This window comes from Nelumbo lutea, chromosome 2 (genome assembly GCF_056320005.1).
Source record: "Nelumbo lutea isolate HS-2025 chromosome 2, American lotus-T2T, whole genome shotgun sequence".
Lineage (NCBI taxonomy): Eukaryota > Viridiplantae > Streptophyta > Magnoliopsida > Proteales > Nelumbonaceae > Nelumbo > Nelumbo lutea.
The window spans coordinates 66,164,769-66,236,857 of NC_142685.1; the positions used below are offsets into that span (position 1 = coordinate 66,164,769).

Sequence of the window (72,089 nt, forward strand, 5' to 3'; positions counted from 1 at the left end):
TCAAATTTAAATGACCCGGTGTCACGTCCTTGCGGTGTGAATTTTTGAAATTTAAACGCGCGCTGTCATGACCGTCAACATTTATGAGCAGTAGGCATGTTTTCCGCCTTCTCAGAACCGAAGAACCCTGGCAAAAGTAAATCGTGCAGTCAAGATTCGAAGAACGGGACAAATCCACCTACCACCTCGCAAAACTCCCCGCACCAGGGCAAGACCCTTGGCGCGAGGAGTGGGGGGGCAATTGATGAAGCAAGATTTGGCCCGACCTCACAGTTATGCGACACGTGGCAAAAGCAACAGCTCGACACAAAAGCAAGCCTAAGGCACGAAGCACCAAGGGGAGAAACCAGCGGTCCGAACTCCCTACTAGGGGCCCGAACTCACCCTTGGCCCCAAACCAGAAAGTAATCCGAATTGGCCTACCTTGCAATAGTTCAGGACATACTTCGCCGAACTGGCCCGCCTTGCAACAGTTCGGGATATACTTCGCCAAACTGGCCCTCCTTACAACAGTTCAGGATTCACCTCGCCGAACTGGCCTGCCTTGTAACAGTTCGGGATACACCTTGCCGAACTGGCCTACCTTGTAATAGTTCGGGATACACCTCGCCGAACTGGCTTGCCTTGTAACAGCTCGGGATACCCCTCGCCGAACTGACCGGCCCTGTACATACCTCCGAACTCAAGACTTTACCTCGCTCACCACTCCACCACATCACCTTCAGGGCACCAAAACCAAACAAACCGTACTATGCCTGACACTGAGGAAGTTCGTACCTGAGGGCGCCGCACCTAACTAACTTGGGATCTGACGCTTGACGGCCGCACTCTAAACGGCCACCTACCACCGCCTCTTGGCACCGCCATCTCCCGTTAGAGAGACGGTTAGGCAGTGGCGGTTCTGTCCCAGCAAAAGGACGACGGCCGAATTGACAGACGCAAGGGTAATCATACCCGACCTAACAAGGGCCTCGGAGCGAGTGCGCGAAGTGGTTATAAAAGGCCCCCTGCCCCAACAAACAAGGTATGTGAACTTTGCGCTATCTGGTCTACACTTTGCCTTTGAGAGATTACTGACATGAGCTTCGGAGTTATCACACCGGGTTCCCCCTAGAGTTCTCTCATCTTTCCCATTTTAGGCTCCCCGATGCTCCAGCTCATAGGCGAATTCCTTGACAGCTAAGTTCGACCGGATTGCGCTCCATCAGATGGTTAATGGAAGACTCGGCCCTTTCTCTGGCGGTGCTCAAAAGATCTGATACCCCTTTCTCATGGGTGGGTGAAGATGAGGATGATGAGAACTCTAAGAAAGCCACAAGGATTGAAATAAAGAGTGGTATCTGATCTGATTGGATTTCTTCCACCTCAGGCCAAGGAATGCCAGAGCAATTAGAGTGGTTCTTGGGCCAATAATCAACAAAATGGCAAAGGGGATGTGGTGGTTGTTGTTCTCTGTCATTGAGTTTAGCAATTCATGTAAGAGCTTCGTTGTGAAGGGTTGAGAAGAAAACCAGAGGAGATAAGTCCAAACTCCATACGAGAGGAATCCTCAAATGGGATTTGTTGTTTTGGAACGGAAAAAACCTTAGCTTTCAGGTTCATCGAGGGAGATAACACAAGCATTCCTTGGGAATCTTGGACTTGGTCACCAAATTTCTCTTTATTTAGTAGAATCCTACTATAGAGAACCAAGGAACAAAGAAGAAAACGAGGTGGAAAAAGATGATCGTGGATAGGTTAGTTACTATGGAGAGTGAAGCAGATGGTTAGTTACTAAGGAGAGTGAAGTAGATGGGAAACAAATCTCAAATCTAAGAGGCTTATTTCTCACCTGTTGATGTGAGTAGTTGTAGAAGGATTAGCAACACCTATTGGATGCACCACTATTTCTTGAGCTATATGGGTCCCAGAACGGCATGGCTAGTCTGGCATTCCATAGGCTTTCTTGAATGACGGCGGCCCCTGTTCATGTGCCGCTCAGTACCGATGGGAAGAGATGGCAGTACTCAAAATGCGGTGCTGAAAAACCGAATCAAACCGAACCGAAAAAACAGAACCGCAAAATGTGGTTAGTCGAATCGGTTGGTTCGGTTTCGTTTTGGAATTTTTGAGAAACTGAAGGATTGGTTCGGATTTTGATTAATCTATAAAAAACCGATAGTTAATCAAATCAATCATATATATATTTATATATATATATATGTTTTATATATATTTTTAATATACGTTACATATTTTCTATGTATTTTATATAAATACATATTCATTATATATAAAAATATATTTATAATGATCTAATTACAAATATATAATATATTTTTAAAATATTTATAATATATTATATATCATTTATTATTTATAATATAATATTATACATATGCTTATATAATACATATTATAAATATAAAAAACTGAAAAATCGAAGAACCGAAACTGACAGACCGTTTAACCGGTGGTACTGATTTGGTTTCAATTTGATGAAATAAAAAAACCAGTACCACTGATTCGGTTTACAAAAAGGGGCCATGTAACCGAACTGTGGGCACCCCTTCAAAAAGATGCAATTGCCGACCAGAAATACTGAGGGGCACATGAACAGGGCCCGCCATCATTCAAGAAAGGCTATGGAAGGCCAGGCTAGCCGTGTCCTCTCGGGCTCAACATTAGTGTTGTTGGAGAAACCTAGATGGAAAGAACCCCATCCAAGAGAAATCAACGGAGAAAATAGGATGATCTCTCATTAAATTGTGCCAATCAGATGGTTAATTTATCAATACATCAAGTTTTATCAAATCATTCTACCCAAATCATCGAAGGACAATTCCATTCAATGCCGAGGAAAGAAAAACGGTAAGGCATGGGCGTGGAAGATCAATATATCACTATTACCCTTATGATTTAACTAATTGACTAGATGTATTCTTATTGTTTAAAAATTGATTAACACTGTCCCTAATGTTTTTGACAATTGACTAACTCTGCCTTAGCATCTTTTAAATTTCCTTTATTTATGACATCACGTGACTGATATATTTATTTAAAATTCTTAAAATACCCTTTCCACATTCATTCTTAAAAATACCCTTTGATTTCTGTTATAGAATACCATCCCTACAACCCTTCTTCATTACTTCTTTATCTATTTCAAATGAAAACCCAGGAGCAAAGATGTCGATCTCAGTTCCGGCGAAGAGATCTTAATTCTAACATTCTCAGTTCCAAGGAAAACCCTGGAACTAAGATCTATACTAAGACTGAGATCTTAGTTCGCGAAAACCCAAGAATCACGCGATACCCTCTCTCTTCATCGCTACTGTTGATCCCTGTATAACTGGTGGTTCTTATTGTTCTTGGATTTTCATAATACTTGCTCTAACAGAAAGCGGTGGTGCTCTGCTCTGAGAGAGAGAGAGAGGGGAATGTGTACTCCCTCTGGCTTCGGCTGCAACCAAATCAAATTCTGACAGGTTCCAGAGAAGAGAACAGAACCAGAAAAGAACAAATTCCCTCTACAGAAATGTCGATCTCAGCTCCAGCGAATAGAACGAGAGTGTAGATATCAGTTCCGGCGGGTTCCAAAGAAGAAAACAAGAAGGAGAGGGAGAAATCTACAGAGATGTCGATCCCAGTTCCGACGAAGAGAACTGAGAAACTGAGGACAAACAAAAAGAGGAAGAAGAAATGTAAAATGGGTTTCTGTAAGAAGTTTCTTTTCTGTTATTGAGAGTTACAGGAAAGAGGGTCTAACTATGGCCCTCTCTCTTTGCTCTCTGCTCAATTCTCCTATGCCTCCCTCTATTGATATATTCATATTGTGCCCAAATGCTGGAAGGTGGGTTTAGAGCTGTTTCTCTCTCCGAAACCATGGGTGACGGTTTGACCTTTTCACGGTTGTAAGTTGGTTTGACCTTTTTTGTATAAAAAATCTACTGGTTTCTCTGAGGTCTGGATTTGTTTCCAATTCCCATTGCCTGGTTGGGGGATTGACTAATGGTTGAATCACATCTCCTTGTATGGAAACGTAACTGTAATCACAACTTTCAAACTCAGAAAAGAGAAGAGAAACTAGAGGGAGAGGAAGAGATCTGGGAGATTTACAGATTCCACAGTTCCGGTGGTTCCAGACGAGAGAACGAGAGGGAGAGGGAGAGATTTGAAAAATCTACTGGAGTTGTAGGGAGAAGATAACAAAAGGGAGAGGGAGAGACTTACAGTTCTGGCAGTTTTGGAGGTTAAGAAGAGAACGGGCAGGAGAGGGAGAGATACACTTTTTGAAAATTTAAAGAAAAGTGGAGGGTAAAATAGCCTTTTTCAAGTTAACGTTGACACATGCTGCTGACAAATAAGGATTAGTCAATTGTCAAATACAATAAGGATAGTGTAAGTCAATTTTCAAATAGTAACGGTACACTTAATCAATTAACTAAACCAGGAGGATAGTTTAAAAAATTTACCCTTAATTATTTCAGGGAAAAATGAAAAGAAAACAAAAAACCCAGTTTTAAATATCAAGTTCTTAGTATGATTTATTGATTCAACTTGGGATAGATATCAACTTGCGTGGAAACCACTGTTGGCAACTTCGCATTTTACTTTGGAAAGATGAGAAAGCTTATGTGTATTGGGCTATTTCAATAAAAATGTATGTAAATTAAATAACAAAAGGGTGTAATGGATATTTAGAAAAATTGATGCTTCGTCTAAAGTTTTCCATTAGGTTAGTGACAGAATGGAGGTTTTTGTTGAGTTCTTTGAAAGTTTATGGAAGGTTTTTGTTAAAGTGAAACTAAAGTGGAAGTTTTTATGATTGTCAAAAACTCCAGGGGAGGTTTCTGTATTTTACCCCCTCGTAAAAATCATAAACCAGTAGCTTCCCTGTATTAGAGACGTAATACGGAAAGCATGCATAGAATGTTGATTAACAAAATTAATTAAACATGTTTCTCAATTCTAATTTTCATTTTGGTTTAACAAATTAACTGGTGATTCAATTCAAACTCACAGACAGAAACATTTTGAGTGGAGAACTTCAAATTCAATAGTAAATTAATTAGGACAATATAAATGGAAACCCATTATAAATTGATAAAATTAAGTAGAGCAAACTAGCTAATTCTCTGGCTAATTGGTGAGATAGCTTCAATTAAATATTATTTTCTCCATTTGAAGAACACCCTCTTCAACATTGATGATAACGCACTATATATAATGGAACACACCAAATAAATGTCGCCTGAAAGGGCCCTCATCATGGTGGGGTTGACGATACTAAATCCCCCATCAACCACAAGGTTGAGGCCACTAACATAATTGGCCTCATCGCTAGCCAAGTAGAGTGCAGCATGAGCGATATCTTCGGCCTTTAAGCACTTCTCCTTTCAAGCTCCCCATGGTGCTCAGCATGGCCTCTACAATTTCTTCATTTTCTTCAGTCATCTTCTTGGAGATCCTAGTGACCACAGCATAAGGCGAGACACAATTAACCCGTATTCCATACTGGCCGAGCTCGGCTGCCAAGCACTTTTTAAGCCCAACAATGGCGTGTTTTGATGCTGCATAGGGATGTGAAGCTATTCCTGCAATTAACGCACAGACGCTTGCCGTAAACAGTATGCACCCGCTACGCCTAGGAACCATGACTCTTGCTGTGTGCTTGGCCCCTAGAAATCCACCAACCAAGTTCACCTCCATCACTCACTCTAGGTCTGATATCTCATCGCTTAGTATACTCCCAAATGGTTTGTCTATGATTCCGGCATTGTTGAACATTGTGTCAAGTTTTCCATGTTTCTGTATGGTGGCATCGACGAGGTGGCGAATATCATCTTCATTGGTTACGTCGCAGTGCATATAACTCACATTTTCATCCAGTCGATCACAAATGGCATGGCCAAGGCTATCTTGGATATCAGCAATTACAACTTTGGCTCCATTCTCCCAGAACACCTGCACTGTGCTTGCGCCAATCCCGCTTGCTCCTCCTGTTATAATTGCTACCTTCCCCTCCAACCTGATCATTTGTTTTGCAAGCAAATATAAGATATATTTTGTAAATTATATATATACAATTTGTTTTCTTTTTTGGAGTAGAGGGAAATTAGGACACTAGGTACATGGAGTTTTTTTAATAACGAGCTAGAATCTGTTGTAGATAAACAGCCGTAGACTTTGCTATAGACCAAACAATTAAGGTTTGTTAGCTATTAGCTAGGCTAGACAATTAGATCCTTGTGTCTATTAATTCAAAATAGAGTAAGAGATCACTTTCTTAGTGTTGTTCTATTTCATTTTCCATTTCTTATTTTTCTTAAAACAAGTACGTTGCCTCATTTTTATAATTAAAACTCTCTTCCCTCCTATTTTCCCCTCCTCCATCCCTCCTTGCCTAATATTCCCTTCTCCCCCTCTGTTGCCGTTGGACTTGTTCTTTGCATGGTTGATTTAATATATCAATTAGATAATTATCCTGTATTTTGAGGGTAGTGAGATTTAGGTCCTCAATTATCTTTCATTTGCACCGTAAAGTAGTTTTGTACTTTTAGATTCTAACACTATATTCCTCCCATTTAACTTTTATCAGACCATTTTATCCTCACTTTTATTGCAACTTTAAAACCTAACTTCTAACTTTTCGTATTCTTTTTTCACTTGTAAAGTTCAGGGACCTAAGTGTTACTACACTCAAACTTGGTTAGTTCAAGATTGAGATGAACCCAAGCTCTATCACTATCAGTATAATCCTGTTGAGGTTCCAAGTGGCTGGTTGGTAAGGTCTCGAGTTTGTTGTAGTGGAGACTTGAATTAAAAGCTCATCTACATCACGGTTGGGGGGATGGGCTATGTCCTGCGTAGCCCCATGCAGTCAATGAAGACCTTTTAAATATTTTGAGAAAAACCGTCACAGAAGGTGATAGAAAGAACAAGCTCTCTTTGTAATCTGTGCAAATATTTGGCATCTTCCTACCTAAGTCAGCACTTTAGAGAAGTTTGAGCCACCTAGGACTGGAGAGCAAAGGCGGCAGTCTTTCATACCTGTAGGCTGGCGGTCTTGATCTAAGACGACACCTAGTTAGGCAGCGGGTCAAGGATGAAACGCTTTACGAGGTCTACAGCATATATGTGGGTAAATGGTATAGCCGTAAACGACTCAATTAAAGTAACTTACAGTTGAAATGCCAAATGGAAGTATAAAGAGTAATTAGTCACTATGTGATGAAATCTTACCTTCTGGAGTTTCTATTGATGAGAGTAGTCATGTTAGAGCCTTCAGCGTGTTCAAATCCGATCTTCTCCATCGAGTTTGCCTTTTTTATTTCTTCTGCCATGCATTAAAGAATCAAAGTGAGAACGACTCCATTACAATAAGAGCTGAGAGCGAGATTATATAATTTCCAAGAAAAAAAGAAGCTGAGAGATTATATTTGAAAGGAAATCATGTAGAAATTTACAGACTTTGAACAAGACTAGGATCGTGAAACTTTAGCGAAGCTTGAACTTATAGAAAGCATATTGGACCCTCCAATAATATTACAATTGCAGAATGCCATGGGAGTCCAACGTGCACTTTTTTTTTTCTTTTTTGGTAATCAGTCCAACGTACACTTGAAGACCCGCATTTGCTACCTGGACCCTACAATATTATTGCACAACGCTATCACAACTACCTCATTTTAAAATGGGTAAATGAATCGAGATACACTCAGATTGAAGAGTACAATAATTTTTATTGATGTGTAATCTGGTATATATAAGTACAGATACAAGAGTTTGAGATAAATACAAATACTGGGAATATTGTATCTCTGTTGTTGACAGATAACAGAGGAGATAAGGATAAACAATATAAATGTAGGGGCTTATTGCAAGAATCACATAGATTGGTTGTGTGATGCTGGTGTGGTCCGACATCCCCCTTCAAGCGATGCATGGGGTGTTGCAATGCACAGCTTGCTTTGTAGTAGTTGGAATTGATGTCTATTCAATGGCTTGGTGAAGATGTCAGCCCCTTGATCATGAGTGGAGATGTATTGAACATGAAGTGTACTCTTGGCAATCTGCTCTTGAACAAAATGGAAGTCGATTTCGATATGTTTGGTTCGGGCATGAAAGACACGGGATTGACACTGAGGTAAGTGACACCAATGTTGTCGCACCACAGTAGTGTAGGAGAGTGTGAAAGAGAGAATCCAAGCTTGCGGAGGAGAGTGAGAATCTAAAGAGCTTTGGAAGTTGCGAGCGCAAGACTACGATACTCCGCTTTAGTGCTGGAGCGTGAGATAGTAGCGTGTTTGTGAGATGACCAGGAGAGGAGATCGTTGCTAAGATAGATGCAATAACCTCCTTGCAAGCAACGATCATCAGGACATCCGGCACAATTAGAACCAAAGAATATGTGCATGGAGGTGATTGAAGAGAGTGTAATATAGAGGCCAAACACAATGGTCGACTTAAGATAACGCAGGATGCGCTTGACAAAAAACCAGTGAGCAAGAGTAGGGGATTGCAAATACTGACAAGCTTTATTTACAACAAAAGCAAGGTCAGGCTGAGTGAGAAGAAGGTACTGTAGTGCACCAATTGTACTGCGATAAAGTTGTTGGGAATCGGTCCCCATCGAATTTGGAGAGAGTAGTACCAAGGGCCATGGGAATATGAATGGGTTTCCTTCCAGCAAGACCAATGCGCTCAAGGAGATCTTGGGCATAGCGACGTTGATTTAGAAACAAACCATTAGGCATTCGATTGGCTTCGATACCTAAAAAGAAAGATAGAGGGCCAAGATCATTGACCGCAAAGTGAGACTCCATAGCTGATATGAGATCAATAATAGCAGAATGTTGGGATCCAGTGAGAATGATATCATCAACATATACAAGGATATAGAGGCAGTGAGCATTGCTGCACAAGATTAATAGAGAGGAGTCGGTTTTGCTAGCTGTAAACCCATAATCTAGAGGAGCCGAATGTTGGGATCCAATGAGAATGATATCATCAACATATACAAGGATATAGAGGCAGTGAGCATCGCTGCACAAGATTAATAGAGAGGAGTCGGTTTTGCTAGCTATAAACCCATAATCTAGAGGAGCAGATTGTTGGGATCCAGTGAGAATGATATCATCAACATATTCAAGGATATGAAGGCAGTGAGCATCGCTGCACAAGATTAATAGAGAGGAGTCGATTTTGCTAGCTGTAAACCCGTAATCTAGAGGGAAGGAGTTGAGCTTGGAGAACCAGGCACGACGGGCCTATTTGAGCCCGTAGAGGGACTTTCTTAGGTGATAAATGTAAGAAGGCTGAGAATCATCAACAAATCTAGGTGATTGGGACATGTATACCTCTTCACATAGATCTTCATGTAAGAAAGCATTTTGTATACAATATGATGCAAAGGCTAATAGAGAGATACAATAAGAATGAGAAGAAGCCAAATAGTCAAGGGTTTGACAACGGGGCTGAATGTCTCAGTGAAGTCAAAACCCTCCCTGATGAAAGCCCTTAGTGACGATACGTGCTTTGTAGCGGTCAATGGTACCATCTGGTTTGTGCTTGTGACGAAAAACCAACTTACAGCCGATGATATTGCAGCATGGAGGGGGAGGGACTAGCTCCCAAGTTCCATTGCGAAGAAGTGCATTGTATTCCTCAACCATGGCTGCATGCCAATGTGGATCTTTGTTTGCTTGTGAGAAGCATGTAAGCTCAGAGGAGGAAGCTGGAATGGGATGGCATGTGGCAACAAGAGATAGAGGTTTGCAGGTTTGAAGATGTCTTTGGCCCAAGTACGCATGGGATGAATGGAGATAGGAGCCTTGACAGGTGGGGGAAAGTGATAACTGATGGTTCTTTCCAAGAAGACAGGTAGTGCAGCGTGGAGAGGAATTATCAGTGAGAAATATTAGAATTCCGAAGCACATTCTTGACAACCTAAAGAGAGGGATGACCAAGTCTGTGCTGCTAGATATCAAGGGACTTTATTTCAGCAACTAAAGCAACTGGAGAAGAACTATTTTGCAGGTGACAATCTGAAGCATCGAACACATATAAGCCGTCTTTACTTTTCCCGCGAAGGAGAATCTCCCCCATGTTGCAATCCTTAACAACACAATAAGAAGAGTGAAATTCAAATAGAGTACTATTGTCACGAGTAAATTGTGCTACCGAGAGAAGATTCTTATGAAAATGGGGAACATGTAATATGTTAAGTAAGACGAGAGGTCGAGAATTCCCATGAAAAGTATATGTACCAATATGTGAAAAATGCAAACCTTGGTTCGTTACCTATGGGAACTTGGTTAGGACCATGATACTCTAAACGAAGTTGGAGCTTGCCAAGATCAGCGGTGAGATGGTGGTGCCTAAGTAAGGATACCAACAATTGTTAGTAGGCTTGTGATTTTTGGGCTTGAAGGATTGGCTGAACTGATTTTTGCACCAGAATGCCAAGTAGTTCCGGCCACTATAGATATGACAGGGGTTCAATGCATACTTCAATGGTTTTTGAGGTGGACGATCCTTGTCAGAAGTAGAGTTATCCAACTTGGGAAAGGGAAACGAGCTCTTGTACTTGGGAGTTCTACTTGCAGTATTGGTCGAGGGAAATAAAGTGGAAGTTTGACAATGAGCTTTCATTCTGAGTTCTTGAGAACGATAACTCATCCAATCAGGTGGTTATTGAAGTGAAAAAGGCATCGTATTCAACACGTAGACCATTGAGTGTATAGTGAGAGAGTTCTGAGATTGTTAAGAGTTCTCCAGAAGCAGCAAGGTTGTCAGAGATAGTCTTGACTTTCTATAAGTAAATTGGCATGGAGCTGTCATTTTTCTTGATAACAAGCAGTTCATTCTGAAGTTGGCTAATATGAACCTTGGAGCGAGAGGCATAAAGGGATTCGAGGGTGGTCCAGAATTCATGAGAAGACTTGCAGCCGACAAGTTGAGCAATAACATTTTTGGTTAGGAATGACGAAAGTCATTCCATTAGAAGTTCGTCCTATTGAACCCACGAGGAGTATGCAAGATTTTCTTCAATACGATTTTCCAGCAATTGAGGTGGGCACTTGTTAGTGCCATTGACAAACCTAGTAAGTTTCGCACCACTCAAAATAGAAAGAATGTGGAATTTCCAAAGTGGATAGTTTTTATTATCCATTTTGACTAAGACAAGATTTGTGAGACTGTTTCCAAAATACACCAATGATGAAGTTGAAGACTGGGCTGTTGAGGTTGCTGTAGTTGAGGAATCAAAGGCCGTTGGAACACAAACAGAGTTATCACCATCAGCCAAATTATTGGCTCTGATACAATGAACCGATACACTCAAATTGAAGCGAATACAATAATTTTCATTGATGTGTAATCTGGTATATATGAGTACAGATACAAGAGTTTGAGATAAATACAAATTCTGGAAATGTATATCTGCTATTGACAGATAACAAAGGAGATAAGGATAAACAATATGAATACAGGGGCTTATCGCAAGAATCACGGAAGTTGATTGTGTGATTCCCGTGTGATCCGCCAGTAAATTGCAGTTGAAACCACCCCTAAATTTCAGGTTATTGTTAAAATCTCCCTTGAAATTTGGTAATTGCAATTAACTTCTCTAGATATTTTGATATAAAGTTTGTATTTGTTTTTCTGTAGAACCAGCCAGCTTGATTTATAACTGTATAACCATTTTGGACATTTTCATACCTCTTTTTAGAAAATTTAATTTTAATAAAGGAGGTCTATTTATACGTAACGGTAGCATAAAGACCAGCTTTGGTGTAATAATCAGAGGCAGCATTGGTTTCAGCGTAGCGGCTTGTTTCGGCTCGACTTTTGTTTCATCAGCAGCCCAAGCAGAGGCTTTTGCGATCAACTAGGCTTGCGGGTTTTGAGAAATGTGTGATTGAAACTGACTGATAGTCACTAGCTCTTGTTTTGAATGGAAAGAGTCGTGACATTGCAGCAGATCTATCTCTGTTGGTAAATGACATTTCTTCAGCGATTGCAAACCTGGATTGTTCTTTTCGTTTTGGTAACAGGAACTGTAATAGTGCTGCCTGGATAGTGAATCTTGAGAGGGAATTTTTCTTTTTGATTGCCCTGATTGGATAGTGAATCTTGAGAGGGCAATTCTATCTAGTGATAGCCCTGAGCTGTTGATTTTGTATTGTAACTGCCTTTTTTTTTATATCGTAATACATTCTTATTCTTTTCAAAAAAGGAAGTGATTACAATTATCAATTTTCAAACTTCAGAAGAGGTTTTACCGTTTTAACAACAATCCAAAATTTCAGAGGAGGTTTCAACAATTTATCCTTTTAATTACTTGAGAGAGATCATCTGGATTGATCACATGTTTCTGTCTTTGGTGAAAGATGCGTCACCACCAAAAAAATACCTGCTTAAGTGGACTTACCAGTATTCAAGAATAGGGAATAAAATAAGGTCAATTATAGTTCAAGTTGGGAACCACCTCCACCATTCCAATTTCCAAGTCATGTCAGTGGTAGCTTGGAAATATCTCCAAGAATTAAGAAATAAATCAACTACTTAGAAAAATAAGTGTCATTTACTAGAACAACCCCCATAGTTTTACAAATTTATTTAAACCTATCCAATAGTTTATATTTTACTAAAACACTATTTATAGTTTCTAACTTATAGGTGGAAAATGTTTAAGGGAATGGACCCATGGTTATTTATTCCAAAAGTACCCCTAAACTGAGTGGATAATGTTCAAGGATATGGATCCATGGTTGTTTATTTTAAAAATACCTTTAACACTTTTTTGCATCGAAAGTAAAATTTGACCAAATTGAAAAAAATAAAGTAGTTGTCCATGTTTTACTAGAGGCAAAAATGAAAATTTTGTTTTTAGTTGATTTTGGTTAAATTCATTTGAATGGATGTTGGTATTTACACACTGTCATTTTCAACTTTTTATCTAATGGAGATCGATTGCAATCTATAGGAATCTTTTAATAAAACACCAACTATAATGTGATTTTAATAAATTCATGAAACTATACGGGGGTTCTATAAATAATCAAAAAAAGCAAAACCTACTACATTATACCTCTTTTTCTAATCCTCACATCAAGATAGTTGCATATAAGATTGAGATATTAGGGGTTTGGCCTCTATGTGTGAGTGACTGTTGTCCGTAAATAACCTTACCGCCGCCGGTGGTTATTGTGCAATTTCATTGCAGGAATGCTCTCATTAATTTTGAAATGAGATGGATGGAAATGGGGTGGTGCAATATTATATATTAATTGGAGGGTCTAGTTAGGTGATGGACCCAAGGGCCCAGCAGATGCACGTTCAATTTATAGACCTCGTGTATGTTTTTACATTACACGTCCTTGTCAAGGTTGCTGAATGTGGCAGAGGCACTGAATGATCACTCTGGTACAGTGCGGACCACATGTCCTACTTCCAATCACACCGTCAAACAAATAACACTGCAGCGAGATACCCCGTAGAGAGCTAATCTATGGTGACTTACCCCATAGCGAACTATTCTATAGCGTGTTACTCCGTAGCGAGCTACCGGTGACATGCCGAAGTGATTCTGCTTGAGGCGAGTTGTCTTCGGGATGACCCACTTGCTTGGGCTTGGAGTGAACTATTTCGCGGACTGAGGTGAGCTTAGCTCGGAGTGCAACTCGGGACGCTAGTGCACTCAAGCTTGCTTTGTGGCCAGCTGATACTTGGTGAGTTATTACCTGCGTCGAGTCATGTCCATGTGTCGGTCTGCCTGTGCTGAGCTGTTATATATGCTGAGTCACGTACATGTGTCACCTTCTTAGGGGGTCGGGACAAGTCACCCTTCATCAATTGCTTCCCACACCTCGAGCAAGGAGTTTTGCCCTGGCGCGGGGAGTTCATGAAGTGACAAGTGAATTTGACCCGTTGTCCAAACTGTCTTGTTGGGCTGTGTAAGGCGTATGCGCGGACGTCACGCGATTATAGATTCAGCGGGTGCCAAAAAATGTGTTAAATTGTTTTCGATCTCGAAGAACGTGCAGCCAGTTTTGCTATAGGCTATCGGATTGCTTTAATCGGGGTTGTTGCTTTTCGGGCATAATGGCTATAAATAGGAGGGCCCCAGGCCCCATTTTTTTGTACCAACCGTCCTTGCTTTCTGGCTCTTAGGTGGTGCCTTTGCCGTGCTTGCTCGAGTTCCTTTCGTTCGTATCGTTCTTTTTAGCTCATCTTCTTTGGTGAGTTCCTCTTGCCTTACTCAATTATGTCTGGGTATTCGTACGATAGTGTCCATTCTCGGGCTGGCAGTCAGAGCGAAGCCCCCTCGAGCTCGGGAACTTCCCAAAGAGCAATCTCCGGAGGCTCAGGAAGCCTCTGGTAATTTGGTTTCCTCCTCCTGCAATTGGGAGCCGAACAGTTTCGGTCCTTCTTCTATGTCGATGGAGAGACTCCGGGCCCTAGTCTTTCAATAAGACCTCCCTAGGGAGCTTATCTACAGCCTTCCAACCGGTGATTATCCTTGAGAGCATGGTCATGACGAAATTGTGATCTCCGAGGAACAGCTCGTGGCTGGTCTTCGCCTTCCCCTGCACCCTTTGATAGTAGAGGTTCTCACTCATTTCAATGTTACCATCGAGCAGTTGCACCCGAATTTTGTTCGAAACTTGGTTGGAACTATTTCTTTGTTTTTCGAGTATTGTCTTTCCCTTTCTCTTGATATTTTTTCCTCTATCTTGTCGATCAAGAACGCTTCCCCCGGAGCCCCTGCAAATAGGCGCTTCTATTATTTTTCCCCCCGTCCTGGTTTCAAGCTCCTCCAAGGGTTGCCCAACAAGATCCCGATTTGGAAGTGGGGCTACTTTGTAGTTCGTAATCCCGAGGGGTGGCCCTTCCCGACCCACTAGAGGGTTGCCATTCAGGATTTGGGTGCTAGTTTGGATCCAATGACGCGGGAAATGCTACAATCCTGGGCCGAGATCGACATCCTCTACGTAGACTACTTGGTCGAGGACAAGCTTGTGCAAGCCGACATGAGCCCCAGTAGGTTACCTTTAGATTCTTTTTTTTTTTTTTACGTACTAAGCTAACACCTCTCTATTTTTGCAACTGTAATGTTGGATGTGGACGCGCGCTGCCTCCTATCGAACTCCCAAAGGAGCAAGCGCAGGGCGAAGAGGTTTCTACAGGACGAAGTGTCTTCTTCCAGGGCCGCCGAGTTCGAGGTCGTGGACCCGTATTTCGTTCCACCATAGGAGGTCCCGTCCACGTTCTCTAAGGAGGTAGCCATAGAAGGTGGTGAAGGAGAGGCCCCTGCGATGGTCGGCTCCTCTGCCATGCTGGTGTTCCCCATCAAGTGGCGTGATGAGAGCATCACCAACCCCGTCCTGGCCACGCGGAGGAGCTGGGACTCGATCTTCCACGAGGAGATAGTAGAGTGGTCGAAGATACACCCTAGGTAGCTTCTGGGGCTGGCCTTGACTCACTGTATGGTGGTAAGTACCTTCCCTTCTTCTCCCCCCCCTTTTTTTTTTACTTACCTTGGCTCTCTATTGGTAATTGAACTCCGCCCTCCATGCCATGGCCTATCAGAGGGCCGTTCATTCCAAGGATACCACCACCCAGAGGACGGAAGTGCGGAGGCTTAATTGCGAGCTGGACCAGGCTCAGGGTGAGGTCCTCCGGGCCAAGAAGGGGAGCGAGGCCCAGGGGCAGCTCGTTCAGGACCAGGAAGCGCAAATCTCCAGGCTGATGGAGGAGAACTCCCGTTATAGGGAGGAGACCTCAAGGACGGCTGAGGACAAGGAGCATCTTCGTCAAGAGGTTCGAAGTCTGGAGGCCACCCTCATTGTACAAGCTTGAACCTTTAAGCTCGAACGGGTCAAGGTCATGGGCCGTTTCAAAGAGTCCCCAGAGTTTCGTGACCTCCAGGTTGAGTAGCACAAACTCCTACCGCTCGGGGTTGAAGCTTTGTCGGTACCTGGTCCAGAAGAAGTTTTCTAACCTTAATCTTGATGGCATTACCATGAAGGGCCTGGCCCCTTAGACGACATATGCATCGGAGGAGGAAGAGCTCGATTCCTTGGAGGAGACCGATGAGGATGTGGAGGTGCTGGATCCTTGATGTTGGGGTGTTTCTTGATTCTTTTCTCTTTCTTTTCTGACCTCTGGATGCATGTTCCCGGGTGGTTGAGCCCGATTTTCTCCTCTTTTTCTTTCTCTTTCTGATGGCCTGGTTTTTTATGAAGAACCTCAGTATTTGACAAAATATTGTTTTTTGCTTAGAATGACTCCTTTCTGATCCAAGTAATACGTATATAGTTTACCCGAGCCGTCGAGCTACCGAGCTGACAACAAACAAGGGTAACTGAAGCAGGAGTCATTCCGAATTATGTGAGTTACCTCTAACTATCAGTTCTACCGGTCTTGGTAGTGAGTAAGAGTAACCTTTGTAAGATTTTCCTAAGTTTCTTGCCTCGAGTCATCTGCATTTTGGACTTTAGCGGGCGAGGCAGTGAGGTCTTATACTTTGCTTGAAGCCACTATTAGTTTGGTTTCGTAGTCCTTAGGCTCAGGGAGCAACTCGGAGTCCATTACTAAGCTTTGCCCATGCCGTGGAGGCGACTAGGGCTTAGTTCGCCCATGCCCTAGAGGCGACTAAGACTTAGTTTGTCCATGCCATAGAGGCGACTGGGACTTAGTTCTCCCATGCCATAGAGGCGACTGAGACTTTGATTGCCCATGCCATAGAGGCGACTTGGACTTAGCTCGCCCATTCCATCGGTCACAGGTAGTATTGCCTTAGGATGCTAATGTTCCAGGCTCGGGGTATCTGCTTTCCTTCCAATGTTTCGAGCTCATACTTACCTTCCCCGAGTATTCGCTTTACCCAGTAGGGACCTTCCTACTTTGGCCCCAGCTTACCCACTCTGGGCTCAGGTACCATTACTTTTTGGAGGACTAGGTCGCCTACACGGAAGTGCCACTTCCTAACCCGATTGTTATAGTACCGAGCCACCTTTTGCTGGTATGCTACAGTCTGGATATATACGAGGTTCCGTACCTCTTCTATCAGGTTGAGGTTGGTGTGGAGCTCATCATCGTTGGCCTCTTTGTCGTATACTTCTAATCGTAGCGTAGGCACCTCGATTTCAACTGGGGTTACTGCTTCTGTGCCACAGGTGAGATTGAAGGGGGTTTCGCTTGTGACGGTCTTGATGGTGGTTCGATAGGCCCATAATACACTGGGTAGTTTGTCCACCCATAACCCTTTGGCTCGGGCTAGGCAGGCCTTCAGTCCACAGAGTATAGCCCTATTTGTGACTTCTATTTGCCCATTCGCTTGAGGATGTGCTATTGAGGTAAAGTTTTGTTGTATCCCCATCTCGGCACACCAATCTTGAAACTTGATATCCTCGAACTGCTTGCCATTATCTGAGATGAGCACTCGAGGTAGACTGAAGTGACATACTACATTTTTCCAAAAAAAGTTTTGTGCCATTCGAGTTGTGATTGTCGTTAGGGGTTCCGCCTCTATCCACTTTGTGAAGTAATCCACTACTACCACCAGGAATCTCCTCTGTCCTGTCGCTGGTGGGAATGGTCCAAGAATGTCAATTCCCCACTGTGCAAAGGGCCATGGGTTGGTGAGGTACTTCAGGTCGGCAGCAGGTTGATGATGGATATTGGCGTGCCTCTGGCATTTATCACATTTCTTGACGAGCTCGAGTGCATCTGCTTTCATCATTGACCAGTAGTATCCTTGTCGCAATGCTTTCTGAGCGAGGGCCCTGCCCCCCAAGTGTCCGCCACATAGCCCTTCATGAGTGTCACGGAGAACGAGCTCGACCTCTGAGGGTCGTAAGTAGCGCAAGAAGAGGAGCATGTAAGATCTTCTATACAGCTGCCCGTCTATAATGACGTACTTGGCTGCCTGTTGCTCTACCCTTCTGGTTGCATTACGATCTGCAGGGAGGGTCCCGTGTAGCAGGTAGCTCGCGAGTGGGTCAATCCAACTCGACTCTGCTTGAATAATAGGAGCTACCTCCTCTGCCCCCCCGAGAATGCTGTGTCGAGGCAAGTTCTCTATAAATACGGTCCTCATGGAGTTGTTGCTTGTGCTGGCTAGTCGAGATAAGGCATTAGCCTCAACATTCTCAGATCCTGGAATTTGCTTGATGTAGTGCGATTGGAAGTTGCGTAGAACTTCCCTAGCCTTACAAAGGTAGGCGACCATGGTGGGATCGCGAGCTTCGTAATCGTCGGTTACCCGGTTAAGCACGAGCTGCGAGTCGCTGCAAATAACAAGGTGCTTCTCTTGTACTTTGTTTGCTAGCATGAGTCCGACTATTAGTGCTTTGTATTCCGCTTCGTTGTTGGATGCCGCAAACTTGAAGCAGAGCTAGAGTCATCTTATACGGTCTAGGCGGAGCGAAACTAGACCCAGGTTGACTTCATTCTAATTGGGGCTGGTTCTGCACTGGTGGAGGCTTCTTCTGCGTACTTGATCTCCATCAGTTCGGGCGTGGTGGTGCTAAAAGTGCATTCTACCATGAAGTTGGCTAAGGCTTGGGCCTTGATTGCCGTTCGAGGTTCGTACCGAATGTCGTACTCGCTAAGCTCTATAGCCCACTTCGTCAACCTCCTATACACTTAGGGCTTGAGTAGTACCTGTCTCAGAGGCTGATTGGTAAGGACGATGATTGTGTGAGGTTGGAAGTACGATCAAAGTTTCTGAGCTGCTGTGATCAGTGCATATGCTGGCTTCTCAATCTCTGGATACCTAGTTTCAGCACCCTACAAAACTTTGCTCACGTAGTAGATAGGTCATTGGACCCGGTCTACTTCTTTTATCAGTACCGAGCTGATTACCTCATCACTTGCGAAGATGTACAGATTTAAAACGTCACCCTCCTCGGGCCAGGTCAAAACCGGGATGCTAGTCAGGTAACTTTTTAGTTCGTCGAAGGCGGACTGACATTCCTTAGTCCACTCGAAGTCTTTACTTTTTTTAATGGCCTTGAAGAAAGGCAGGCAGCGATCTACCAACTTGGACATGAAACGGCTCAGGGCAGCCATTCGGCCATTCAACCTCTAAACTTCTTTTATCTTGCGAGGGGGCTTCATGTGCAAGATAGCCTTTATCTTTTCGGGGTTAGCTTCGATGCCACGTCGGCTAACTATGTAGCCTAGGAATTTTCCCGAAGTGACACCGAAGACACATTTGTTCGGGTTTAGTTTCATATTATACTTGAGCAAGATTTCGAATACGCATTGCAGGTCACTTATTAAATAGTTTGAAATTCGGGTCTTGATGACCATGTCGTCTACATAAAATTCAACTTTGTCACCAATTAGTGGCTCAAAAATTCAATTTACAAGTCTCTAGTAGGTCACCCCAGCATTTTTTAGCCCGAAGGGCATGACCTTATAGCAGTACAGGCCCAGTTTGGTAATGAAAGCTATTTTTTCATCGGCGGGGTCCATCTTGATTTGGTTGTAGCCCAAGTATGCATCCAAGAAACTTAGCAACTCATGCCCCGAGGTCGTGTCCATTAGACGATCAATCTTGGGGAGTGGAAAGCAGTCCTTCGGGTAGGCCCAATTCAGGTCGGTATAGTCGACGCACATGCACCATTTACTGTTGGCCTTCTTTATCAGAACGGGGTTAGCCACCCAGCTCCGGTAATGGACTTTCTTGATGAAGTTGGCCGCAAGAAGTTTCCCGACCTCCTCGTCGACTATCCTCCAGCGTTCTAGGGTGAGGTTGTGTTTCTTTTGTCAAATGGGCCTGACTAGAGGATCAGTATTTCGCTCGAGTAATTATTTTCGAGTCTATGTCAGGCATTTTTTCCCCAGACCATGCAAATATGTCTAAATTTTGGAGTAGGAAACTTACTAGCTGAGTTCGGAGGGGTTCTTCTACTGTTGCTCCGATCTAGAGGAATCTGGTCGGGTCTTCCTTTGAAGTCGGGATGGAGACCGTTTCCTCGATCGACGTGACTCATTCTTTAGAGTATTCCATGGGCCGCTCGAGCTTAACACCTTCTGTCAGCTTGGCTTTCCCCTTTAGTGCCGCTACGTAACATCTTTGAGACTCGAGCAGATCACCTCGGGCTACTCCTATGCCGAAGTCCATGGTGAACTTCATCATCAGGTAGTAAGTGGGCACCACGGCGCGAAGCGCGTGGGTGATTGGCCTTCCTATAAGGGCGTTGTATGGGAAGGGCATGGCCACCACCAGGAAGGTGTGCTTGAATCTTGTAATGCAGGGCCACGTCCCGATCTCCACAGGCAACGAGATTCGACCGAGGGGCCTAACTTCTTCTCCACTAAAACCCACTAGAGTGGTGCTAGCGGGCTGGAGGTCATCCTCCTGGAGCTGTAACTTATCAAAGGTGCTTCTGAATAGGATGTCGACTGAGCTTCCTGAATCCACCAAGACACGTCTGACCTCAAAGTCATTGATCTCCATCCTTATGGCCAGTGCGTCATCATGGGGGTACTGGACTCCTCGCACATCATAAGATATGGGGTTTGCAGGCCACGGGCGCTTCGACGGGTTCTGCTCTTCATGTTCTAGTTTGCGGATCGAGGTCCTTCCTGCTGTCAAGGTGCAGCCCGTGACGATGGATCCACGTGATTGTATTTATCACCCCGCGGACTGGTCTTTCTTTGGGTGGTTCTTGCTGCACAGCTCGCTTGTTACTGGGCTCGGGGGCGTCTCTCCTCTGTTCCCCTTGCCGATCTACCTGGGTTTTATTATTTTTTTGTACAAAATTCTTTAAGTACCCGCGACGGATGAGTTCCTCAATCTCGTCATGGAGACTTTTACAGTTTTCGGTACTATGACTGTGGTCTTTATGGAAATGGCAATATACATTCTTACTCCTGGTGGCGAGGTCCCCCTTCATCTGGGGTGGCCACCTTACAAATGGTGCATCTTTAATTGTCATTAAGATTTCCCCTTACCTCGCGTTGAGAAGGGTGTAACTCGTCCTCTCAACTAGAGGATCTCGGGGGTGCCAACCCGACTTGTCTCCCCTGGTCGGGGACTTGCTCTTCTTCCTCTTACTATTTCCATGGTGTGCCTTGTCATCGTTTCTCCTCCTCTTCTCTATTGGGGCTCTGGCCTTCTAGTTCATTTCCTCTTTAGTCTTGATGAACTGGTCAGCGAGCTTGAGGAAAGCGGTGATGTCCTTAGGCTTGTTCACTACCACATGCCACTTGAACTCCCGATGACTGACCCATCTCTTGGTGGCGGTGAGTCTCACTGTGGGGTCCAAGTTCGGGATTGAGAGGTAGGTGTCGCTAAAGCGCTTGATGTAGCTCTAGATGGACTCTCCCTCTTTCTGGGTGATGCTCAAAGGGCTTTCCTGCGACCTCGGACACTTCTTGCTAGTGATGAAGTGCGAGGTGAACGCTTCCACGAACTGCGCCCAGTTCGAGAGACATGGGCATAGTTCTCTGAATCTACAGGTGCTATGTCACTAGACAAAGGACACAGGAGCAGTGTGGCAGGTACGGTTCTGTTAGATAAGAAGCTTCTCGTTGGGCGCCAGATTACCCTACAGCGAGTTACTCTACAGTGAGCTACCCCGTAGCGAGCTATTTTGTAACGGGTTACCCCATAATGAGTTACCGGTGACGTGCTGAAGTGATTCTGCTTGAGGCGAGTTGTCTTCGGGATGACCCACTTGCTTGGGCCTGGAGTGAACTAGTTCGCGGACTGAGGTGAGCTTAGCTCGGAGTGCAGCTCAGGACGCCGGCACACTCGAGCTCGCTTTGTGGCAAGCTGATACTTGGTGAGTTGTTACCTGCGTCGAGTCATGTCCATGTGCCGGTCCGCCTGTGTTGAGCTGTTATATATGTTGAGTCACGTACATGTGTCACCTTCTTAGGGGGTCGGGTCAAGTCACCATTCATCAATTCCCAACACCGATGCCAAACACGTAGTTAGTCATTGGTTGCGCTTTTTCTTTTCTTTTTTTTTTTTGTTAATTTCTTAAACGGTTCATGGTTAGGTGAAAGAGATTGTCCAATTATCATACATATTGGTTTTAATAGTGGGTGGGTTGAAAATATTGATATTTAGCAATATGTATTTGTTAGAGAGTCAATTGATCGAGCAAAAAATGGATACAGCTACGGGATAAAACGATTAGATTTGGTTTGGGTTATATTAAAAGGAATTGTGTTGCTGCCTAGGATGGGGTCAAGGGCAACAAGGTAACTTCCCTTCTGGCTGAAGCCGATGAGTCTAACCTGAGAGTAAGAGGAGAGCACAGAATAGAGACCCTGGGTGTTCTCCCAAGGGCGGAGACTCTGACGATCAAGTTAGTCAAGTGCTTGAGAGGGGTCAAACCAGGCTTGAGACGAGGGCTTAAATGAAGTCGCTCGAGAGCAGGAAAGCTAGAGAGCAAGAGTGAGCAAGATGCTTTACCTTGAAGCTAGGCACCCCCTTTTATACTTGACCTTGCCATGGAGTGGTTGGAGGCAATTAGAGATAAACGGTGAGGATTCCATCCGACCGATGCCATGTGGCACCATCTGGGGCCTTGCCATATTCACCTATATCACTTGCCCCCCACTCTCGAGGTTGAGCGGTGTGCTGAATGGATGCCTTGACTTCAGTCGAAGAGAGTATTATAATGCTTGGGACATCAAATGGCACGTTTAGCAGAGGCCTCAGCTTGGTCAAAGAGAGCATCATTTGGAGGCATGGAGGCGTCGGCCTCGGCTGCTGAGAGCTCCACTTGGTCGTCCTGTGGCAACTACTTCCTTGTTCACTTCACCTCTTTGGAGAATCTTGGTAGGCTGAGAGTGCGGGTCCATGCCTGGTAGGGTGTGAGGCATCCACGCTCGTTGATCGTGCCCTGTACGAGTGTTGTCGTGGACCCGTATGTGGGATGAGCGTTGATGTTGATCAATCGTGGCCGTGCACGAGACAGGCAGTGGATCGCTCCTCACCCGGAGTTGGCAGGCAAACTGACTAGTTTCTTTGGAGTCATTTCGCATTCCTGAGGTCGATGCCATGTGGCACACATTGATTCGGGTTGTCGGGTCAACGACTCCACAGCCGTTGGACTAAAGCAAGTAGGAAAGCTAGAAAGCAAGAATGAGCAAGATGATTTACCTTGAAGCTGGGTACCCCCTTTTATACTTGACCTTGCCATTGAGTGGTTGGAGGTAATTAGAGATGAATGAACAAGATCCCATCCAGCCAATGCCATGTGGCGCCATCCGAGGCCTTGCCATATCTGCCTATATCAGACTGGATGTAGGCCCTCCTTGCGTATCCACCCAAGTCGAATCTAGTTAAATGTAGGAAGGCGGTAAGACCTGCAGCTAGACCTTTTTAGATTTTGAACTTTGATTTTGTTGAGTGTTAATGTTAATCAAGGGCCTTTCTGAATCAAATTCGAAAAAAAAAATTAAAAAAAAAAAAAACTATCGATAGTGCCCGATATAAACGTATTGATATTTTGAACCTTGATTTTAATTCTTTTTGGTCTTTATGACATTTCAAAAATTTATGAAATCTTTTATTTCTGAAAAATAATAAAAAATCAAATAGGAGGCCACTTTAACTCACCCATAACCAATTCAGTGTCTTTTTTTATTGGAATACTAACCTAGTTATATGGGTTATTTTTACACCAATTTGTGTATTTAGTAATTAATAAAATGGAGAGTGTAACGTGTTCAACTTGTTTTGTAGGGTTGTTCATATATATGCTTTGTTTTTTTCAAACCGACAGACTGATTTAACCTGAGATGGTCGACTTTAAAAAGTAACCAATCTATTTTGGTTTAATAAACATTAAAGCCCGATGGTTCGATTCGGTTGGTGGTTATGTACGTATATATAAACCCGCGATGTGTGAAAATTAAAAGGCAATTTATTAATTGGTTAACCGATTAAATCTACCAAATTACAAATCAAAATTTTAAGGGTAAATTTATAAGGACGAAAAAGGTATGGAATTTACATTTTTATCCCTATTTTAATTTAACTCAATCCCTCTCAAACAGGCTGCCATCGCCATCGTCACCGACGGCGATCGCTGCAAATACGGAATGGCGGAGGTTCGGCAAAAGTTGACTCCGGTCAACGACGAACGGCGCTGGAACCACCATGGACTTGTCCCAGATCTATAAATCGTCGCAAGTACAGATCTGGGAGGGAGACGGAGGAAGAAGAAAATAGGGAGATAGACTCAGCCGACGACGAACGGCGTTGGAACTACCACGGACTTCCGCCCGAGGTCGGTGAGTTTTTTCTCCTCTGTTCTTTGTTCAAAGTTGTTTCTTCCTCTGTATCTAATCTCTCTCTCTCTTTTTGAAACGTCCCAAATCTACAGACGGGTGTGATGAAGGAAGAAGTGCTCTCGATCCCAGTATTCTATAGAAGTGCTCCCGATGCCAGTATTCTATAAATCTTGTCTCCAGCTCGCAGAAGCTGTTGACCACTATACCCTGGCTTTCGGAACCTGCTATGCCTTCCTCTATGATAAATTCGTAATGGGGACCGCTAAGCTCAGCCATGTCAAAGGGATGAGTGAAATCGTTCTTAGTGAATTTGAGCCAAGGGAAATCAGGAGCGGTAAAGGGCTCGTCGTCTGATTTGACATTTGCAATGAATCAATTATGAATCACCACATGGAAGATGCTCGCGGCGAAGTCGTTCATCCCATAGAATATCGCCCTGGGTATTCCGAACTTGGACGCAGACTTTTGTGTCCACGAAAGGAAGCCGTCAGAGATGATGTAACTGACGCTTGGAAGACTTTGGAGCACTTGTTCAAAGTCTAGCACAGTCGAAGGAAAAGTTTTCTTTCTATCCTTCCTCCATCAAACGATTGCTGGGAATTTATATAGAGAGCAGAGTTCGGCTCACCACTAGGAATGTAATTACAGTCTCCTAAAAGAACAATGAAAAACAAAACCAAGAACAACTAAAACATACAAGAGATAAGGATAAGGTGTATAAAGGATAAGGCGATTCTAAGATAAGGCTCGCTTGCTCGCTTAATACCCCCCTCAAGTTGGAGCATGTAAATGGGAAATGCCCAACTTGACAAGAAGATGTTCAAATTGTTGCCCGCCCAGGGCCTTTGTAAACATATCGGCAAGTTGCTCTGAAGTCTGGACATAGGAAGGCCATATATTCCCATTCTGGATTTCACTGCGGACAAAGTGATAGTCTACTTCAATGTGTTTAATCCTCTCATGGAAGACCGGATTCACAGCGATATGCAAGGCTGCTTGACTATCACAGTATAACCGCATAGGGTTAAGATGATCAACTCCTAATGAATGCAACAACCCTTTTAACCATTTCAACTCACATGCAGTTGTTGCCATAGACCTGTATTCTGCCTCAGCTGATGATCTGGACACTGTAAGTTGCTTCTTTGTCTTCCACGTTATAGGTGTTCAGCCCAATAAAACAAAGTATCCTGTGAGAGAGCGTCGTGCCAGTTGACACCCGGCCTAGTCAGAGTCACAGTAGGCATACAATCGAATATCAATGTCAGCTGGAAGGAAAATTCCATGTCCCGGGTCACCTTTCAAATATCGCACCACATGCAAAGCCGCCTCCTAGTGTTCTTCACGGGGGTTCTGCATAAATTGAGCAAGCACATGCACACAATAGGACAATTTAGGATGGGTAATGGTCAAGTAAATTAAACGACCCACTAGCCTCCTATAACTCTCCGACTTTATCATCAGAGGACCATCTGCTAGAGCTAGTTTATGATTTTGTTCTAGGGGAAGTCTAGTTGGCTTAGCACCTAACAAACCAGTTTCTGATATGATATCCAACGCGTACTTCCACTGACAAAGAAAAATGCCTTTTTGGCTTCTTGTGACCTCCACTCCTAAAAAATATTTCAAAGTTCCCAAGTCCTTCATGTGGAAGCATTGGCTGAGATACTTCTTGAATCTCCAAATGGCATTGCCGTTATTTCTAGAGATGACAAGATCGTCCATGTAAACTAAAATATTTAACTGTTTGTGGTTCCATCGAAGCGTAAACAATGAGTAATCAGATTGTGACTAGGTAAAGCCATACTGTTTCAAGGGTGTTGTGAGTTTAGCGAACCAGCAACGAGGGGCCTGTTTCAAACCATAAAGCAACTTATGCAACTTGCACACCTTTCCAGGTAGTCTCGAAGCAAATCCAGGAGGCATCTTCATATACACTTCTTCTTGCAGATCTCCATGGAGAAATGCATTCTGCACATTCATCTAATGCAGTTCCCAGTTTCTAGCCGCAACAACTGCAAGGAATGTCTGAACTGTAACTATCTTTGCCACAGGCGCAAACGTTTCATTGAAGTCAATCCCTTCAACCTGTTTGTTTCCGAAGATCACCAAGTGCACCTTGTACTGCTCTATTGTGCCATATGAGTTGTACTTTATCTTGTAGACCCATTTACTTTCGAGAGCCTTCTTCCCTGGTGGCAAGTTCTCTAATGTCCAGGTTCTATTGTTTTCTAAAGCTTCAATTTCCTTTCTCATTGCTTCTCTCCAACGAGTCCTTGACAGCCTCTGAATAACTCTAGGGCTCATGACTAGTTGTGACAGCTGCTAAGAAAGAGCAGTGTCACAAAGAAAATTTATCACAATTCACATACTGTGTTATAGGATAGGGAGTACCCGAGGAGTGTGATCGGCGAGGTGAACTGGCAAAGGGGCTTAGACTGTGGTTGGAACACCATGTGGTGTGTACGATGTAGTCCTTGAGACGACTGGAAGGGTGCTTCACTCTATGGCCTCGTCCAAGTTGCTCATTCCCTACATTCGTTTCTTCCATAGAACCCCCCTTACATCATACTCCCCTTAATTATTTTCACACCTGTCGCTTTGTTCTCCCTCTCTTATGACCTCACGAGTACTATCTCTTTTACTTTCACTATCTTCCTCGTCATACACTTCAGTCTCCACCTGGTTATAATCAAGATTACCATCATTGTGTCTGTGTTCAACTTGTTTTTCTTCAATAGCATAGGGAAATTCAGTTTCTGAAAACACCACATCCCTGGAAACAAAATATTCATTGTTTTCTAAGTCATAAACTCTCCACCCCTTCTTGCTAAAGGGGTATCCCACAAAGACACAACGTCTGGCTCTACTAGCAAACTTATCCCTAGTACGATTTAGGCTTCGCACATAACACAAACACCCAAACGTTCCTATATGTTTGTAGCTTGGTTTCTGCCCATAGAACATCTCATACGGTGTTTTTCCCAAAAGCAGAGTGGAGGGGGTCTTATTGATCAGAGAACCAGTAGTCATAACACACTCTCCCCAAAACTCAATAGAAAGATTAGCCTGAAATCTAAGGGCTCTGGCAACATTCAGTATATGTCTATGCTTTCTCTCGACACGTCCATTCTGTTGCGGTGTTCCAACACATGAGGTCTAATGTATTATACCTTGCTCAGAAAAATATTCCTTCAAGTAAGTAAATTCAGTATCATTATCACTTGTAACTATCTTCACCAATTTTTCATATTGGCGTTTTAACCATAGTGAAGAAGTTCCGATCGTTTTGCCCACTTCACTTTTGTCATTAAGTAAGAAAATCCAAATAGCTCGCAAGAAATCATCAACAATAGTAAAAAAATATGAGGCACCAAAAGACGCCCGTACGGAGTACGGACCCCATAAATCATAATGAATCAAATCGAAAATCCTTTTAGCATTATTTTCACTAGAATCAAACGTACCTCTTGTCTGTTTGGCTTTTGAACAAACACCACAAATCCTATTTCCACCACCACATCTAATGTTTACATCAGGAAGAAGTTTAATTACTTTCTCGGAGGGATGACCCATTCTCTTGTGCCATAACTCGTATGAAACTTCGACTTCTGCTTTATGAACCTTGCTTGACTATGCACCTTTGAAGCAGTAGAGCCCTCCACATAGTTCACCCGCACCAATCACCATCCTCGAAGTGCAGACTTGTATAACACAAAACTTATTAGTGAATTGGATATTACAGTTTGACATGCTTTCCATCAGGCAATCCAACCTAACAACCAGTCACGGTCTCGGTATCATGCAAGTGATTCAAGTTCCCGGTCATATGGTGTGAGGCTCCTATATCAATTATCCAATTCATACTTGTCACCTTCTCACTTGTGTTGGGTTTGCAAGAATTCAAGAGATTAAGAAAAGTGGACCACTGTTCATTAGTCAATCCACTGAATGTTGTACGATCTCCTTCTATCGCGTAGATTGGTTCGGAAGTTTGCCCTACCGCTTGCACAGCATTTGCTCTCTGTACTACTCCACGTCCATGACCGCCATTGCCACTCCTATCGATAATTCTGACATGATCATTTCTTCTTCCCGTGACAAGTCTGTCCTTGTCTGGCATCTTACCAAAGAAAAGGGAACATATGGTGTCCCCCACCGCCGTCTCACCGGTCATTCTCACTTCGTGGAGGATGTCGTGCTCTCCTCCAACAGTCAGTTTGCTCTCTTCGGCTCTTGGGACAGCGAGCTCCGTCTCTGGGACCTTAATACCGGCATTACCACTCGCCGTTTCAATGGTCACACCAAGGATGTCCTCTCCGTTGCCTTCTCTATCGACAACCTTCAAATCGCCTCTGCTTCTCGGGACCGCACTATCAAGCTTTGGAATACACTTGGAGAATGCAGGTACACAATTCAGGATGCTGACAGCCACACCAACTGGGTGAGTTGCGTCAGGTTCAGCCCCAATACATTCCAACCCACTATTGTCTCTGGATCTTGGGATCAGGTCGTGAAGGTTTGGAACCTTACCAATTGCAAATTGCGTTGCATGTTGACGGGTCACGGAGGTTACGTGAACACTGTTGCAATTTCGCCCGATGGCTCTCTTTGTGCCAGTGGTGGCAAAGACGGTCGAACTCTACTTTGGGACTTGGCAGAAGGAAAGAGGCTCTACTCGCTTGATGCAGGGGCTATTATTCATGCTCTGATACCATGAGAAACTACAGTTGAAGGAAAAGTTTTCTTTCTATCCTTCCTCCAACAAACGATTGCTGGGAATTTATATACAGAGCAGAGTTTGGCTCACCACTAGGAATGTAATTATAGTCTCATAAAAGAACAATGAAAAACAAAACCAAGAACAACTAAAACATACAAGAGATAAGGATAAGGTGTACAGAGGATAAGGCGATTCTAAGATAAGGCTCGCTTGCTCGCTTTATAGTTACATAAATCTGGTGGCTTTAGCAAACGGTACGAAGAAACTCATAGACGAAAGTTGATTGGTGCTGTAGATCTGGGACATTTTAGAGAGGATGAAACGACTTTGAACGAAGAAGAGAGGAGAAAAAATGTAATTTTGCATAGGGGTATAATGGGCATTTTATCTTTTTCGTCCATATTTAACGGTTAATGGTACACTTTGTCAATTGTTAAAAACAATAAGGATACACTTAGTTAATTTTCAAATAGTAAAAGAATTAGTCAATTAACTAAACCATAAGATAGTTTAAGAAATTTACCCAATTTTTAATTAGTTTTATTTCTTTCTCGGTCAGTTTTATTTGTACCATTGGTCCGCTCAAGAGTATAAGTTGGATTGATATAAATAACTAAAATGGAACCGATCTAACGTGTAAATAAACCCTATTGTTTTATCAATGAGTATGTGCCTTTTTCATAAGTCTTTGACTTTTATTGGCCATTAAATATTAAAATTTAGGGATTTTTAGCCTGCACTCTATCTCAGAATTCAGATTTGAACTGTAGACCTATAACAATTCAACTTTATGAACAGCTCCACCTATGACACCCATTCTCACTTGTGAATTGGCATCAATTCTAAGCTAGCACCTACCCCTAACTGTATGGTGGAACTAGGATTTCAAAGGTGGACTGAATGGTAAAAACCCCTAAAATTTAACGTTCAAGCATTTAATTAGTGGAATTTAATATTAAAAACAAATTAAATTAATACCAAAAATATAGGATAATTATAGGATGTAATGAGAGTGAGTTGGGGTTAATACCTTACATATGGTAATTAGTGATAGGGAATAGAATGAACTTAGTTGTAATATTAGAGTTATAAGTTCTTCCCTTTTAATGGAGAGGAACAAACTTTAAAAAGAAGGGCATTCTATTCAAGAAAAGTTGAGAAGCCATGGAGAGTAGGAGTGCTCATAAAAAACCGAAAAACCAAATTGAACCAAAAATGCGATTAACCAAACTGTTTGGTTTTGGTTCGATATTTCTAAAGGGACTAGTTCAATTTTTAGTTAACCAAGAAAAAAATGGTAGTTAACCAAACTGACTGACATATGTATTTGTATGTATATTTTTAATATATCTCACTTATTACCTATATATTATACATATACATATATTATATATATTTATCGTATTTATAATATATTATGTCATTTATTATTTATAATGTAATATTAATATATATTTATTTATAATATACGTTATAAATATAAAAAACTGAGAAACTGAAGAACTAAATCGGTCAAAAATCAAAACTAGCCAACTAGTTAATTAGTGGTATCAGTTCGATTTTGGTTTGGGGACATGGAAAAACCAATTTGGTTTAAAAAAAAACCTATGGTTTGATTAAATGAATCGTGAGCACCCCTAATGGGGAGCTATTCCCACTTTTTATAGTACTAGTAAGTGTGTATGTGCTTTGCACATGGAATTTCTAGATAATGATGCTTATAAACTTTATGTATTTTTAATTTTTTGTTTTTCTATTATTAATGAGATACGGATTGAAAAATTTAAATTTGATTAAATAAACACCTAATCCAAATATGTGATAATCATATCAAATTGTAAAGTTTCAAGAATCATTGACAGCCTCACAAGCCTACCTGATTGTCTAGACTCTTCTTAAATAGAGGGAATTAAATGAGTTGTAAACTAGTACTTCAATTTATAATTTAAACCTTATAACTAAATAGGACTAAATTCAAAAATTAATATTTTAGTCACTGTTTTAAAATTGGACTAGACTAGACAAAGGAACCTCGCCCCCAAAAGATGGAAGATAGTAGACAAGGAAGTAAGGAAGCTACTTACAACAAAATTCATTAGAGAGGTCCAATATTCGAGCTTGATTGCAAACCCAGTACTTGTGAAGAAAGCCAATGGCAAGTGGTGCATGTGCTTCGATTATGCAAACCATAATAGAGCCTGCCCAAAGGATAACTTTCCAATTTAAAAAAATTGATCGCCTAGTAGATGCGACCTCAGGGTTTGAGTTGTTGAGTTTCATGGATGCATACTCTAGCTATAAATAGACTTCGATGGACCCGACTGATGAAGAAAAAATCGCATTTGTAATTGAGATGGGTTTCTACTATTATAAAGTCATGCCCTTTAGCCTTAAAAACGTTGGGGTGACCTTCCAACGTCTTCTAAACAATGTTTTTTTAGACTTAATTAGAAACAAATTTAAGTGTTATGTAGATGATATGGTTGTAAAAACTAATTTTTCAAATTCTTTAATTTCCACGACCTAAATTGCGTTTTTAATGTCTTAAGGAAGTATAACATGAAACTCAACACAAACAAATGTGTCTTCAGTGTCACGCCAGGCAAGTTCCTTGGTTACATAGTTAGCTGACGTGGCATCGAGGCCAAGTCGGACAAAGTTCAAGCCATCCTAGATATGCGACCTCCCATGTCGATTAAAGAAGTACAAAAATTAACTGGCCGAATAGCCGCCCTGAACCGATTTATGTCTAAGTTGGCTAGGCGATGTCTCCCATTCTTTAAGGCCATAAAAAAGAGCTAGGACCTTGAGTGGAATAACGAGTGCTAGCTCACTTTTGATGAGCTAAAATAGTACCTCAGTTTGCCACCTATGTTGACCAAACCCAAGTCTGAATACAAGTTAAGCTCTACCTCTTTGCAAGTGATGAGGTAGTCAACTCGATACTTATTAGAGAAGTAAAGAAAGTGCAGCGACTAGTTTATTATGTAAGTAAGGTACTGCACGCTACTGAGGCTAAGTACACGGACATTAAGAAATTGTCCTTCGCATTAGTTCTAGTAGCCCAAAAGCTAAGACCTAATTTTCAGGCCCACTCTATTATAGTCTTGATCGATCGACCTCTGAGGCAAGTCCTCCAAAAGCTTGAGGTCTAAAGGAAACTTACGAAATGGGCAATCAAACTTAGTGAATATGATATTCGATTTGAGCTGTGACCAACAATTACCAACAATCAAAGTGCAAGTCCTGGCAAATTTTGTTGCCGAGTGTACGTTCAACTTGCCGACCCTTGAAGTTGCTGAGCTAGTAACCACCTTAGAGGCATCAACCAATGTGACACCTATCCTGGCCTGGGATGAAGAGTCCTGGATCCTCCATTTGGACAACTCGTCCAACTAGTGTGGAAGCGGAGCTGGACTGATCCTCTACAGGCTAAGCGAAGTAAAGCTAGAATATGCCCTCCAGTTCACATTCTGAGCTTTGAATAATGTAGTTGAATAAGAGGCATTTATAGCTAGCTTGTTACTAGCAAAAGAGGTTGGGGCAAAACATCTTGTACTGTGTAGTGACTCACAACTGGTTGTTAACCAAGTGAATGGACAATATGAGGCCCAAGAACCCACCATGTCGACCTATTTGACCAAGGTTAGGGAGCTCCTGCCCAACTTGCACTCTATGAAATGGACGACTTACATAGAAGACCTACCATGCCCAATCATAAAAAGGGTGGCAAAAGAGATCACCCCTATTCTGGTGGTAGAGCTGAGCTGGATAGATCCTTTCATTGACTATATTCACCATGGGACCTTACCAAAAGAGCATAATGCAGCCTGGAGGGTAGAGCTGCAGGCAGCTCACTACGTGATCATAAGTGAACAACTATACAAAAGATTATTCATGCTCCCCTACCTACGTTGCTTACGTCGAGATGAAGTGGACCAAGTGCTGCGGAAGACCCACGAAGGTGTCTGCAAAGGACACACTTGGGGGGTAGGGCAATTGTCCAAAAGGCGCTACAACAAGGCTGCATACTATTGGCCTACAATGAAAGCAGATACAATTGAAGTAGTATAGAAGTGCAGCAAGTGTCAGTGGCATGCTAACATTCTACATCAACCCATAGCCGACCTAAAATATCTTACCATCCCATGGCCTTTTGCGCAATGGGGGGACATACTTGGTTCCTTTCCACCCGTGACTGCAGAGGAAGTTCTTAGTCATAGCAGTTGATTATTCCATAAAATGGGTGGAGGCCGACCTGCTAGTATCTATCACAACTCGAAACGTACAGATTTTTTTCTAGAGAAGCATCGTCTATAAATTTGGGCTACCTAAGGTGCTAATCTCAGACAGTGGTAAGCAATTTGAAGATATCAAGTTCTAAAACCGATGTGCATAGATGGGCATACAACAAAATTTAACCTCGGTCACTCATCTCCAAGCAAATGGTCAGGCCAAAGTGACAAACTAGGTGATACTCCGTGGCCTTAAAGCTTGGCTCTCCTGAGTTAAAGTTATGTGGGTGAGTGAGCTGCCCAGTGTCCTGGGGGCCTACCAAACCAATATTAAGATGGTGATTGGTGAAACACCTTTCAACTTAACATATAGAACTGAAGCTATAATCCCAACCAAAATTGAAGTGCCGACCTTACATTCCGAGACATATGACGAAGAGACCAACAGGATGGCCTATGGGAAAATCTAGACATGGTAGAAGAGGTTTGTGATTTGGCCTACATTTGGACTACAACATACCAACAACGAGTAACTCGATACTATAACACCCAAGTTAGGAGACACCAATTCAAAGTTGGCGACTTAGTACTCAGGAAGATTATGGAGCCTGAGCCCAGTGTGGGAAAGCTAGGTCTAAATTGGGAATGCCCCTATAGGGTCTTTAGAGTGATTGGCAAAAACGTGTACGAGCTCGAAACATTGGAGGGGAAGCTGGTACCCCATGCGTGAAACATGGACAACTTAAGAAGGTATTATTTGTGAAAAAGTCCAGAAGTTCCGAGCCTCGTCCACAAAGTTCAAAAATTCCACTAAGAATGAAAAAAATGTCGACCTCATAGAAGCTCGGCCAAGACAAAGTTAAGGGATGCCAAACCACTTTCAACACTAAGGCACCCAAGTCGACCTCTAGCAGCTCAGCCAATATGAACTTAAGGGATGTCAAATTGCTTTCAGCACTAAGGCACCTAGACTGACCTCATAGCAACTCAGAAGCCAAGTTCATAAGCAGAACGCCGACCTATAGGCATGTCGGCCAAAGACAATTCATACAACACATTATCGCGGCAGAATTGAGAAAAGAGATACAACATATACTAGAATAAACCTCATTGAGATTATGGAATGAGTACACAAAAGAAAAAAAAAACTCCAGGAAACAAGTTTATGAAATAGGAGCGTGCAGGCCCCAAGGAACAAGTTTGTAAAGTCTAACAGGAGCACACAGGCTCTAGGAAACAACAACTGCAAAGAAGAACTCAGGTCACCTCAGCCACTATTCAGCATTGCCACCCTACAACTCATCATCGACATCGTCTGCCCCTTCGCCCTCTTCGTCACTAACCTCCTCTTCTTCTTCTTCATCCGGAGTCAAAGGTTTCCTGTCAACTTGAACCGTCAACTCATCTGACACATCCTTAATGGATAGATTGCGAAAGTCAAAGTCAGGGTGCAGGGTCTTCAGATAACATCGACAAAGCTTAAATCCCCTCTTCATTGCAGAGACAACGTTAACAACCTGCTCTAGGGTATACTCGAGGGATAGAGGGAAATGTTCAATGACTGTAACCCTAGCTCGATGGATATCTTTAGTGTACTTAGTCTGTCGCACCTCCAATTGGCGATGTCTAGTTTGTATTTCATCATTCAGAGTGACTATCGTCCCCTTTGCCTCCTCCAATTCGCGTTGCATGTTGGTACTGAGCTGGATAAAGTGCTAGAGATCCTCTTCGGTGCTAAGCTGAACTCCCTACAATTGGGCCTACAGAACATCCACACTCACCTGCATCTCACGCTTCTCTCTCCAAGACAAGCTAACATGGTTCAACAACACCTAGCCCATTGTGTTCGCCTTCCAAGGAAGAAAAGGATGATCAAAACAAAGGCAATAAGACAAGAGAACAAAAACATCAAATAGTAAAGGGACAAACCTAAAGGATGCAACGAGTCATCCTAGCACCGACCTTGGAAGGGTCCATACTGCTATAGTACTGCACGTCTTCTGAAAGGAGCATACCTCTTACCATGTGAAGAGCTATTACGGGATCGATAAGGCCGTCGAGCACAAAGACATCAATGTTGGGGACAAAACATGGTATGTCCAAGGTATAGGGGCTGGCAGGATGCTCCTCTTGGCCAACTTGGAATGATGAGGTGGTAGGGTCCATGGGGGCCTGTTCGGGCTCAATGGACAATGGATTGCCATCCCTCTCAAGGTCAACGGCTTCAGGGGCATAAGTCAAAGACCATACCTTGGAATTGGCTGAGGTGCCCTCCATCAATGCACAATCGATGACCCTTCTCTTCTTCCTTGAAGTTTTCTTCTTTGCCGCCACCAAAAGAAACTCCATGCTCACCATATCTGAACAAGACAAAAAAAATATTAGCCGAGCTAAAATTAACTTCTGAAGCAAATATAAAGGACGTGTTGGCTGACCTACCTACGTGACTCAAGACGGCCCTAATAAGGTGCAAGGGAAAATGGAGGCCGACAACCAACACCTCCTCAAAAACACAAGCTGCATCTCAGCCATGACTCCATGGATAGTGATCTGGGTCAGGCTGAATACAGTCAAATTCGTTGAGAATTTGATACACCGTATAAAGCTCTTTTATTCGCTCTCCACTCTGCTTGTTATGACTGAATGGGGTTTCCACCTCTGCCTCTTGCTGAGACGTCAAGGTCTCGGCTTGAGAACCTTCCTGGTCTCGCGATGAGGCTCCCCCTTCTACCCAATGAAAATTCAATGACCTACCTTTTGAGAAACCCGAAGACCTTGCTACAAGGGAAATGGACTCACCAGTTATGGAGGACAGAAAACTGGCACCGACGGCAAACAAACTTCGACCGACGACCAAACGACAGTACTCCAACAAAGCACTCCTCCAACCGGTCACCCTCTCCCTCAGCGACATCTTCAGAACAATGCAAGTGGGACCCTGATGGGGACCCCTCTTATGGTCTATTGCATAAAAAGATCGATGACTAAGGTGTGCTACTGGCAAATCGACAACTGAGAAGGCAGCACCACGCACGAGCTATTTTGAAGTTTGAATTTTGCACGCCCAACTTGCGTGCCTCCCTTTTAATTTTGAAATTCGAACTCTTCCACAGTCCTGCCTATCCCCGAGCTAGGTCAAGTGGGTGAGCCGAATGACTTACGAGCTAGTTAGACAAATTACCAAAGTGAGAGCTACTCCCTTCACCGATCTAACATCGACTCGGGAGTGCGGGGCAATTGATGAGGGGTAATTTAGTCCTTTGAAAAACATCACGACATGTAGCGTCCAAGTGACACCTCAACACTAAGTAAGCAGATCACCTCGTCAGGTTGGCTTGTAGCACCTCGCCTAGGGCCGACTTGATGTACCTCGGCTTGGCTGACCTAAAGGACCTCCGAACAGAGAGTGACCTCCTTTAAGGATTAGCTGAGCTAAGAAGAGTATGGTCGGTGACCTATAAGGTGTGCTCACCGACCTATTACGTTGATCCGTTACTAGACTAAGTTCTCCAGATTATTAATTTGGCAATTAGGCCAACCTACCTGTATCACCTGCACTAGGATCGATCGGATGGACCTCAACCCTCTATGCAAATCTCATAACTGATACAAATACTATCTCCCAACTTAACGCAAGCTCTTTAGGAATCTAGGACTTGTTACAAAAGATCTCTAATTCCTCACACCTATATAAGGCGCCATTCTCCTTTGAGAAGGTACACATGATTAAGCTCTTGCGTTCTTTAAACTCCTTAACTTTCTAAAGAACTCTTCGTTGACTTAAGCATCAGAGTGCCCTCCCCGGGTCAAAGCAGCCTGAGCACTCCAAGTCTCTCTTTTGTAGAACAATTCAGCTCGGCCAAATCTAGCTCGGCCCAACCTAGGTCTACCTCTGACAAAGAAAACCTCCAGCTTAGTGTCTGAGTCATCTACCAAGTAAGAGCCTCCAGATCACGCACAATCAATATCCACCTGGTGCAATGGAATAAATTATAAACAAAAGAGGTTTTTATAGTTCAGCCCACCTTAGAAATCTGACCCCCACCGTATAGGTCAGATGAATCTTGCCCGTAGATTGATGCCAAATTCATGGACAGAATGCGGTTTATAGGGGGGCTACTTGTAGACTAGGAGGAGGCTGTAATTTCAGATTTCTGAAGTGGATTGCAGTCCACTTATCCCTAAACAAAAACCTTTGTACAACGGGCTATGGAACCAATCAAGAATGAACATGTATGTGTTTCATACACCTGCCCGTATGGGAGGGTTTTTGGGACAATTACTTTTGGCTTTGCAAGGTGGGCCCAACCGAAACAACCTATATAAGCAATGTTTAGTGAAAAAATCTAGAAGTCCAAAAATTATTGGTTTTAGTTCTATTTATTTATTTTTTTTTTCATGACAACCCTACAAGATCGGCCCTTAAATCTGTTCAAAGTCTTCTCTCTTATTTCCCAATTATTAACACAAACAAAGGTGTGCACATTAGCTTTCCTACCAATCAGGAGAGAACGCCTAGTATAAGTATATATGTGGAATTAGACGTTGCATCACTAAGGCTGCAAGTCGGGCTGGGTTAGGTCAGGTTAAGGCCAGCCTAGCCCAATCCTAAGTTCTAATCCCCAACCCTAGCCCAATCCCTAAATAAATTCCTTCAACCCTAACCCAATCAAAAGTCAATTTTGTGTTGGGTTGGGCCCAACCTAACCTTCTTCCCATCCCTTAAAACTTCATAGAATTTCTTGATTTTAGATCTTAACTCAACTTTCACTACATATATTAATCCTATGTTTCATTTTTATTTGTTTGTTGACGTTTGTTTTTTTTTTTTTTTTGTTCTTTTGGTACAAAATTCAGAAAAACAAGTGATAGAAATGACTATAGTTTATTATGAGTTATGAGTTATGATAGATCTTTTATGGGCAAAATACAACAAAGAGGAGATGAAGAATAAAATTTTCAGTGAATATAAATAATGTTATTAAGGTTTTAATCTTTCTTATTAGGATTAAGTGAAGTGATTATCTTGAAAGAAATACATGATTCTATGTGGTGGGGATATACAAATATCATGCATCTAAATAAATCAATGTATGTTATATATTACATATAACATATAACATATATTTATATATGACATGTACTATAGAGTCGGGTTTGGGTTGCCTAAGGGGTCAACCCTAACCCAACCCGAAGTAAAGTTGGGTTCATAAATTTTAACTCTAACCCTAACCCGAGCATCAGCCCGGCCCAACCCAACCCAACCTTTTCGGGTTGGACTAGGGTTGGATTCGGGCCAACCCGATCCAAGTTGTAGCCTTTTGCATCACTATGATGAAAGACCAACCGTGAGGCACATTAGGTTTCCCCATAAATATGCTTGCTGTCCTCATGGGTCTCTCATCACAGGACTTTGTGATAGTGCACTATGTTATGACCTCCAATTGGAACCCCTTGACACGTCCCACATCACAAAATTGTTGCAACATTGTGTTGGGTTTTGGTTTCTCCCTGTTGCAATACAACGATCTCGCATGCTTCGCAATCTCATCCTTCAACCTCACTTCATGAGCGAACCTCACAAAACCTAGTGCCCTAGCCTTGACTCACAAACATGCGTTGCTGATTTCAATGTATGGTCTCGCTTTGCGGCCTCATCCCGCATTGAACTCATGGTTCAAAGTATCGATCTGTGATGTATTGTATCTTTTGAAAAAGATACAATCTGAAAAGCCTGTTTCTATGTGTTTCCGACCCCTAATTTTTTTAATAATAAAAAGCATATTAAAAACTTTCTAAAAAACCAAAATTTGAAAAAAATAAATAAAATTTTGGCAATTTCTATGTACCGATACAATACGACCGAAACTCGTATCGTATCCATACTTTGAAGCTTGATTGGACCATCTCCCACATCACATAACTTTAACTACCACTTAGACATTTTCAAGATAACTTCTCTCTAGGAGAGGATGTAATTATACTCGTGCTCACATGAAAACTCCGAGGAAAGGCAGGAACTTCAGTAATGGTGTAACTGCATGGATGTTGGAAACCCTAACTAGCACTTGTACCCTAAATCCAACAAACTTGTAACATTTCCCTAAGCAAGAAAATTTCTCTCCTTTTTCCCATGGAGATTTCTTGTAAATAAGGGATCTTTGAAATCCCCTCACAAGTTCTTTGATAAGCTTTGCATAAGCCTTGCTGGACTCAAACTCTAGACTTCCTTCTTTGCTCTCACCCTCCCAGAAACCTCTCTTCACTACCATCTATCGTCTTTCAAATAGACTGACTATCTTAGTGCCCCACCCTATACCTACATTAAGAATCTCTAGTTGTGCTTCTGATCACAAAAATGGCATCACAAAAGATGAAGACTACTACTGAAGTGAATCCAATTCCCAACATCGAAAAGCTGGTTAAGGAAATGCAGCAGCCAATTACCGAATCCCAGTTCAAGTTTGATGATGACAGTGAGTTGGAGATTTTTGCCGACAAACTCTACAACATCATTAAGATCATTCAAGTTGTGAGTTACTTTGACAACATGGTCATCGGGCTCTAGAAGAAACAGTAGGCAGAGATCAAAGAGATGCTTCTATAGTTGTTTCAGCATCCTCGGGCATAGTCTCAGCTTTAGAATCAACCAGCAGTTCAACCTCCACCTTGAGCTCAGCCCTCGATGGATGTCTACCAGCAGATTCAACTATGCGCCCGACACTACACTAGAATAAATATGCATTGGCCCTTCAATTTGCACCATCAAAAACAGAGAAGGCCAATGGATCTTCAGAGACACTTGTCAACCAAGCAGAATTGCACAGGTATGTGCAAAATTTGATCAAACGTAGTTAGAACAAGGCACGTACTACTGCCACTCTCTAGAAACCCTACTCCAATTAGATCCTCCATAAATCGTTCCCAACTAGCAATTGTACCTATATAACAAGCACACAACAGCCTACAAGAACATCTCAGCAAATTTGAAGATTCTCTAGGCCCTTTTGCATTGTATGGGACCTTAAGGTACACCAATTTTCTAAGTCAATTACCAGTCGAATTTATTCTTGGTACACAATGTATGTCTTCAGTTCCAATTAGATTGATGTATTATAACTTTTTTATTAAATAATCAACTGCTATTATTCTTTATAGTTGTTGATTATTAATTTTTACAGCTCCTACTATCATATTGCATATTTGTTTTTGTATTTGTAAATTTTTTGCTTGGTAGTTGTGTCAATCGGAGAGTGACATCTTGATTAACTACTGAACTTAATTGACTAGACCTAATATTCTGCTACAACTTGATTCTCATTATCAAAAAGGCTTAGCTTTAGTTTTAGGGGAAGATTTTGAACTTAACTTATCAAGGGTCAAAGAATTCATATTTGAATGCAAATTTTAAAGATTTGCCCAATTGGCTACCCTGGGTAAGGCCATCGGTCCCAACATTTTCATCATAGTTTGACAGCAAAACTAACCTTTTTAATTCTTTAGGGTCTAAAGTGATTTTTTGGTAAAGTTTCAGGGTTGTTAGAGCCAAAAATCAATTTTATAAATAAAATGCATCTGTGTATATATTTGTTTGAGTGGGCTCATGTTGAGTTTGTGCTACCCGAGGCCTCAACTCAACCCCAAACCAAATTTATATACAACAATTTCGAGTTTTCTAGCCCAAGCCCTACCCATAACCCATAAGTTCAAACCCAATACCCAGGTTGGGTCAAGTCAGCCTTAGGTTGGGTCCACCTAAGTTCGCAAAATCCTCCCTTCATGTTTCAAATAAATTTGCATGCACACCTCTTTTAGTAATTGTTTTAATAGAAAACACCAATGTAATGCTTCAAAATCTTTTAAAATCCTACTTTTCCCACGAAAATTTTTAATGGAATGAAGATTTACCAAATTACCCCTCAAAAGGTGATACACTTTATTTAAGTGGGTTTAATTTTCACTTCATCAAATGAACACCAAAAATGCCAAGTTGTGATTGAACTTAGGGTTACTGTTTGGGAAGTGTGCAAATACAAAAATGATCAGTACAAATGCAAATATGTCTGGTTTATGAAAATGCAAAGTTGGTTTATTTTTGTAATGATAACTATATACTTTTGCCAAATGATATTTCATTGTAATAGGTACAAACACAAATAATGAGATTGAAATATACGATTTTAACAATGGTCAACTTTGAGTGCAAAGTTTACATCCATTTTTTGTATGCAAAATTGCTCTCATTTTGAAAGAAAACATGTCTTGAAATCTGTATTTGTTGTCATTTTCAAGACATAAATACATTCTTATCAAACACTAGCAATATTGAACCAGAGTGTATATATGTTGCATTGAACCAACATTTGCATTCTTCCCAAACAGAACCTAAACCTCCCTTATTTCCCCAAACACCATGTTTGGGCAAACCTAAAGAGTGAACAACTATGTTCACTATTTCTATTTGTCAAAAGGGCATAGTATTAGGTCCCCTAACTCTTTGATGGTTGTTAAAAACATTTCTAAAAATTTTCTTCTACTCAAATACTGTATTGAATGAATGGACAAAATTAATTCTTTTCATTGTTTTTTTTTATACCCTAAAAGTCTTGTAGATATCTAGCTATATATGAATGGTCCTCAAATTTGGTGGTTTACTCCTAGGAATGGCAATGGAACAGGTTCGGGAAGTGTTTCATAAATTCCAGACCCTACCTACCTCCCTAAATCTCCCAATCTGTACCCATCCCAAAACCCAAAATGAACTGGATTCTGAGAATCTAAATCCTCCTTATGCATAAAAATGCAAAACCCTCCCCAACTCTAACTTTCCAGCATTTAAGAGCTTATCCAGTATTGCCTTCTAAGGAGCTTGTTTTTAAAAAATTAAAGGCAAAGGCGGGACTCTAATTCTAGCTATCCGGTACCAATGAGGACGCCCCACGCGAGACATAAATGCTCAGCCAGCAAGCAAGTAGATGTGAGTCATGTGCTTTTAATGACTGACGTGGGACGTTATCATTGGTTTGACAGCCAATTATACAATCATAGCGTTTAGCTGATCCCATCTCGTGGGCCCTATCCACCAATCATGCTTTTCACCCAAAATTTATTCAATTTTTAATTTATATCAAGATGCTTAATTAGAACAGGAGGGGTGGTGAGAAAGAATTGAAGTGCTGTGACCTGATCACGGGCTACAACAATTTGTTTTCTATAAGGGCTGCATTCCCATGTATACATGCTACCTTCTAACCAGGCGCATCAGACAAGATGTCATTGTGAAGGCAGCCACCCAACATGGCTGGAGCTGCTCCAAAATGATCTTCCAGTTTAGCTTAAGTGGCTTTCTCATAAGTATGGCCCCTAGGTCAAGTTGCCTATGAAATTAGAAAGTGTGTAGAAAATGTTGAAGGTCATATGCGAGTTCTTCTGAGTTTGTTGGCAACGGTAATATGTGCGGTTGACAGCTCTCAACTCATATGTTGATGATTTTAAGAGTGTTTTTGATGGTAGAATGGGCATAGATCTTCCTTTGATCCTCAACATGTTGAAATATCCAATGGCCATTTGACAAGTCATATGTTGATGGAAGATGATTGTTTTATGGTTATTTCTATGCAATACTCTCACACACAATCATTCATTTTAAATTATTGCATATTTATTTATTTTCTATAAAAATAAATTTATTTGATTGTTTATTTGAAAATGTCTTTTATGCATGAAGATATTAATATTGTTGAATTATTCCGGATCCAAGTTCTAGCTTTTATTGGGTCAATAGATAACCAAGTGATTAGATCCTTGGCCAAGATATTTGTCTCAATCTAGAGAGGCCTTAACTTGGTCTTCCCCCCAAACGTTCAAGTTGGTTAAGTTTTCTCCTCAAAACAAGAAAGGGAACATTGGGCAAAGACCTATATATATATGGCTATCACAAATAAAAGTGTACAAATCAAGATAACTTGGAAGGTGAAACAACCTCCGAATTTCGGCCTTATCCAGATTTGACAGTAGATAAGTGTCTCCGATCCTATATTGTGCAGCTGCTCTATTTCTCTTTGTATGCAGGTTTGGTATGCCAAGATATCAGCCGTCCACCTCTGCATCTACTCGGTTCTTCGGTTCTTGGAGAGAATTCAGGTGCTCTCTATTTTAGTTTGATTTTTGTGTTATGTGTTGCTATGAAGTAGATTGAAATGGGTTCTGACTTCGGAGGTTGTTAAGAATATATAGGTCTTTGCCTCTTATTCTTTATTTGCTTGGCACAACATTCAGGCAAAAATGGAAGGTGGCCCATTGCTATCTAACATAACAAGAAGGTAAAACCTTGAGAGAACATTTCTCAGACTTGATGTCAGATGGAGATCACCATAAATTAACCATATATACCCATTTGTTCTAGCAGGTTAGAAGGCAAAGTGGCGTTGATAACTGGCGGTGCGAGCGGGATCGGCCGGTCCACGGCAAGGTTGTTTGCTAATCATGGCGCCAAGGTCGTAATCGCCGACGTTGAAGATGAATTAGGCCACTCTATCTGTGAAGAAGTTGGCTCAGAAGGGACAATCTGCTTCATCCATTGTGATGTCACAAAAGATGCAGATGTTAGAAACGCAGTAGACAGCACGGTGGACAAGCATGGAAAGCTCGATATCATGTTCAACAATGCGGGCATCACCGGCAGCCCCACTAAAAAAATCTTAGATTCCGACAATGAAAACTTCAGAAAAGTCTTGGAAGTAAACACCTTCGGTGCCTTCTTGGGCGCTAAGCACGCATCTAGAGTGATGATCCCATTGAAGAAGGGAACCATAATCTTCACTTCAAGTGTTGCATCAGTCATTGCAGGCGACACGCCATATGCTTATGCAGCGTCAAAGCATGCAGTGGTAGGGTTGACAAAGAACTTGAGCGTGGAGCTTGGTCAGTATGGGATTAGAGTTAACTGCATTTCTCCCTATGGACTTGCCACACCAATGTTGAGGACAGCGACGGGGCTTGAAGAGGAAAAAATAGAGGCTTACTTGTCGGGTGGAGCAAACCTGAAAGGGGTGGTGCTGAAGGCGGAGGATGTGGCGGAGGCTGCTCTGTATTTAGCTAGCGATGAATCTAGGTACGTGAGCGGCCTCAACCTTGTCGTGGATGGGGGTTTCAGTATCACCAACCCATCTTGCCAAATGGCTGCAGCAGGACTACTTCGGTGATGTCACATGAAGCCATGAAATGCTTTGTCAGTGTATAATTCCATCAGATAATGTTTTCATGTTAGAGACCATTGTAGCTTGATTAATTTGCGAAGTTCTCTAGATCTCTAGATCTCTAGATCTCTCTCCCCTCCCGTCTCTCTCTAGATCTCTCTCTCTCCCCTCTTCTCTCTCTCTCACCTCGTGACAGAGATCAGAAAAGATAGTTATCTGATCCAACCAACCAACTCTGCCCATAACTTACGCTTACCGTATGTCTGCGAGGAAGGTCATCACCGACGGCCTTATCCAATACCTACCTTATTTAATATGCTTAATTATTTATTGCTATTGCTCAACAATTTTGTGGGCCTTTGCTCGATCGAGCTGTTAACAGTCTTCTCTCCTTGGGTGAGCCCTGCGGTCCCCCGGATCTCCTGCACATTCATCCATACGTCCTCCCATTCTATTTTTTTCCTATTAAAATTTACATTAAAATTTTGTCTTCCTCTTTTGCTCAAAGCTTTTCTCAACTAATGGACATGCGACAAACCAATAGAAAACCACATGCCTGAACATTGCATACCATTGATCTAGAAAGGAATGCTTGAGATAAAATATACACCAATTAAAGCTAGAAAGACAGAGATTAAAAGAATGGGTGGAATTTCACTATATTGAATAACTGTACATGGCTGAATATTTATATACCAATAATAAAGAATAAATTAGAAACAATTACAAGAGTAGAAATAGAGAAATAAGGAAAGGTCCTTCTTCGGTAGGAAACTTGCTAAGAAGAGAGTTTCCTTTTTGCTCTGATTGATCTCTCTTTGGTAAGAGTCATCTGTATAGTAGTTGATCCTTCTTTGGCAGGAAGATTAGAGTCTTCTTTGGTAGGAGATCTAGGACTCTCTTTGGTAAGAGTGCTAGAGCTCTCTTTAGCAGGAAGACTAGAGCTCTCTTTGGTAAGAGGAGGAGAGCTAGGGCTGGCTGACCTAGGGTTGGCCAGCTCCTCAATATGCCCTTCAAGCGAAAGTGGGCTGGAAGCACTTGAAGCTTGGGTCGAAGCCATTCAAATTGGGAAGACCAAAGTGGTTTAGTGAAAATATCAGCAAGTTGATCCTATGAAGGAACCACAAGATCAGACACTTCTTAACGATGAGATCCCAAAGGAAATGAAAGTCAACCTCAATATGTTTAGTACGGGCCCGGAAAATTGGATGAGCTGTAAGATGCGTGGCCCCAATATTATCGTAGTAGAGAACTAGTGGAGACTTAAGTTTGACCCCCAAATCGGAGAGAAGAGAATTTAGCCTTTGTGCTAGAGCAAGCTATTGTAGGTTGCTTCTTAGCGCTCCACAAAATCAAATGAGAACCAAGAAAAATACCATATCCGCCAGTAGAACGTCTGTCATCAAGGCAACCAGCCCAATCAGCACCGGAGTATGCTGTCAACGTGTCTAACGAGTGTGCTGAGAAAAACAAACCAGAGTCAATGGTTCCTTTGAGATACCTTAGAATCCTCTTTACTGCGCCCTAGTGTTCATCAGAAGGAGTTGGTAAAAACTGACAAACTTTATTCACTGCAAAGGCGACATCAGGTCTTGTTAGAGTGACGTACTGAAGAGCACTTACAATGCTTCAGTACTGAGTGGGATCAGGGAGCGGTTCACCATTTAACCAATAGAGCTGGGATGAGGTGGCCATTGGACTAGAAACAGGTTTGGCCGCAGCAAGGATAGTCTTCAACAGAAGATCCAAAATATACTTATGTTGAGAAAGAAACAATCTGGTTGCATCACGATGAGATTCAATAATAAGGAAGTAGTGCAATGACCCCAAGTCTTTCAGAGCAAAGGTCTGAGATAAATTACTGATAAGCTGAGCGACATGAGCAGAGGACGATCCAGTAATAAGAATATCATCAACATAAACAAGAATGTAAATGGTAATTTGTTCTCGGCTGTAAATGAACAAAGAGGGGTCACACTAGGAACCCTGAAAACCAAGATCATATAGACAATTACTCAACTAGGAAAACCAAGCTTGGGAGCCTATTTGAGCCCATAGAGGGCCTTATGAAATTTGCAGACATGATGGGGATAATTGCTATCCTCAAAGCCTTTCGGTTGATGCATAAAAATAGTCTCGATAATGAAGCCATTAAGAAAGACATTATGAACATCCAGTTGCTGAATGTCCTAACCACGGAAAACTGCAAGAGCAAGAACAGTGCGCATAGTAGCAGGTTTGACTACAGGACTAAAAGTCTCTATGAAGTCGACGCCTAGAATCTGAGTGACGCCTTGTGCAACAAGACGAAATTTATAGTGATCAATGGAACTATCAGGATGTCGTTTGATTTTAAAAACCCACTTGGAGCCAACCACATTCGTAGAAGCATCATAGGGAACCGGTTCCCAAGTACCATTCTGAAGCAAAGCATGAAATTCAACAGCCATGGTAGCCCGCCGGTGAGGAGACTTGGAGGCATGTCTGTAGGAGGAGGGTTCCTCCTCATGAGTATGAACATCATGCAGTAAAGCAACTAGGAAAGGATGGCAAGTGCCAGTTAATTCCTGAGCCGACCTAGACGTCATAGACCTTGTCATCATTGTATGAGTGCACATTGGAAAGTCTACAATAGGAGTTGTGTCCAATAGTTCCTGAATAGGGCAGGTGGGTAGAACTGGCAGGGAATCAACATTGAGAGAAACTTCCTGTTTTGGCTTAGAGGAGGAAGTAGCAAATGCCTCATTAGTAGCAGATATAAATGATAGGGGAGAAGAAGATACCTCAGGAGCCGCAGGAGCTGGACACGTGTCACCACTAATGGTGCCCAAAGAAGGAAGAAGAACTCCAATTGGGGTAACAAGGACAGAATGTCTCGCAATTATCTCTTTCCAATAGCAGGATTGTAACAACGGTACCCTTTGTGACTGTTGTTGTAGCCAATAAAGATACAGGGAATAGAGTGAAAATCCATCTTGTGCGCATCATAAGGCCGAAGAAGAGGGTAACACTTACAACCAAAAACCTTTAGCATAGAATAATTAGGAGGCTTTCCAAATAATTTCTCATAAGGAGAGAGATTACCAAGGCATAGAGGTGGCAGTCGATTGATGAGGAAGATGGTAGTTTCAGCAGCATCTGCCCAAAAGGACTAGGGGAGAGAGGAGGATGCCAGTAGAGACAATGTAGACTCAATGTTGTGCTGATGTTTTCACTCAACACTACCATTCTGCTCATGCATGTTAGGACAACTAAGGCAGTGAAGAATACCAGCATTATCAAGATAACGAAAGAGATTGCAAAATTCACCACCCCAATCACTATAAAACATCTTAATTTTCGTAGAGAAAAGATTTTTCACATGATTCTTAAAGTTAATAAAAGAATTAAACACATCTAACTTCCTTTCAAGAGGAAAAATCCATGAAAATCTAGAATATGCATCCATAAATAGAACATAGTATTTGAAGCCCTTATTGGATAAAGTTGGTGCAGGTCCCCATACATTAGAAAAAACTAGTTCAAGAGGTGTAGAAAAAGTGGTAGTTGAAGATGGTAGACTTAAAATGATGGGATTTTCCCATTTGGCAAGCATTACACACAAAAGGACAACTAAAAGATCTAGAATAAGGTAAACCAAATTTGGAAATAATATTTTTCACAACTCAGAGAGATGCATGACCAAGTCATGCCATTCTGCCATAGAAGTTTTCTTACCTACAAAAGTTGTTGAGTTCTCTATCTTGTGTTGAATTACTCCGGGAAACTGATAGAGTCCATCTCTACTGGGTTCTCAGAGTAAAACTCCCCGTATGGTCTTTCAAGGCAAAGAAGGATGAAATTCAAAAATTAGATTATTATCCTTGGTAAATCTACTTACAGATAGAAAATTTTTAGCAAGAGAAGAAACATGAAAGATATTCTTCAAGGCAAACTGATTATGATTGCAAACTAGAGACGTCGACCCTATATTATTTATAGTCAAAACTGTTACATTACCAATCTTGACTTGATCAGAACCTTGGTATTCAGTCTGGACTTGTAGATTATTATCATCCGGTGTCATGTGATTAGTGGCGCCACTATTCGGATACCAGATTGGATCAAATCCGATTCCAGACGTAGAGTCGTTGTGTGAGATGCCACTGTGAAAGGCTGTAGGGTCTGCCAAATGCGTAGTGTTCTCTCCCTGATATGAAAGATCAAATCTTCTATAACATTTCAGTGCTCCTTGGTTGTTGGGGAAGCATATTGTTAACTACTTTGGAACTCCAGTTTAGAGATTTATAAATTTTTCCTATCCTCGCGTAACCTTAAACAACGTAGTACGTGGTGAGGAAGGGGTCGAACCCATAGGGAAGCAAGGGAAAATTATTATTTTCTCGTTTCAAACAAATAAAAAGAAAATGGAACTGGGGATTGCAGAAAATAAGAAAATAAAATTTATTAATGCTGAAATTAAAGGTTCAGAATTAAACAAGACAACAATCAAAATTCAGAAATAAAAGAACACTGAAATCAACAAAAGAAATAAATAAAAGTGATCCAAAATTCGGATCCAGTGGCAATAGCTGTAGATTGGCTAGATGACTTGTAGGAACCCCTCCTAACAAGATCTGGGCGTCCTTCCCTTCTTCACCCCTCAAACCCCTTGAGACACCTTAGCCTTGAACCAGACGAATTTGGATTTGCAAAACACACAAACGAATAGAGATTAAATCTAAAATATTGCTGAAATAAAAATAGCATGAAAGAAAATAAAGAAAATAAAATGATGGTTGATTAGATCTAGTGGCGGTAGCTGCAGATTGGCCGGAATGCTTGCAGGAACCCCTCTTGACAAGAGCTAGGCATCTTTCCCTTCTACAACCCTTGAACTCCTCAACAAACCTTAGCCTTGTGAACTGGGTGAATTGACTGACCCCTTCTACAGGGCCCTTGGGGTCCTTTTCATATAGAAGGGTAAATAAAACTGGGATTAGAGAGAAATAGGGGGGTAACAGTTGGGTTTTTGCAAAAATATGGGTGCCCTAGGGTTGAGAATGGAGGGTTAGGATTGTTCTAAGGTGATCCCAAGTCTGAGAAGAGAAAGAGAGGGCACCCAATTTTATGTATGGCTAAGATTTGGGCTCCTAAGATTGGATGGTGGAGATTTATGTACCTAGGGCTGAAAAGTGGAGATTAAAAGGAGTGGGTGGCACCCTACAGTGAATGGCTGAGATAGAGAGTGAAATAGAGGGCTGAGATCTAGTGGCTAAAGGTTGAATGGTGGAGATTAAAAGGAGTGGGTGGCACCCTAGGGTTAGAATGCTAAAGAAGGGCGTCCTAGAATGGAGGGTGGAGATTAGATGTTAGGAAGGGATGGAAGGTGAGGATTTAGCAATTAGGGGTGGCTAGGGTTTGTTAGAGATGAAAATAATGAGTGGAGAGGAGCCCTAGGGTTTACTAAGGAGAGGGGAGTATGCTAATACAATAGGAGGGGCGCCATTATGGGTTTAACAGACAGAATGCACCCTCCTGTGCTCAGTTTTTCACAAAAACACCCCCTCTCAACTAAAATTCTCACCAGCTTCTCAAAAACTGCATTTAAGCATTGAAACTTGATGTGAATAAAAATTATCATATTATTGTCCCTAAATATTCATCCTTTTACACTTAATTAACACTTAATTAAACTCATTACTCTTGTATTTCAATTCAGGGCAAGCAAGAAGGCGACAGGAGGGAAACAAGGCTAATCGGATGATTTTGCACAGTTTTGGCACAGTTCAGTAATCTGGGCATAACTCTCACATCCAGACTCTGATTTGGAAGATTCAAGATGCATCAGAAAGATAAGGGAGAAATCCACAATCATATTCTGGGTTTTGATGGATTCAGTCTGCATCAAGGTCACAATCAGGCCCAAAGTCGAAGCAAACTCGTAGAGAAGCCCAGCTCATAGCTAAAACCCAATTCGTAGAAAAGCCTTGTAGCAGCCCAATTTATTAAAGAAGCACAACTCGAATTCAAGAATAAAGAGTCTTATTAGATTTAAATTTCAAATGTAATCCTAAAAAGATAAAGGAGATTGAGATTACTAGATAAGAGATATGATAGGATTAGATCAAAACTAATTAGGACTTTCTATTTTTGAGAATGAACTCCTAAAAGGAGTTGGAAACAACCCCTCCTCCTAAAGCTATATAACGGGGGGGGGGGGTACTAGCTTTAAGAATCAATCAATCAATCCATCTTGGAAGCAAAGCAAGAAGGAGAAAAAAGAGGAAGGCGGCTGCAAGGAGATGACTGGTTCTTCTCAAAAAGGTGAAATAGAATATATTCCTGAAATTGAGAAGACAACCCGTCATTTGAGAGGGGAGGCTAAGCAATGGAAGGGTCATTCACCTCTAAGGGTGAATTCCAATATTGACATGACAACTTGTGATAGAGCTATTTTTGAAGAAGAAGAAGAGATGATTGATAGAGAAAGAACACTAAGGGAGTTAGCTGCACCAATCCTAAATCAACAGCCTCTATGCATAGTATATCCCGCTCTTGATGTAGCTTTTGAACTTAAATCAAGTTTAATTCAATTGCTTCTTGTTTTTCATGGTTTTTCAGGCGAGGACCCTCACAAGCATCTTAAAGAGTTCCATGTTGTCTGTTCAAGCATGAAACCACAGGGTATGACTGAGGAATAGGTAAAACTGATAGCTTTTCCTTTTACTTTATGAGATAAGGCAAAGGACTGGTTATATATTCTTCCTCCTGGTTCAATACATACATGGGATGAGATGAATAGGGTGTTTTTAGATAAGTATTTCCCTATATCACGAGCTGCAAATATTAGAAAAGATATTTGTGGGGTAAGGCAGTCTAGTGGTGAGATCCTATATGAGTATTGGGAAAGGTTCAAACAACTCTGTGCTAGCTGTCCACACCACCAAATACCTAAGTAGCTCTTAATCCAATACTTCTACGAAGGAATCCAACTTATGGATAGGAGTATTGTAGATGCAGCTAGTGGAGGAGCCTTAGTCAACAAAACACCTGAGACAGCTTGGCAATTGATCTCCAACATGGCTGAGAACTCTCAACAATTTGGAGCAAGAATAGATGGAGCTATCAGATGTGTTAATGAGGTAAGCCATTCTAATCTGGAAAGTCAAATTTTTGATCTAACTGCTTTGGTTCATCAATTGGCTGCAGGGCAATTAAAAACAACTAAGGTTTGTGGCATATGCTCAATTCCTGGGCATCCTACAGACATGTGCCCATCATTGCAAGATGATTCAATGCAAGTCAATGTTGTAGGAGGATTTCTTGGCCAACCTCAATGCAAATATGATCCTTATTCTAACTATTACAATCTTGGGTGGAGGGATCATCCCAATCTGAGCTATGTAAATCAAGGAGGGCCACAGAGATTCCAACCTCAAGCTTTCAACCAACAATCTCCAATTCCAGCACTTACCCAAGCCCCAAATCAACCCTCAAGTTCAAGTATATCTTTAGATGAGATAGTTAAGGCTCTAGCGACTAACACCAATAGGAAACAAGGGCCAGCATCCAGAACTTAGGGAACCAAATCAGTAAACTTGCTACTTCTATAGCAACTTATAGGCGCAAAACTTTGGAAAATTACCATCACAGACGGTGGTAAATCCCAAGGAGAGTGCTAGTGCAATGGTGCTGAGAAGTGGGAAGGAATTGTAGTCACAACTTACTTCACCAAAGAAAGTGGATGAAGAGCAGAAAGATGAGTACGAGTAAGATTTCTAATGCCATTGTGCCACCTTTTCCTAGTAGGTTGGAAAAATCTAAGAAAGAAGAGTACGAGTAAGAAGTTTTGGAGACCTTTAGGAAGGTGGAGATAAATATTCCTTTGTTATATGCCATCAAGCAAATCCCGAAATACGCAAAATTTTTGAAGGAGTTGTGCACTAACAAAAGGAAGCTAAGAGGTGATGAGAAGGTAAGGGTTGGGGAGAATGTGTCAGTTGTCATCAAGAGAACCTTGCCAGAAAAGTGTGCTGATCCAGGTATGTTTACTTTACCTTGTGTGATTGGCAAGAAAAGAATTGAGTGTGCCATGCTAGATTTAGGTGCATCTATCAATGTCATGCCATACTCAATCTATTGTGCTTTGAATTTTGGTCCATTGAAGGAGACTAGGGTAGTCATTCAATTAGCTGACTGCTCTAACGCTTACCCTGAGGGGATTGTTGAAGATGTTTTGGTGCAGGTTAATGACCTAATATTTCCAACTGATTTTTACATCTTGAAGATGGAGGAAGACACTATCACAAATTCAGCTCCAATTCTATTAGGCATGCCATTTATGAAAACAGCCAAAACCAAAATAGATGTGGATGAGGGTACTCTCTCTGTCGAGTTTGACGGCAAGATTGTTAAATTTAATATTTTTTAAGCAATGAAGTACCCCAATGAATGTCATTCAATCTGTTCAGTTGACATTGTTGATTCAATTGTGTAGGGAATTTTTTAAGAAAAAGATATGAATGAGGAGCTCGAATTGAGTGCACATTTGGATATAAAGGAAGAGTTAGATTCATCCTGTGAAGCTTCAGAGCCAATATTAGAGTCAAGGTTAACAAATTCTAATATTCCATCATCGTTTTCTCATAAGATTTTGTTACCTTCTATTTTGCAGGCTCCTAAGTTAGGTTGAAGACTTTGCCAGATCACCTTAAGTATGGCTATTTGGGTGATGAAGAAACATTGCCAGTGATCATTGCAAAAGGGTTGACTGATGATCAAGAGGCACGACTCATCAAGGTTTTGAAGGAGCATAAAGAAGCAATTGGTTGGACTTTAGTGAAAGAATGGTAGGATCCATCTAATGGACGCCATAAAGGTTGCGGAATGGGTGGGTGAGTTTCACAAATTTCCTACCTTCTCTCAACTGGGAATCATATTCCCTAAATTTAGAATACAGTATTCAAGGATCCTACTTGAACCATAATCAAACCAGATCTGTACCAAAAGATAAATGGGAGGAATATACCTGATCCGGAGAAGCAGTATCTCCCAAAGTTGGTGTTCACGCCCAAAGAATGCTCCAAGATCCGTTCCTGCTGAAGATGACACAGCTGTGAATGGAACAGAACCAGCAGGGTGCGTCCTACACACTGGATCCTTCACAAGAATCCTCTGGAAGTACTAAACACTGAATCCTTTTCAGTCTTTCTTGCAAGACTGATGTCAAGAACAGATTTCTTGACTTTCTTCTCTGCAAAGATCTAATCTTGCAATGGCAGATGGCGGCGGCAGGAGGAGATTTCCAAAGCAAAAAGGCTGAACTGTTTTTCTGTTTTTCTGGAGAGTATGAATCAGATCAGATCTGAATTCGCAGGAGGTATCCTATACCTCTTCAAGGTGGTTCGAAATCTCCTCCTTTCTTCTTGATTAAGAAACCTCCTTTTTAGGAGTTATCCCAATCCAAATCAGTATTTGGATAGGGGATAATCTTAATCCTTTTCTGCGGATAGAGTTAGCTTACTCCTGATCTTATCAGGAGGTTACCAGATTCAAATCTAATTTGAATTTGGTCTCTAAGAGTGGATAAGGCTAAAAGGCCCAATCCTTTTACTAACTTTAATCTCAAATTCGCCCCATGGATGGGTGATCATATCAGCCCACCTCGAAATGGGCTTTTGGCCCATTAAGTGTTCAGTGTCTAATTACTTTCCAATCTGCTGCCCAGTTGGGCTTCTTTGTATGGCGTGGGACCCAAGCATTGATCTACACACCAGCCACATGGGTTCGGCCCAGCCTTTAATACAAGGCCCAGCCGAATTCACTGAAAAACTCAATGAACCCCTTGAGTCCATCATATGGACCCTATGGGCCCAACACTTACATTAAGTGGTCCCTGGGCCAAGCCATCTTATAAAAACCCAGGGACTGTGGGCAGGTGCAAGATTAGCCCATCAGGTATTATCCTCAATGGTCTTACACTTAACCTCTCAGCCCTTAATGATCAAGCACTGCCCGACAAGAGAGGACCTCTCCCTCGGCTACAAGGAACAGTGCCGCACTCTCCTCTCACATGGATCCCGGGAATTAAAACCATTTGCAAACAATTTGAAACCGTACATATATATATAAATATATTAATTTTGCAAAACAAAATTCCAACGATTGAAATCAACTGCCGGCAGTTTGGTTTCCATCAGAGAGAGTGCATTCCCGATCATTACCCTTTGTCCGACAAAGTGGCTGATTCTGTCACTATGATCACCCACTCAGATGAATTCTCAAACTGCCCCAACATACCCAGGTTTTGATCCCCGCTAAGGATCTCACTGAATGGCATATCAAAGGCAGCCTGATCCAACACGTAGTGAAATGTCATAATCGAGTCTAGGGGTCAGGTGTAACTTTCCAGTTTTGCCCATCTATCTCCAAGGTCCAGGGCAATACTGGAAATCTGGTCCGGTTCAAGGATTCAAGTAATCCCATACTGCATGTGCCTCGGGTCTTACCCTGATGGCTGAGACAGGCCATCCCAACACTTGGTGGCACACCAGTATCAGCCTTGGCAGGATAAATCTCCCCAGACTTATCCAACGGCTGTGAACATTTAAAACTAACATGAGTCTCTATAAATGTCCAATTTTAGGGTTTTACACAGAATTAAACCAAACAACATGAATCAAACATGCACTTTATTTATTTCCACTAAATAACAAAAGTACATCAAATCAGATTGAAGCTAAGGGCATACAAAACTGTCTAACATTTAGCTGATATAAAAGGAGTTAATCCATCAATTTGCATGCATAAAATTCTTTTGGAAGATGGTGCCAAGCCAGTCAGAGAATCACAAAGGAAGCTCAACCCAACAATGAAGGAAGTGGTAATGAAAGAAATCCTTAAGTTGTTAGATGAAGGGATAATCTATCCTATTTCAGATAGTAAGTGGGTAAGTCCAATACATGTTGTACCCAAGAAAACTGGTCCCAATGATAGTAAGGGATCACTGTGGTAAGAAATCAAAATAATGAACTGGTCCCAATGAGGTTACAAAGTGGGTGGTGTATGGTGATTGATTTTTGGAAACTTAATTTAGCCACTAGAAAAGACCATATCCCCTTACCCTTCATAGATCAAATGTTAGAAAGGTTAGTTGGTAAGGCATTCTTTTGTTTTCTTGATGGTTTTTTAGGTTACTATCAATTAGTGATTGCTCAAGAGGACCAAGAGAAGACGACTTTCACCTACCCGTTTGGCACTTTCGCCTATAGACAGGTGCCTTTTGGTCTATGCAACACTCCAGGTACTTTTCAAAGGTGCATGATTAGTATATTTTCTAACTTTATTGAGAAGTGCATTGAAGTGTTCATGGATGACTTTACTGTCTATGGTGATTCATTTGATGAGTGTTTAGATAATTTGAGTAAAATTTTGGATAGGTGTGTTGAAACTAATTTAGTTTTGAATTATGAAAAATGCCACTTTATGGTGAAAGAAGGCATTGTGTTGGGACATGTTATTTCTGATAGAGGAATAGAGGTCAATAAGGCAAAGTTCGATTTGATTGTGAGCTTACCTTACCCTACAAATGTTAGGGAAGTGCATGCTTTACTTGGACATGCAGGTTTTTATCAAGGACTTTTCAAAAATTGCCCTGCCATTGTCCAAACTGCTTCAAAAATATGTGCCTTTTGACTTTGGGTATGAATGCAAGGAAGCATTTGATAAGATCAAAGATTTGCTGACAATTGCACCCATTATTCAACCACTTGACTGGAACTTGCCCTTTGAAATCATGTGCGATGCGAGCAATTATGCTGTAGGAGTTGTTCTAGGTCAGCGGGTTGATAGGAAGAATCATGTCATTTACTATGCTTCAAGGACGTTGAATGCTGCATAGTGCAACTACACAACCACTGAAAAGGAGCTATTAGCAATTGTTTTTGCTTTAGATAAGTTTTGCTCATATTTGCTTGGCTCTAAATTAATTGTGTTTCCTAATCATGCAGCCCTAAAATACTTACTAGCGAAAAAGGAGTCAAAGCCAAGGTTGATAAGGTGGATACTTTTGCTCCAAGAGTTCAATTTAGAGATCAATGATCGAAAGGGAGATGAAAATTTGGTGGCAGACAATCTAAGTAGGTTGGTAAAAGATGAAGACTCTTTACCTATTTCTGAGTTTTTTTCCTGATGAGCAACTGTTCCAAATAAAAGGTATGGTCCCTTGGTATGCTGATATTGTGAATTACTTGATTACTAGTATTTTGCCTGGTTATCTTAGCAAGTCGATGAATGATAAAATTAGGAATGAGGCAAAATATTATGTTTGGGACAAGCCTTATTTGTGGAAATTTTGGTATGATCAAGTAATTAGGAGATGTGTCCCTGAAAGTGAACATAAGTCTATTTTGATCTTTTTGTCATAATTATGCTTGTAGTGTCCATTTTGGGCCAAAAAGAACTGCTAAGAAGGTCTTAGATAGTGGGTTGTATTGGGGAACTTTATTTAAAGATGCATACTTGTTCTGTAAAAGTTGTGAAAGATGCCAACGAACAGGTGCATTGTCTCGTAGAAATGAGATGCCCCAAACTCTCATTCTTATTTGCAAAATTTTTGACGTTTGGGGTATTGATTTTATGGGACCTTTTTCTTCCTCTTGTGGTTTTGTTTACATACTTTTGGCAGTTGATTATATCTCAAAATGGGTGGAAGCAAAAGCCACCAAAACTGATGATTCTAAGTGTATTGTAGGTTTTATCAAATCTAACATTTTTAGTAGGTTTGGTATTCCTCGAGCCATCATAAGTGATCAAGGGACCCACTTTTGCAATAGAGCCATTGAAGCCTTGTTGAAAAGTATGGGGTGCATCACCGAGTCGCCACTGCCTATCACCCCCAGACAAATGAACAAGTTGAGGTTTCCAATCAAGAGGTCAAGTCCATTTTAGAGAAAATGGTGAATCCAGTTAGAAAGGATTGGAGCCTAAGTCTAGATGATGCACTTTGGGTGTACCGATCCTTATACAAAACACCAATAGGGATGTCTCCTTATAGGTTAGCTTTTGGCAAATCTTGTCATTTACTAGTTGAAATTGAGCATAAGGTGTATTGGGCAATCAAACGCTGCAATATGGACATGAAAGAAGCTGGCAAGGCAAGAAAACTCCAATTACATGAATTGGAGGAGTTGTAGTTAGAAGCCTATGAGAATTTGAGAATTTACAAGGAGAAGACCAAGTTGTTTCATGATAATTTGCTTTTAAGAAAACAATTTATGGTTGGTCAAAAGGTGTTATTATATAATTCTCAACTCAAACTCATGTCAGGAAAGTTGCGTTCTAGGTGGATGGGCCCATTTGTTGTTACTAATGTGTTTCCTTATAGTGCAGTGGAGATCAAACGTCTCGATACAAATAAGGTTTTCAAAGTGAATGGGCATAGATTAAAGTTGCTCCATGAGGATGCAAATGTCTCCTCCTTGGTAGACATTTCGTTGGATCTTCCTCATTATTCATCAAATAAGGAAGCAAAGAAGTTCGTCGAGCATAACGACACTAAACAATTGTGTTTGTGGGAGGCAACCCATTAAGTTCATTGTTCAGTTATTGTTTTTAGCTATTTACGGTCGAGAATTTTTTTCACATTTTTTAGGAACATGGTCATGTTTAGTAGCACATTTGAAGGATCTCAATAAGGTGTTCAGGGAAGTTCCCTTAAATCTTTCTATCTTATGCACAGTCATATACATTGGGGACAATGTATACCTTAAGTGTGGGGGGTTTTGATTAGGGGAATTTGATAAATTCTGGGTTAACTCTAGCATGCTGCGATCATCACTTTTTAACCTTGCTTTTTAAAGTTTTTGCTCCCTAGAAACTTACTTTTGAATGATTTTAAACTATCATGAATTATGTGCTTAGGTTGAATAGACAAGATAGGATGCAAGCATGACTAACTGAACTTTTTGGCTACGTACGGTAACCTCATTATTTTGAATGATCAATAGGCAAGATTCAATACAAATTTAACCCTTATGAGCATGTGATTACTTTTCGCTTAAATGTCTGTCAAACGTTGGTTTGATTATTCTAAAACTTGCTTTGTTAGACATGATGAGACCATGTTAATGAGTTCATGGATCAAAATAAAAAAAAAAATCGTGACTAGTGTGAGACAGAGCATAAAATGCACTCACATCTAGAAGTGAAAGAAAAGTGTGAGATGTAGCATAAAATGCACTCACAGCTAGAAGCGAAAGAAAAGGGTGAGATGGAGCATAAAATGCACTCACCCCTAGAACCCCAAGCCACATTTCACCTTTTGATGCATTGAACTCATGCTTAGTGGTGGAGATGTGATACATAAGCAAGATTATGGTAATAACATCCCTTGTTTTGACTTGAGAGACTAATGATACATATACCTCAAAAAAAAAAAAAAACTGCGAGTGCATAGAGCGAAAACAAAGAGAGGGTATTTGAATATTGCTACATTTTCATTGTTAAAAACAATGAGTGCTTATTTTAATCCAAGAATGTTCATTCGGTGGAATGTTTGCTTTCCTTGACTGTTGATTTAACTTTGGATCATGAAGAATGTTGATTTGAGATTACTCTTTGACAAGTTAAAGGGAGAGAGAAGTGGAAAATGGAAAGATTATTAAGTCTGGATCAAGGTATGCTAGAGGACAAGCATCATGTTGAGAGAGTTTAAAAATAAGTAAATAGTTAGTTTGTTTTGTTTTTGCTTGAGTTTTGTCTTGCCCGAGGACGGGCAAAGCTTAAGTGTGGGGGATCTGATGTGAATAAAAATTATCATATTTTTATCCCTAAATATTCATTCTTTTACACTTAATTAACACTTAATTAGACTCATTACTCTTGTATTTCGATTCAGGGCAAACAAGAAGGCGACACGAGTGAAACAAGGCTAATAGGATGATTTTGCATAGTTTCGGCACCGTTCAGTAATCTGGGCATAACTCTCACATCCGAATTATGATTGGGATGATTCAAGATGCACCGGAAAGATAAGGGAGAAATACACAACTTTTATGTTCTAGATTTTGACATATTCCATCTTCATTGAGGTAAAAATTGGGCCCAAATTCGAAGCAAATTAGCAAAAAAGCCCAGCTCACAACTGAAGCCCAATTCGCAGGAAAGCCTTGTAGCAGCCCAATTTATTAAAGAAGGCCAATTCGAATTCAAGAATAAATAGTCTTATCATATTTAAATTTCAAATGTAATCCTAGAAAGATAAAGAAGATTGAGATTACTAGATAAGAGATAGGATAAGATTAGATCAAAACTAATTAGGACTTTCTATTTTTGAGAATGAACTCCTAAAAGGAGTTGAAAACAGCCCCTTCTCCTAAAACTATATAAAGGAGGGGGGCAGACTAGCTTTAGGCATCAATCAATCAATCTATCTTGGAAGCAAAGCAAGAAGGAGAAAAAAGAGGAAGGTGGCAGCAAGGGGATGACCACCATGAGTGGCTGAGCTTCTCTTTTCTAATTCAAGGGGAATTTTTGGTTCAATTGTGTCACCGTGAGGTTATGTGTTTAATTTAAATTCTTGCCTTTAATTCAAGTATTCGTTTATTCTTGTGCATATTTTTATTGAAGTTGATGTTGATTAATCTGACAAATTAATTAATATTGATCTTTCTACAGCTATCCATGATTTGGTGATGCGTAATTGTCACGAATAGTAGTACAAGTAGCAATTAGGTTAATATCTTTGTGGGTCAATTGTTTGTGACAGCCTTTCACCAATGTGTTTGCATGTTTTAACCTAAAGGGAATAAACAGAACAAAATTTAATAATTGCAGCTATCTCAATTATTTTTATTTTGGTTTAACTGCTTTCATAAAATTTATTACTATCATTAATTGATATGGAACACTATCGTGCCCAGTCGGTTAATGATAAGTGTTGATTGAATTCTGGGTTTGGTCAACTAAACTAGGAAGGTATAAGGTTTATTATGGCTATCCTAATAAATCTAAAAGTTAAATGCTTAATTTGCAAGATTGCTATTTTTAGCCTAGGATCGGTGATCAATTGACTCAAATTGAACCCTTGGATCAGAGTTTGGTAAGACTGAAATTTTCCTTGTTAATTGTTATTTGCTATTTTGTGTTAATTGTTTAAAATTTTAATTATTTGAAATTCCCACTCTAAATTGTGCACTTGACTGAGAAATTAATTACTTGCTCCCTGTGGGATTCGACCCGATACCACTGTTACTACAATTTTACTCATAGAGTGGGACTAGAATTAAATCTGAGGGTTTCGACAACCCGTCAAAACTTTTCCAATTTTTTCTAGGATTTGCACAGAGACCCTCAGAGGTCACAATATTGAAATTAATTAGGAAAAAGGGACATTTTGACTATTCTAAGACCTAAAATACCCCTGAAATGATGCCCTTAAGGCATCAAACTACAAAGTTATCAGACCCCCCAACTTAACCATTGCTAGTGCCTTAGCAATGCAGCCTTAAAATTACACTGAGTAAAGAGATCATTCCATTACAAGATCATCTTTGACAAAATTAACCAAGTATCCTGATTTCAGAATTCTCAAACTTTGTATAGATCGGTATTGGGCTTAAGGGATAAAACTGTCTTGCTTTGAACATTACAGAAACTTGGCTTAAAATCAAGTATGTATTCTTCTTAAAATCAAGGGATAAAACTGTCCATTTACAAACTGTCTCGATAAGCTGAGATTACTTTTTAAAATCAAGTAGGTATTCTTCTTATCATTTTGGACAGTGGATTTCAACTCCTGAACTTGATATGCACAGTTATTTTTATTGTTACCTTCCATTGTTTGACGCAAATCTCGACACTTGCCTTAGGTGAAGAGACAGTTACTAAGTGTTAGGTGATTGTCTTTGGCATTCCCTTTCCCATTTGACACGAATCTCAACACTTAACTTAGTTGAAGAGACCTAGTTACTAAGTCTAGGGTGTCCATTGACCTTTTATCCTCTCTCTTTTTTTGTGTGTGTGTAAAATGCAACACTATTCGGGGTAGTCCACTGTCTCTAATGACTTGAAGAATTTTTGTCTAATTTCTCAATCTTTCTCTTCTTATCCTACCAAGGGCAAACTTGGGAGTACTTTCCAATTTCTAAATGGTTTTGGCAATATTCAAATAAGACCAATTTTGAATCCTATCACTTGCTACCAATTTTTACAAAATTCAATATTCTTCTATTAGTTTCGTCAACTTTTTCTATTTAGGAAACTCTTTTAATGGAAAAAATTTTAAATTTTTTAGTGGAATTTTAATTCTACATATTTAAAGGCTTAGCTTCTCAATTTTTTTTTCTAAATTTTCTCTCTTTCCTCATCCCCCAATTTAAGTGCCATTGTCCCCAATGGCATAACTATACTGATGCAAAAGGGACTTGGGCCAAAGGGAACAATCAAGAAGGTTTTTCCAAAAGGGGTTCAAGGTCTGCCAACTGGCCTCGAATCAAGAAAAGAAACCAAAAACTTTAATTCCTAAAAACAACTATGTTGGATTGCCTTCCAACTAGCACTAAGTTTAACGTCTTAAACCAGACGCAATTGGATCACTCAGACTAAAGGTCTCAACTCCTCTACTCTCAAATATTCCTTCTATGTATGGTTTAAGCCTTTGACCATTGACCTTGAACATGGTTCCATTCTTAGGATCAACTATTCTAACCACACCATGCTCGAACACTTTATCAACAACAAACGACCCATCCCATCTAGACTTTATTTTCCCAGAAACAATCGCAGCATAGAATTAAAGAGACAAACTTTTTTACCAGGTTCAAATATTTTTCTTGAAATGTTTTTATCATGAAACACTTTCATTTTGGCTTTATAAATGCGAGAGCTTTCATAAGCTTCATTGTGAAATTCTCCCAGCTCACTTAATTGTAGAGCCCAGTGGAATCCAGCTTGGGTTAAATCAAAATTAAACTTTTTGATGGCCCAATACGCTTGATGCTCTAATTCTACAGGAAGATGACAAGCTTTTCCGAAGACTAGCCTATAAGGAGACATTCCAATGGGAGTTCTATACGTCATCCGATAAGCCCAAAGTGCATCATCCAATCTGTCGGGCCAATCTTTTTTGTCAGGCCTAATGGATTTTTGTAGAATATTCTTAATTTCCTGATTGGAAACTTCCATTTGATTTCTACATTTAGAATGGGATAAAGTGGCATCATGTCTCTACATGACATATTCCCGACAACTTGGCATCTTAAACAAATTTGACTAAAAGCATGGTTATCCTTAAATAAACTTGGCCAATAAAAGCCATTTTGTAGTACTTTGGTCATCATTTTCTTCCCTGAAAAGTGCCCCCTACAAGCAAGATTGTGACAAAAATTAATGATACTTTGGTGTACAGAATCGGGGACGCATCTTTGGATTACTTGATCCGAACAAATACGAAATAGCTTAGGGTCTTCCCAAAAATAATATTTGTGCTGCAAGAAGAATCTATCATTCTCATTCTTGGATCACCTCTCAAGAATTTTACCCACCACTAAATATTTGACAATATGAGCAAACCATGGGGGTATACTATGGGAAACAGCCAAGAGGTGTTCATCTGGAAAGGAATAGTCATGCTCAAGCTCACTCTTTTCAATTTGAATTCTGAATAGATGATCAACTACTACATTTTTAGAGCCCTTTTTATCCCAAATCTCAAGGTCACATTCTTGCAAAAGAATGATCCATCTGATGAGCCTAGGTTTGGCCTCTTAGACAACAAATGTCTTAAGGCCGAGTGATCAGGATATACAACAACTTTGGTGCTCAATATGTTAGACAGTTTTGTATGCCCTTAGCTTCAATCAAGATGATGTACTTTATGAGTTTATTGTAAATGAATAAAAGTGCATATTTGATTCATGTTCCCTTTGTATGTTTCTGTGTAATACCCTTAAACTGGACACTTAATGAGACTCGTGTTAGTTTAGAATGTTCATAGCCAGTGAGTCGGATTTATATGAAAAAAATAGATCTAATAACAAAACGAAAGAAAATTAATAAAATAAATCAGATTTATATGAAAAGATTAACTAAAAATTCAAAAATCACTATTTTACCAAAAAATGATTCAAAAATAAACAACAATAAAATGGGAAGACTACACCTGAACCACAATCCAATTTCTCTTTTCTTCACTTTTTCTTCCACAGTCTAGCAATGCTCCGGCACCCCACCTTTTGCTATTACGTCCTGCAAAATCAAAGAGAAACAAGACTTAAAATAAGATTACAGATCAAGTAATCAAACAAAAATAAAAATTAATGAAACAGATCCAAACAAAGCAAATAAATTTTTTTTTTCGTTGCTTCCCCAACAATGGTGCCAAAAACTTGGTGTTAGTGGAAGTGAGATTCAGATAATCAAAATTATCTGTACAAATAAAAAGAAAATGGAACTGGAGATTAAAGAAAATAAGAAAATAAAATTTATTAATTCTGAAATTAAAGGTCCAGAATTAAACAAGACAATAATCAAAATTCAGAAATAAAAGAACAGTGAAATCAACAAAAGAAATAAATAAAAGTGATCCAAAATTCAGATCCAGTGGTGATAGCTATAGATTGGCTGGACAGCTTGCAGGAACCCCTCCTGACAAGATCTAAGTGTCCTTCCCTTCTTCAGCCCTCGAACCCCTCAAGACACCTTCACCTTGAACAAGACGAATTCGGATCTGCAAAACACACAAACGAACAAAGATTAAATCTAAAAGATTGCTGAAATAAAAATAGCATGAAAGAAAATAAAGAAAATAAAATGATGGTTGATCAGATCTTGTGACGGTAGCTGCTAATTGGCTGGACTGCTTGTAGGAACCCCTCCTGACAAGAGTTGGGCATCCTTCCCTTCTATAACCCTTGAACTCCTCAAGAAATATTAGCCTTGTGAATTGGGTTTATTGACCAACCCCTTCTACAGGGCCCTTGGGGTCTTTTTTATAGAGAATGGTGGAAAAACTAGGATTAGAGAGAATGAGGGGGGCGGCAGCTGGGTTTTTGTAGAAATATGGGTGCCCTAGGGTTGAGAATGGAGGGTTAGGATTGCTCTAAGGTAATCCTAAGGCTGAGAAAAGAAGGAGAGAGCGCTCATTTATGGCTAAGATTTGGGCTCCCAAGATTGGACGGTGGAGATTTAGGCACCTAGGGCTGAAAGGTGGAGATTAAAAGGAGTGGGTTGAGCCTTAGAGTGAATGACTGAGATAGAAAATGAAATAGAGGGCTGAGATCTAGTGGCTAAAGGCTGAATGGTGGGGCTTAGAATTTAGGTGGCACCCTAGGGTTAGAATGCTAAAGAGAGGGTGGCCTAGAATGGAGGGTGAAGATTAGATGTTAGGAAGGGATGGAAGGTGAGGATTACCATTAGGGGCGGCTAGGATTTGTTAGAGATGAAAAGAATGAGTAGAGAGGCGCCCTAGGGTTTACTAAGGAGAGGGGAGTATGCTAATACAGTAGGAGGGGTGCCATTCTGGGTTTAGCAGACAGGAGACGCCCTCTTGTGCTCAGTTTTTCACAAAAACACCCCTCTCAGGTGGAATTCATACTAGCTTTCCAAAAACTACATTTTAGCCTTGAAACTTCCCCAGTTTTTCCTAGGATTTGCATAAAAACCCTCAGAAGTCACAACATTGAATTTAACTTGGAAAATGGGACATTTTGACTATTATAATGCCTAAAATACCCCTAAAATGATGTCCTTAAGGCATCAAACTATAGAATTATCAATGGCTTGGCTTGTTACAAAGCTGACAGATAATACTATTTCCTCTTCCATGGCCTTGTCCATGCCTTGAGGGCTGACCACCACACCCTCTACCTCTGCCATGATTGTTTCCACCCCTACCTTGATTGTAAGAACTTTGAGAGGGCTGAAACCTGTTAGTCAATTTTTTATTATTATTCATTGCAAGATTTACAATAGGATTTTCACTAGAAAAATTGTGTTGTAAAAGCCAGGCTTCATGACTCAGAAGTAACCCAAGAACATCACTAATATTAAGTTGATCTACATCAGATCGATTTGTAATAGTTGTAATAAGGGATTCATACTCACTACCCAAGCCGGATAGGATGTATAAAACCAGATCTACTTTTGCTACTGGTTCTAAGACTATAGAAAGACTATCTGCAATTGTTTTGGATTTCTAAACATAATCGCTGGTGGACAAGTTCCCTTTCTTGATATTCTGAAGTTGACATCTGAGTTGAAGTACCTTGGGTCGTGAATTAGAAGAGAAAGATTTCTCTAGAGCATTCCAGACTTCAGCGACTGTAGAGAGTCCAATGACTTGTGCTAGGACACTCCTTCAGTTAAAGAAGCTACAAGCCAACTTAGGACCAGCTGATCTAACTATACCCAGGTGGAGAATTCTGGGTTCAGAATTCTCTTATTACTATCAACAGGATCTAGAATCACTTCTAAGGGAGGCTAGGCCGACCCATCAATGAACCCAATCAACTTGTGGGGTCGAAGTACTGGAAGCAATTGAGCTTTCTAGAGAAGAAATTTTTCGCCATTGAGTTTGATTGTCAAATAATGCGAAATATTAGGAATAGAACTGATGTTAATTCATAGGGAAGAATTCTAGGAAGAGGTTAAGCTCGAGCTCATTATCTCAGAAACAATGGGAGTGTTGTAAGCCATGGCTCTGATAACAAGTTAAAGCTAGAAAGACAAAGATTAAAAGAATTGGTCAAATTTCACTATATTGAATAACTGTACATGGTTGAATATTTATACACAAATAATAAATAATAAATTAGAAACAATTACAAAAATAGAAACAGAGAAATATGGAAAGGTCTTCAGTAGGAAACTTGCTAAGAAGAGAGTTTCCTTTTTGCTGTGATTGATCTCTCTTTGGTAAGCGTCCTCTGTGTAGTAGTTGTTCCTCCTTTGGCAGGAAGAATAGAATCTTCTTTGGTAGGAGATCTAGGGCTCTCTTTGTTAAGAGTGCTAGATCCCTCTTTAACAGGAAGACTAGAGCTCCCTTTGTTAAGAGGAGAAGAACTAGGGATGGCTGACCTAGGGTTGGCCAGCTCCTCATTAACACCAATAAAAAATAGGAGATGAGGGTTTCTTCTTATTCTTTCATTCTAAGCTTTCTGCAAGGAACTGAACAAATCTGAAATGAACCAAGGGAAATCTACATGCCTAAGCAATGTGTACCACCGATGGAAGCATGAAGCAAAAAATGTTGTGCTTAATTAATACTTGTTCTAATGGTGAGGCCCGTTATGGCTACCATAGACAAAACCTTGTGTGTCAATGTATCTTCAAAATCAGTGGTCCCTTCGAAAACCCTAGTCGTGTGTGTCTACAAGCCAACCTCCCTTGTCTTCTAGTGAACACATTCACAGATGTTGTTGAAATTTAGTAGCAACCCTTCGATTGAATGCACTTACAGAGAAAAGCTGAATCTACAATTCCAAATGTGTGATAAAGCTTTCAAGGGCTACCAATCCCATGGAGACTTCTTGTGCTTCCACAACGAGTCCTTGTTCTTGTAAAACAAGTCTTCCTTGAGGAACCTAGGTTTTGGCTTTATGTCAGGGACATGGGTTTTTCCGGTAGCTTTGGGTCTACCATAGGAGTTCGAAATTATACCCTTGGAAGAATTTTTGTAGAGATAAAGGGCCCTGCTCCCCACGTCAAGTTCTTGTTACCAGGATCCCCACCATTTTCTTTCCAAATTTAACTTCTGACATCATAAACAATTTTCAAACCTTGAACAATAATCGACAATGGAAAAGTGTTCAACAATAATTGATTTATACTCACTGAAACTCCCAATGTTTTGAGTTGATTCAGATATATTACCTCCCCTTTCATAATTTCCACATCCTAAACATGAATAAAGGGAGCAGAATAAAAAAAAATAGAGAGATCCTCAATCGAAAGTCAAAGCCATACAGTAATATTTCCAGTGTGATTTATCTGGTCTTTCCCTGTCGATGGCATTAAATATTCTCAAGAAGAAAGTCTTTAAAACTTTATCTCATGTTTTTATTTGATTTAAATTTAATGTAAAGTTTAATATATTAAAAATAAGATGAAAGGGTGTTTTGAAATGTCTATTATTGTCACTTACTCATGGAAGTTTTTTCCATATTGCAGTGCTGATATGGCACCCTCTCATTTGATGTACAGTTAGACCTACAGGATCAATGTTTACGAGACCCCAACTCACATAAATAGCGATGCATACGAGAAAGTAAATATGAAAACAGAAAAGCTACTAGATCCAGACCCCAAATCTAGAACTCCACTGTATATGTTTATAAGTGCAATGATTAATTATAGATTTCGGGTAGATTTCTTGCTACTCGCATTTTGTTAGTCACTCCCCTTTGAAATGTTTTCACTCAATGATTAGTGAAAGTGGAATGAGAGAAATGGATCTTTGTATCACCCTAATCCCTCTTAGAGATGGAAATTTGATCCGTCTCAATGGGGGCTCATTCTTGCCCTAAACTAATTGGGGCGGATTTTTTTACTGTTGATTGGGGTTTGAGGTAGGTTTTATGGAAATCCAAAACTCTGGGGACCAGGGGCAGGGTGAGAATGGTATTTGTCCATCCTGCCTCAGCCCTAACCTTGAACCCACTCCAACTATCTATCTATCTCTCTATCTATCTATCTATTTACATAATATAATATAGTTCTAGGTATGTTTCAAAAAATTAAAAAAAATATATATGCAAGTAGGAACAAGTAGGGCAGGGCAGAGCAAATTAGGAGATCCCTGTTTCCTGTGGGGATGGGATGGGTTTGGGGTTTCTAGCCCTGGTGAGGTTCGAGGCAAGGTATTTGAGTTTGGGTTAGGGATGGGGCATGCAATACCCAGCCCCACCCCACCCCATTGCCATTCCTAATTAAGCTCTTGAATCTTCTTTAATTCAAATATATAAATAATATTTTTAAATATCTTATTAACTAAAGGCAAAATCTATGGTGCATGAATTGCATTGTGATGTAGAAAATATGAACTTGTGATAAAACATCACCATTAACTTTTTTAACACTGTTAGAGTATTGATCGTAAAATCATCAAAGTATGGCCTCGAAATTGAAACAAATATCCAGCATATTAATAGAAGCATCTATGGGTCCATTTGGTTCACAGTTGAAATTGAAATCAGAATGGTCTATTCCCCTCACTTGTTTGGTTGGGACTAGAATCAGAATATTCTGATTAGTCAAAATCAGAATTGGCTAGAATGGACTCTCATTCTTAGAGGAGGGGTGGGAATGCCCATTCCTTCTTCAAATGAGGGAATATTGTTCTACCAAAAATGGGAATAGGATTCCAATTCTACCCAACCAAACAGTTGCAATTAGAATGAACCATTCTAATTCCACTTTCGGATGCCTATTCCTACAAATCAAACGGAACCTATATGTCTTATGACTTTGCCTGAAGTAATAATTAAAGTGTGGTAGTATAAAGGCTACTCTAGCCCTTCTTTAGTCATAAAATATTAATGAAATCACAAATGGGCAAAAGGAGTTTGTGAATTATAAAAAAAATTACATTTATTGTTAAATTATAAAAAATATATGTTAAAAATAAAAGGGCTACCCAGCTCCCCTATTGGTAGGGGTGAGCAAATGGGTAGGCTCTACCCTGAACTGAATGGAACCAACCTTGAACCGACCTTAAACCGGCCTTGAATTGACCCTACCCGATCTGTTAAGGGTAGGGTCTGGTTTCAAATTCTTGGAACTGACCCCACCTGAACCGACCCGATGAACCCACCTTGGTGGAACCAGCCTTGGAACTGAACTTGCCTTTAAATAAACCCCAGAATAATTTTAAGTAATTAAAGATTTGAGCCTAAGCATTCATGGTTACAAAAGCCATGGTCTCACTTGACCATCAAGTTACTTATGTGATTTGATCATTTGTTTTCATTTTCATATTTGTATGTGTATAATAAATAACATAAAAGGTAATATTTACAAAATTTAAATCATAATGACTAATTTTCAATAATATATTAATATATTATGATAATCTACATATTAAATCATTCAATTTAATCAATAAAGATACTATAAGTTTTAAAATATATATTATCATTATTGAAAATCAAGTTTTTAAAAGGCGTGTTTCATTTTTTTATTGAACGGGGAGAGTAAAAAAAGAATAGATTCCATGGGTAGACCCTTGAACCGACCTCAAAACTCCCGAGGCCAGAACCAACCATCACAAGTTAGGTTCCGGTTCCAAAAACTTGGAACTGACCCCTATAGGGTAGGTTCCAGGTTCTGCCATGAAACCGAACCAAACCGACCCATGCTCACCCCTACCTATTGGACACAAGAGAATGATCCTATTATCTTTTTCTAATTAAAGTTTATAAATAATATTTATGATATACTTAGCATATGTTAAGATATGAACATAGAGTTGCGTAGATTAACTTTGAATAAACCTACATGTCATTGAGTTGGGCCTAGGTCTTTTCAAAACATTTAAAGCTCATTTTAGGTCCCACATTGAAGCAAAGCTTAGTAACTTCCCACTCTATAATTTATACCATAATGTATTAAAGAGTTTATTAAAAATAAAAGGTCCATCTCACCATAGAACCTTTAGGTTGGGTTTGGGTAGGTCAAGTTGGATAGAGCCCGACTGACCCAAGTTGCAATAAACGACAGATTTGATCCTTCACCCTAACTTTGCCAGGCCAGATCAGCTTAAAGACAGCCCAACGTAGTTGCAGGTCTACCCTACCCTGATGCATTTTAAATGGTTGTAACTGTTTGTATTCATTAATGAAGAAAGAGAAGTTGAAGAAGGGAGATTTGGAATAGGACGGCAGTGCCTTAACCAACCCTTCAAACTAATATATATTTAGGGCAACATTAAAACATAATATTACAACTTTACCCCCCACCCCCCATTAGTAAGAGATATAGTAACTTAAAATAAACAAGCCCATGACCATTAACACTTAATAACAGAAATATGGCCCAACAATAAATAGGACATAACATAAATGGGCCAAGGCCCATACTATTAAGTCCCACAATACTCCCCCTTAAGTTGAGCATAGATGTCCATCATGCCTACCTTGCAAACCATGTCTGCAAATCTGGCTTTAGCAAGTCCCTTAGTGAAGATATCAACAACTTTTCTTGTAGATGGCATATAAGGAATAGATAACTCTCCAAACACAATCCTTTCTCTCACAAAGTGTCTATCAATCTCAATTTGGTTGGTCCTATCATGTTGAACAGGTTATCAGCAATATTTATTGCAGCTTGGTTGTCACAGTAGAGCTTCAAAGGACCTAACATAGTGACTCCCAATTCCTTTAGTACTATCCTGATCCAAAGAAGCTTAGCCACTCCATGTGCCATTACCCGGTATTCAGCTTCAGCACTTGACCAAGTTACCACAGTTTGTTTCTTGCTTCTCTAGGTTACAAGATTTTCACCCACAAATGTGTAATATCCAGTTGTAATCCTCCTATCTCTTGATCTGTATAGGCTTCAACATTAAATTTATCATTCTTCTTAAAAAACAACCCTTTCCAAGGGCATGTCTCCAAGCACCTTAGTATTCTCTCTCTCCATTTCATTCATGTGTGCAACTCGAGGAGCATGCATAAATTGAATAATGGCATGGACAGCATGAGCAATATTGGGTCTAGTGAGAGATAGATAGAGAAGTTCACCCACAAGTCGTTGATATCTTTTCTTGTCTAGGTAAAGGTCCTCATCCTTGTCCAATAATACATGGTTTTGTTCTATAATAGTCTTAATAGGCCTACTACCTAATTTTATTGTCTCCTTCAAAAGGTCCAAGGTATACGTCCCTTAACAAATATAAATTCCTTCCTTAGACCTTGCAACCTCTATTCCCAAGAAGTACCTTAGATGTCCCAAATCCTTTATCTCAAGCATAGAGGCCAAAAACTTCTTAAGTCTTTTGATCTCTTTTGAATTATTTCTTGATAGATTCTCTCTTTTTTTTTCTATAGAATAGTGTTAGATCAGCACTGCTTTGATAGTACCCTACAATTTTCATTGCCTTGCACAATCTTTCAAACCAAGCCCTAGGTGATTGCTTAAGCCCATACAGGACTCTCCTCAACCTACATACTTTTTTACTTATGTTATGCCTCAATGGAGGATTCATATAAACCTCCTCTTGAAGACCTCCATTCAAAAGGGAATTCTTGACATCTAATTGATGCAATTCCCAACTGTAGTTAGTTGTTATAGACAATAACACCCATATGGTGTTCAACTTGGCAATTGGAGCAAGGATCTTTGTATAGTCAATACCTTCCTTAATCTTGCTTTATATCTCTCTACTGATCCATCGACGTTATGTTTCATAATGCATGCCCATTTACACCTAACAGCGCTCTTTCCTACTAGTAAATCCACCACTTCCCAAGTAAAGCCTCTAATAATTTTCTCATTTCTTCATCCATTGCTTCCCTCCACTTAGGGTCAACAACTATCTCAAAGTACCTAGAAGTGAAAATAAATGACAAGTCAGAAACAAAGGATAATATGCTTGAGACAAATGAGAATAAGAAACAATCTTATTTATAAGGTGAAGAGTAAAAGAGTGAGTGGGTTTCTACAAAGCAATGAGAAGAATCAAATCAGAGTCATAAGTAACAG

The 72,089-nt window shown here is 40.7% G+C and overlaps 2 protein-coding genes and 2 pseudogenes across 5 annotated transcripts; 2 read left to right on the forward strand and 2 right to left on the reverse strand.

Moving 5' to 3' along the window:
• Positions 1–5,116: 5,116 nt before the first annotated feature.
• Positions 5,117–7,442, reverse strand: LOC148871289 ((21S)-21-acetoxyl-apo-melianone synthase SDR-like; annotated as a pseudogene). The gene is made up of 2 exons (XR_016107953.1): positions 7,225–7,442; positions 5,117–6,010 (listed from the first exon to the last, which is right to left on the reverse strand). The product of XR_016107953.1 is annotated as a (21S)-21-acetoxyl-apo-melianone synthase SDR-like (transcript).
• A 12,545-nt stretch (positions 7,443–19,987) lies between these two features.
• On the reverse strand, positions 19,988–20,458 carry LOC148871290 (uncharacterized). The gene has a single exon (XM_088970021.1). It carries the CDS (start codon positions 20,456–20,458, stop codon positions 19,988–19,990), a length of 471 nt encoding a protein of 156 aa, XP_088826147.1.
• Positions 20,459–27,340: 6,882 nt separating this feature from the next.
• LOC148871291 (small ribosomal subunit protein RACK1 pseudogene) lies at positions 27,341–29,038 on the forward strand (annotated as a pseudogene). The gene has a single exon (XR_016106499.1). The product of XR_016106499.1 is annotated as a small ribosomal subunit protein RACK1 pseudogene (transcript).
• Positions 29,039–43,059: 14,021 nt separating this feature from the next.
• Positions 43,060–44,549, forward strand: LOC148871292 (short chain aldehyde dehydrogenase 1-like). Of its 2 annotated transcripts, none has more exons than XM_088968588.1 (3): positions 43,060–43,356; positions 43,492–43,535; positions 43,622–44,549. In XM_088968588.1, exons 1-3 carry the CDS (start codon positions 43,279–43,281, stop codon positions 44,415–44,417), a joined length of 918 nt encoding a protein of 305 aa, XP_088824714.1. In that variant the 5' UTR covers positions 43,060–43,278; the 3' UTR covers positions 44,418–44,549. The 2 variants fall into 2 exon arrangements, with proteins under 2 accessions (XP_088824714.1, XP_088824713.1); XM_088968587.1 differs by having other exon boundaries at positions 43,153–43,356; positions 43,450–43,535.
• Positions 44,550–72,089: the final 27,540 nt, after the last annotated feature.

Coding starts and splice junctions, on each gene's coding strand:
- LOC148871290 (XM_088970021.1), bottom strand. CDS start 20,458: ATGGAGATCAATGACTTTGAGGTCAGACGTGTCTTGGTGGATTCAGGA.
- LOC148871292 (XM_088968587.1), top strand. CDS start 43,279: ATGCAGGTTTGGTATGCCAAGATATCAGCCGTCCACCTCTGCATCTAC. Junction 43,357..43,449: donor GGTTCTTGGAGAGAATTCAG/GTGCTCTCTATT, acceptor AAGAATATATAG/GTCTTTGCCTCTTATTCTTT. Junction 43,536..43,621: donor CTATCTAACATAACAAGAAG/GTAAAACCTTGA, acceptor TTGTTCTAGCAG/GTTAGAAGGCAAAGTGGCGT.